At 37.9% G+C, this 60948-nt stretch overlaps 1 protein-coding gene across 4 annotated transcripts; it reads left to right on the plus strand.

The window, feature by feature from the left end:
• Nucleotides 1–30339: 30339 nt before the first annotated feature.
• On the plus strand, nucleotides 30340–60415 carry PLAAT1 (phospholipase A and acyltransferase 1). Of its 4 annotated transcripts, none has more exons than XM_054482594.2 (4): nucleotides 30340–30946; nucleotides 45116–45254; nucleotides 52444–52709; nucleotides 60164–60415. In XM_054482594.2, exons 1-4 carry the CDS (start codon nucleotides 30632–30634, stop codon nucleotides 60263–60265), a joined length of 822 nt encoding a protein of 273 aa, XP_054338569.1. In that variant the 5' UTR covers nucleotides 30340–30631; the 3' UTR covers nucleotides 60266–60415. The 4 variants fall into 4 exon arrangements, with proteins under 4 accessions (XP_054338569.1, XP_054338570.1, XP_054338572.1 ...); XM_054482595.2 differs by lacking the exon at nucleotides 60164–60415 and adding an exon at nucleotides 57784–57947; XM_054482597.2 differs by having other exon boundaries at nucleotides 30446–31011.
• The last annotated feature ends 533 nt before the right edge of the window (nucleotides 60416–60948 follow it).

A 60948-nucleotide genomic window follows, 5' to 3' on the forward strand; every position in this document is an offset into this window, starting at 1 on the left:
TTTATATTTAGATTTTGACCCCAAGTCCTGACAGTAATGTATTTATTTTCTTCACTTTCTGCTTCCATGAAGGAGTCTAGTTTACTGAGTATATGCGTAGGTTACTCTTATTTATTTTTTACTACATGGTGTTTGTCGTGAGCTACAAAGCCAAAAAAAGCTACAGTGTCCTTGCAGAAAATGTGTGCTTTGCTTCTTACACTATGGGGGTGGGGTGACCCACAGTTGCACTGGCTTAATCATGCCTGCACCTGGCAATCAATCACTCTTCTGGAAACTGCATCCCATTAGGCATCAGCACAAAAAGGACTCTTGCCAAGTAGAAACAGGGCAGAAAATGCAATTCTGGTCTCTGACAGTGACTGAACATAGACTATGCCAAATCTCTGCCTGATGTCCCTAAATACAAAACATGCAGGGAAAAGCTAATGAATGAGTGGCTCATACTTCCTTCAGATCAAAGCTGCCATGCTCTTTTCACTATACAGTTTATTCATAGCAAGTAGATAGGACACATAGCTAATGCTCTATGTTCCCCAGAAGAGGTATAATGTGATAAGAGAGGTATATTCCAAGGACACAGTTCAATAATAAAGAACTGGGACCTGAATATCCCCATCCATGTACTAGAATTTTCTAAAAGTAGAAATATCCTGCAAATTTAACCCTCTCCTCCTCCACTTAATCCCCCAACTGCCCACCTCATTTTATCTCCTCCCCAAAAGAATACGCTTCAGCCCTGGTACAGTCTATAGATCCCTCCTGGAATCAAAATCACAGAATGTTGGCATAGGAAAGCCCCATGAGTAATTTTGCTTCATCATTTTTTTTAGGACTGGAAAACTAAGCTCAAAAATGATGAAGCAATTTAAGCCCAAGAGTGATGAAGCAAACAGTCAGTAAGTGGTAGATTCTGGAATGAAACACTAGGGTCCCATCTCCTGGTCTAAAGCTTTCCTTCTATTTACAGATCCTTTTCCATTTACATTCAGATTCCTGAATGTTGGCAGCACTTTATCAACTGAATCGAGGAGATACTGAACCATAATTCCAAGTTTTAATGGTGCTGAAAGGACACATAAGAGACTACCTCAGTGCTCTGTTTAAAGAGAAATTAATAATGCTTCTTATTTTATGAATTGCATCCTTTATACACATAGATCGTCAAACAAAGGTTTGTTGCTTGATAATCTGGAGTGAGAAGTATTGGCTCATCAAGAGAAATAATTTATCCTAGGGAGAGGGAAGTTAGCAATTGTAGAGCTACATGCAAATAACAAAATAACTGCTACCATTGATAATTATTCAATTCATTAGTTAATTTATTCTTCACTCATTTCATATGTTTATATGCAGTGCCTGTGATGCCTGCAAGATATTATGCTAAGGTTCCTGGGAAACACAAAGGTAGGTAAAGGTATGTAAAGGTGGGTAAGGTTCCTGGGAAACACAAGGGTAGGTAAAGCCACTTCTGCCCTCAACAAGCTAGATCCTAGTTTTTTAAGAACTAAGTGATGGATATTCAGCAGGGAATTTTGATTCAGTAGGAGGGGACAGCACTCAGTCACTTCTGGAGAAAAGGGTTAGGTGGCACATTTTCCCTCTGTACTCATTTTGTAAAAACAGCTTTATGGAGGTTTGACTGACGTGCAATAAACCACATACAATGAAAGGGACAATTTGATAAGTTCTGACATATGTAGACACCCCATGATCACTGTCAAGATGGTGAACATACCCATCACCCCACAGAATTGCTAGTGCCTTCAGTAATCCCTCCCTCTTGCTCCTCTTGGGCTCCACTGCCCAATCCCTAGGAAAACAGTGACCTGCTTTCTGTCACTATAGATTGGGTTGCATTTTCATCATTTTATATAAATGGAATCATACTATATGTACTTTTTTTTGCTTGGCTTTTTTTCACTCAGTGTCATTATTTTGAGGTCCATTTACATTGTTTTGTATCAATAGTTTGTTTATTTTTATTGCAAAGTAATAGTCTACTAAATATATACCAGAACTTGTTTACCCATTCATCTGTTGTGGGAAATTTGGGGTTATTTCCAGTTTTTGATTATTACAAATAAAGGTATAAATATTCATATATTTATGAAGTATTTACATGGACATATGGAAATGATACATGCTTTCATTTATCTTGAGTAAATATTAGGGGGTGGAATGGCTGGGTCATATGGTAGCTGTATGTTTAGCTTTTTAAGAAACTGATAAACTGTTTCCAGAATGGCTGTACCATTTTTTTAATTCTCATCAGCAATGAATGAGAGTTCTAGTTGTTCCACACCTTTCCAAAAATTTGTATGGTCAGTCTTTTTTGGTCAATCTTTTTTCACTTCAGTTATTCCAAAAGTTTTCATTCATATATATACATTTATACCCACTGACAAACAGAGAGGATGGTAGCCACTTTAGAAAAAAACTGAATCTCATCTGCATTTAGACAGATATGCCTGATACTCTGCAGAGAGAGAGACAAAGTGAATCATTGAAAATAATTTATCACAGAGAAAGGAGTCTTCACAGGGAGCCATCCTTAGTAACAGAGCCAGAGGAAAATGCAAGTCCTGAGAACCACATGGTTGAGAAAACAGACTCATCTTGCTCCAGTTTTGTGGATGTAAACAGGGGAGAGAGTTGTTACATCCCGGAAGCCTTAGCATGTGCAGGCAATCTTGTTGAGGATCTCTTATCTGCCCAAGTATCGCACAGTAGGTGTGTTGTCTCTTTTACATAAGAGTGATAGCAGACATCTCTGTGGTTAGGTTGTTCCCATTCTACCAACATTGAATGTAGCTGCATTCCGGCTCCACCAGTTCCCAGGTGATGGCAGTGCTGCTGGTGTGTCGCAGAGTTCCAACTCTAAGTGACACCACTGAGGAAGTGTTGAGGCTCAGGCTGATTGAGAGGGTGATGTTTAATCAGGACTTGATTATGCAAACATAAAAACAGTTTTGAGGATAATTTAGAAGGAACTGTGATTTTCCTTAGATATTTCTAAAACAATCAGGAAGACAGTCACGGTCAATGATATCTGGCAGAATAGATGGGACTACGTTTATACTCACTGGAGGTAACATACACTTGTAACCATGAAGCCAGGTAGCATTTAAAAGTGCTGTAAGAGGTGGATTATGATAGCAGACATTTATTGAAAACTTAATGATATGCCAGGTGGTATTCAGAGTGCTTTAAAGGGAGGAACTCATTTAATCTCATAACACAGGACATTTTATGTTGGGCTGCAAACCTAACATAAAACTGGCTGCAAAGCAAAATAAGCTAAAGTGTACTCATAGAAAATGTGCATTTTTCTTCTTAAACTGTGAGGGTATAGTGAGACACAGATGCATTTGCTTTATCATGGCTGTACCTATGACCTACTATCAACATTATTATATCCAGTTTTCAGGTGAGGAAACAGACTCATAAGCTTAAGTGAATTGCCCAAGGTCACATAGCGGGTTTAGAATCAAGGCAACCTGGCTCCAGAAACCATGTTCTCAATTGCTCTGCAGTGTTGACCTCAGCAAGAAATGCAAAATACTCCAGAATTCAGAGAAATGTCACATTATTTTTCAGTGAGGGAATAGGAAGGGATTCATGCAAGATATAATATTTTACATGATACCTTGAAAGAATTATGAAAGCAGAGAACTATAGGTTTGGAAAGATCAGGACAGCATGAAGAGCAGTTCTGTCTGACACATTGACTATACTAATCATTGTGGATACATTTTCATTCCCTGTAAATTGACCATAATTAGTGGAGGCAAAGTATATCAAATATAACTTGACTGTCTTATTAAAGGATACATATGGTTTATTAACTTTTAAATAACATATTTGAGTGTTATCTCCTGTCTTCTGGCTACCATTTCTTTCAGTATAGCAAGATGGGTGGGGAAAGCATGTGCTAGGAATTAGAAATGGGCTGGTCCAATTCCTAGCTCCACTACTTTTTGGCTGAGTGATCTTGGGAAACTTGCTGAACCTGTTGTCAGAACTGTGAAGAGTCTGACATTTTGCCCTACTTGCAAGCTAACAAGTTAACTGCCACAGTTTCATGGATATTGGCAGAAGACATGAGACTCTTGAGTCAGAAACAATGGACTTTATTACTCACGGCATCATCAGTAGCCAAAATATCAGCATTTGTGCCAGTTCCCTGAGCCCCAATTCTTACAGGGTGATGCAAACAAGGCAGGAGATATTATCACGTGCAGTGGATTGTGTTACAGGAGAGAACTCCCTGGTATAGGGAACCCAGATCTTTTGTAATGGACAGTCAGCCTGCCTGAACTTTGCCTTGAAGGAAGACATTATCTTTATTATACTGGGCAATAAACAAACCTGCTTTTGCCCTGAAAGAAGACACCATGCCTATTTTCCCAGTCTGTTTGCTATACATGTATTCTTGAGAAGATAGTTTGGCAAAAGGGTAACCTCTGCTCACAAAACATAGAGAAACATGAGAGTCCTGTGGAAAATTGTCCCTCAACACCTCTATCTGCACAGTTTATTCACCTGTGAAAGAGGAATAATGATAATTATTCACTGGCTTGCTGCGAGAATGTAATGAGATTCTATTTGGAAAGAATTTAGAAGGTCATCTGCCACATTTCAAGCATTCAGTAAATGTTAGTTATTGTCGTTCTTTTTAAAAATTGTGCTAAAATACGTATAACATGAAATTTACCATTTTAGCCTTTTTAAATTGTAGAGGTCAGTGGTATTAAATACATTCACATTGTTGTGCGACCATCACCACCATCCATCTCCAGAAAGTTTTCATCTTCACCAGCTGAAACGTTGTACCCATTAAATACCAACTCCCCATTTCTAACTTGCCCTAAAGGGAATCCAAAGGATTCTTTAGTCCAAGAATCTAAAGGCCAAAGAACCTGCAGTCTGATGTCCAAGGGCAGGAAGCATCCAGCATGGGAGAAAGATGAAAACCAGAAGACTCAGCAAGCCAGCTTGTTACACCTTCTTCCACCTGCCTTTTCTAGCCGCACAGCTGATTGGATGGTGCCCCTAACAACCACCATTCTACTCTCTGTCTTTCTTATGTAAGTGAAATCATACAGTATTTGTCCTTTTGTGACTAGCTTATTTATTTATCTATTTATTTATTTTGAGACAGAGTCTTGCTCTGTTGCCAGGCTAGAGTGCAGTGGCGCAATCTCGGCTCACTGCAAACTCCACCTCCCAGGTTCAAGTGATTCTCCTGCCTCAGCCTCTCGAGTAGCTGGGACTACAGACGCTTGCCACCACGTCTGGCTAATTTTTTGTATTTTTAGTAGAGACAGAGTTTCACCATGTTGGCAAGGATGGTCTCGATCCCTTGATCTCGTGATCCACCTGCCTCGGCCTCCCAGAGTGCTGGGATTAAGGCGTGAGCCACCCCGCCCGGCCGTGACTAGCTTATTTTACTTAGCATAATGTCCTCCATGTTTATCCATGTTGTGGCTTGAGTCAGTAGTTCTTTAATTTTTAAGGCTGAAAAATAATCCATTGTGTGAGTATGTGTGTGTGTGTAAATATACACACACATACATAAATATATAAAATCCATATTTATATATGTAAATATAGAAATGTGTTAGGAATTAGAGCACATTTATGTATTTATATATTTACATAGCATATAGCACAAATATGTATTTATATATTTACATATAAATATGTATTTTATATATTTACATCTATAAATATGGATTTTTATATATTTATATGTGTATATATATTTATATATTTAAGAGGTTATTTATTTAGACCCCTATCTCTCACCATACATAAAAGTCAAATCTAAATATGTTAAATACTTAAACGGAAGGCCTGAAGCTATGAAACTACCAGAAGAAAACATAGGAAAAAGGCTTTGTGAAACTGGACTGGGCAGATTGTTTTTAATAAGACCTCAAAAGCATAAGCAACAAAAGCAAAAATAGACAAATGGGATTGTATCAAACTAAAAAGCCTCTGTGCAGCTAAGAAGACCATCAATATAGTGAAGAGACAACTTACAGAATGGGAGAAAGTATCTGTAAACTTTGCGTTTGACAGGAGGTAAATATCCTGCATATTAGTCAGGGTTCTCCAGAGGGACAGAACTAATAGTATATATGTACATATGAAAGGAAGTTTATTAAGGAGAATTGACTTACATAATCACAAGGTGAAGCCCCACAATAGGCTGTCTGCAAGCTAAGGAGCAAGGAAGCCAGTAGTGGCTCAGTCCGAGTCCCCAACTCTCAAAAGTAGGGAAGCCGACAGTGCAGCCTTCAGTCTGTGGCCAAAGGCTGGAGAGCCCCTGGTGAACCACTGGTGTAAGTCCAAGGGTGCAGGAATCATCCAGCGTGGGAAAAAGATGAAAACTGGAAGATTCAGCAAGCCGGCTTATTACACATTCTTCTACCTGCTTTTTCTAGCCACACAGCTGATTGGCTGGTGCCCACCCACATTGAGGGTGGGCCTCCCTCTAGTAGTCCACTGACTCAAATGCTAATCTCCTCTGGCAACACCTTCATAGGAACAATACATCATGTACAATTGTTTCACCCAGAAACAATACTTTGCATCCTTCAATCCAATCAAGTTGGCACTTAATATTAACCATCACATATTGAATATATAAGGAAATCAAACAACTCAATGGCAATAATAATCATCATCATCAGATTAAAAAATGAACAAAAGACCTGAATAGACATTTCTCAAAAGAAGATATACAAATGGCTAACAGATATATGAAAAAATGCCCAGCACCACTAATCATTGGGGAAACGTAAATCAAAACCACAATGACCTTGCCCCAATGACCTTACCCCAATGACCTCACCCCAGTTAAAATGGCTATTATTTAAAAAAAAGAGAATCCAGAGAAAGGGGAACTTTCATACACTATTGGTAGGAATGTAAGTTAGCACAGCTATTATGGAAAACAGCATGGAGGTTCTACAAAAAGTTAACGATAGAACTAATTCATGATCCAGCAGTCCCATTACATTACTTGTTGCACATCCAAAACAAATGAAATCACTGTGCTGAAGAGACATCTGCACTCTAATGTTTATTGCAGCATTGTTCACAATAGCCAAGGTATGAAGTCAACCTAAATACACATGTACAGATGAATGGATAAAGAAAATGTGATGTATATACATACACAATGGAATACTACCCAGCCGTAAAAGAGGATGAAATCCTGTCACTTAGAGCAACATGGATGAACCTGAAGGATATTACATTAAGTGAAATAAGCCAGGCACAGAAAGACAAACACCACATTATCTCATTCATATATGGAATTTTAAAAAGTTGATCTCATAGAATTAGAGAGCAGAGTATCTATTACTAAAGGCTGGGGAAGGTAAAAAGGAGGAGGGGACTGGAAGAGATTGGTCAACGGGTGCAAAGTCATAGTTAGATTGGAGGAATAAGTTCTGCTGTTCTTGCTGTCACCATAAAGAAAAGTGTTAAAAGTGATGAATATGGTAACTATCTTGATCTGATCGTTAAATAATATACAAATGCACTGAAACCTCACACTATACTCCATTAATATGCACATTATGTGTCAATTATAAATACAAAATTAATAATAATTATTTGAAGGTTCCATTAATGTTTAAAACAATCTGGAGAGAATGTTCAACATTTCTATTCTCAGTCTTTTAGAAACAAATCCAAATCACAAAACATTGAATTGATTTGTTCAAGAAAAAGCAGCAAATCCACAGCCAAATTATAACAAGAGAATACCTTGATGGTCTATAGTTTAGCACTTAACTATTCAGGTTGAATAAACGTGCATAACTTCTAGTTTCATATATCAGTAAGAAATCTAAATAATGTATAATCATATCGTCTTTATTGCTTCTTAGAATTGAGGTTATAACTAGCAATATTCCTGAAAAATTTCAAAGAAGTAAAAATTACTACTTAAATTTTAGCTACTTCTTTGCTATTACTCTTCAATTATAACTACCACTAATAGTACAACTATTACTCTTTGGAACACTATTGTAGTTAGTAACATAGAGCATCTACTGTAACAATGAAACACTGTGTCCACTTTCTTTAAAAAATGTCAATTTACATCTCTTAGAAAATAGAGATATTTATCTTGGCACATAGTTGGTTGACTTTCTTCATATGTCTTTTTAATCTTACCTTCTCTTTTGAATATTTAGATGAAAAATTTTAATTTTTTCTACTGTTCAAAAGCAACCTAAACACAACATATGTCAGCATTTTAATGAGCTTTGCTTTAATGACTAATTCAATGTGAAACTAGTAAAAAATTAATTGGGTTATGAGAATAGAAATTAATTATTCATTTCTTCCTCTTATAAAAAATCCAGAGAGACTTCTAATCAAAGAAGGATATTGATACTAATGAGAGAATATATATTTACAGTTGCTGCTAGACATTTCTATATATAAAAGATAGGGGCAGCAGTCTGATTGGAAGAGGGGAGCAGTTTACAACAAATAGAGCAAATGTCAACGTTCTGGATAAAATCATGTTGAGGCAATCAAGGAACCGATAGCATGATCAGAGGGCTAAAGCACTCCCCAGATCAGTTCGTGAGCCCATTAAATGAACAAAATGCAAAAAAAAAAAAAAAAAAAAGAAATTAATTATTCAGATGCCTGAGTTAGGAGTACAATAATAGTCAAGTACAGCAAAATCCTGCTTAACCAAACTTATCTAATGGGAACTTTCAACTAAGATTTCATTTTGTCTTGTTTTTTTTTTTTTTTTTTGGAGAATCAGAAGGATGTAGATGGCAAGAGGGCATGTTATCAAGTGAGACAGATTAAACTGTATCAACATTTATCTTTTGTCCTGAGAAATCCTAGGCTTTCCTTAACTAGTGGCTTTCAAAAAAATTCTTTAAGTGGACCATGAGCAAACTCATCTGTGCTGTATTCTTAAACAGACACTCCTAACTTACCTGTTACAAATCTAATAGGAGAAAAACACATTCTTTACTTTTCTCCTCCAAATAGGGAGCTGTAACTCATTGCAAGGCTTAGCATAGACACCTAGCAATTATCTGGAAATAAATGAAGCAGAAATCTATTATACTTGACAGCTTAAAAAAAAAATGAGAACACAATTGAGCTTCTTTGTAAAATTATCAAAACTTTTTGTAGTCATGGAACCAACCCAAATGCCCTTCAGTGAAGGAGTGGATAAATAAACTGTGGTGTTTTATATACATATGATGGAATACTACTCAGCCACAAAAAGGAATGAATTAATGGCATTCGCAGAGACCTGGATGAGATTGGAGACTATTATTCTAAGTGAAGTGACTCAGGAATGGAAAACCAAACATCACATGTTCTCACCCATAAGTGGGAGCTAAGCTATGAGGATGCAAAGACATAAGAATGACACAATGGACTTTGGGGACACAGGAGGAAAGGGTGGGAAGGGGTGAGGAATAAGACTACAAATAGGGGGCAGTGTATACTGCTCAGGTGATAAGTGCACCAAAATCTCACAAATCACCACTAAAGAACTTACTCAAGTAACCAAATACCACTTGTTCCCCAATAACCTATGGAAATGAAAACAATTACAGAAAAACCTTTTTGTAGTCAATAACAGATTTTTGTAGTGTTCCTCAGTCAGGTTACTTAATTATAATTCAACTACTTCTTTAACGAATTTGGAAAGTTTTCAATTCACACGCAAACACATACATAAATACAAACGCAGGCACAAATGCATATGAATATGTACATATATTACACACACTATGGAACAACTACAAGTGATTTCAGGTTAAAATACCAGAAACCAAGCAGAAGAGGGGCATAGATTAAATGTTAAAAACCTGGGGTGGTGGTGGAGGTAATGACAATGCTGGTCCCGATGATGATGATAGCTGTTATTTATCGGTTGCTTGCTATGGCTAGTCACAACGCTAGACGCTTGTTGAGTGATTCACTATATTTGAAGATTATATTCATTTAGCTCTAAGATTCTTGTATCCAAGTCAAAAGGAGGAAGTGTAACAGTGAAAACTGAATATAGTTTAGGAATTTAACAGAATTGGCATTTGTGGTAGGGAAAAATCTGCCTTGAATGAACATTTCCTCATGCAAATATTATATTACACATAGATAAGTGATAGTTGGTGATATTATTTGTCAGAAAATATAAACAGGGATATCTGTTTATATATATATTTAGAAAAGAAACATAAAATTAGACAAGTAATTAAAAAGCTTTTTAATAGCTTTATTGAAATATAATTCAGTCTATAAAATTGTATTTCCAGTGTACATCTCAATGGTATTTAGGACACATATAATCATCATAACAGTCAATTTTAGAATATTTTCACCACCTTAAAATGAAATCTCTTACTCTTTGGCTATCACTCCGCAATTCCCCCATTTCTTCCACTACCCCTGACCCTAAGCAACCATTAATATACTTCTGTCTCTACAGATTTCTTCATTCTGGACTTATAAATAAATGGAGTCATATAATTAGTGGTCTTTTGTAACTGATTTCTTTTAGTTAGCATAATGTTTTCGAGGTTAATCCACATTATAGCATGTACCAGTACTTCATTTCTTGTTAAATAATTTTCCTTGTATGGATACCACTTTTGTTGATCCATTTGTTGACTGATGAACATTTGAGTTGTTTCCATCTTTTGGCTGTTATGAAAGATGCTACTATTCACATTTCTGTACAAGGTTTTGTGTGGACATACATTTTCATCTCTCTTGGATGCATATCTAGAAGTGAAATTGTTATGTTATATAGTAACTCAAGGTTTAATCATTTGAGGAACTACTAGATTCTTCTCCACAGTGGTTGTACCATTTTACGTTCCCACCATGACTATATGAAAGTTCTGAGTTTTCCACATCCTCACCAACATTTCTTGTTAGTTTTTATTCTCACCATCCTAGTGGATGCTGATGACTAATGTCAAGTGTCTTTTCATATGCTTATTTGCCATTTGTATATCTTTTTTGGAGAAATCCCTATCCAAATCATTTGCCCATTTTAAAATTTGGTTGTCTTTTTATTATAAGAGTTTTTTAGTAGGAGTTCTTTATATATCCTGGATAGAAGTCCCTTATCAGATATGTGACTTGCAAGTATTTTATCCTATTCTATGGGTTGTCTTTATCAGGATGAGAAAGTTTCCTTCTATTCCTAGTTTTTGGAGTGTTTCTTATTATTAAAAGGTGTTGGATTTTGTCAAATGCTTTTTCTGTGCCTATTGAAATGACCATGTGATTTTTTTTTCTTCTATTGATATGATTTATTACATTGATTAATTTTTAGTTGTTAAACCAATTTCAAATTCCTGGAATAAATCCCACTTAATCATAGAGTACAATATTTTTAATATGTTGCTGGATTTGGTTTGCTAGTATGCCATTGAAGATTTCTCCATCCACATTCATAAGAGATGTTGTTGTGTAGTTTTAATTTTCTTCTATGCCTTTGTCTGGTTTGGGTATCAGAGTAATAGCGGCCACATGAAGTGATTTGGAAAGTGTTCCTTCTCATTCTATTTTTTGGAAGAATTTGTGAAAAATTGGTATTAATTCTTTTTTGAATGTTTGGTAGAATTCAGCAGTGAAGCCATCTGGGCCTGGGCTTTTTTCATGGATAGTTTTAAAATTCTTGATCCAATCTCTTTACTTGTTATGAATCTATTCAAAATAACTATTTCATATTGAGTCAGTTTTAGTAGTTTGTGTTTTTCTAGGACTTGGCCCATTTCATTTAAGTTGTCTAATTTGTTGGCATACAATTGTTCATAGTATTTATTTATAATCCTTCTTATTTTTATAAGGTCAGTGATAATGTCCTGTCTTTCATTTCTGATTCTAGTAATTTGAGTCTTTTCTCTTTTTTATTTTTTAGTCTAACTAGTAAAAGTTTGCCAATTTTGTAGATCTTTTCTAAGAACCAGCTTTTGGGTTTACTGATTTTATCTATTTTTTTTCTATTCTATATAATTAATTTCTACTCTAATTCTTACTATTTTCTTCATTCTGCTTGCTTTAGGTTTAGTCTGCTCTTACTTTTTCAGTGTCTTAAGGTGCAAAATTAGGCTATTGATTTATTTCTTTTTTTCTTAATATAGGCTTTTATTGTAATAAATTTCTTTCTAAGCATTGCTTTAGCTGCATCCTATAAGCTTTCTTATGCTATGTCTTCATTTTAATACATCTCAAAGTATCTTCTGTTTCACTTTAATTTCTTCTTTGTCCTATTGATTATTTAGGATTGTGTTGTTCAATTTCCACATATTTGTGAGTTTCCCCAAATTTTCCATTATTGACATCTAATTGTATTCTATTGTGGTAAGAGAACATGCTTTGCATTATTTACATTCTTTCAAATTTACTGAAACTTTGTTTCATGGTTTTACTGTGATTGATCTTTGAGAATGTTCCATGTGCACTTGAGAAAAATGCATATTGTGTTGTTTTGTAAAATATTCTGTAGATGTCTTCCAGGTATAGTTATAGTTTTTTTCTATTTTCTTGTTAACCTTATGTCCAGTTTTACCCATTATTGAAAGTGGGGTGTTGATGTCTCCAACTCTTATTGTTGAACTTTCTCCTTTTCCCTTCATTTCTGTCAGTTTTTTTCATGTATTTTTGTGATCTGTTACTAGGTGCATACATATTTATAATTGTTATATTTTCCTCACAAATTGATCCTTTTATCATTATGAAATGACCCTCTTTATCTTTAGTGATTTTTGTATTCTAAAATGTATTTGGTCTGACATTAATATAGCCACTCAAGCTTTCTTGAGATTGTTGTTTGCATAATATATCTTTTCCCTTTCTTTTACTTTTAATCTTTTTGTGTCTTTGAATGCAAAGTGTGTCTTATGTAGATGACATATAGTACATGACATATAGTAGACTATCATCTATTATATCATCTACATAAGATATGCTCATCTACTATATGTGATCTACATAAGACAGGCTTTGGATTATGCTTTTTATCTAGTCTGAAAATAACTACCTTTTTATTGGGTTATTTATCCATTCACATTTTTTTTTACAGACTTTATTATTATTATTATTTTTATTATTATTATACTTTAAGTTTTAGGGTACATGTGCACAATGTGCAGGTTAGTTACATATGTATACATGTGCCATGCTGGTGTGCTGCACCCCACATTTTATTTTTTATATATTTAGATATGTCTGCCATTTTACTTTTGTTTTCCATGTCTTTTGTCTTTTTTGTTACTCTATTCCTCCCTTACTGCTTTCTTTTGCACTGAGTGAATGTTTTCTGATGCAGTATTTTAATTCCATTATTTTTTCCATCATATATTTTAAGGTTGGCTTTTTTTTAAGTGGTTGGTTGCTCTAAGGTTTACTACATGAATCTTAACTTATTGGAATCAGCTTCAGATTTATACTAGCTTAATTCTAGTAACATAAAGAAATGTTACTTCTGTTAGCTCTCTATTCCCTTTTCCTCCTTGTTTGTGGTATTGTCATACATATCTATTAATGTTAAAAACCCAACAATATATTATTATAATTTTAATTTACTGTGTATCATTATTTCCTTAGGCAATATGGTTTTGCTTCCATTCATCTTCTTTGTTCTCTTATTGGCAGATATATTACATGCATTACATTTCTATATGCTTGTTATAGTCTCCACAATACATTAGTTACATATTATTATTATTATTTTTTATTTTTTGAGAGGGATTCTTGCTCTGTCATCCAGGCTGGAGTGCAGTGGCAAAATCTTGGCTCATTGCAACCTCTGCCTCCCGGGTCCAAGCGATTCTCCTGTCTCAGCCTCCTGAGTACCTGGGACTACGGGCATGCACCACCACACCTGCTTAATTTTTTCTATTTTTAGTGGAGTCAGGGTTTTACTATATTGGCCAGGACGGTCTTGAACTCCTGACCTCAGGTAATCTACCCACCTCAGCCTCCCAAAGTGCTAGGCTTACAGGTATGAGCCACCGCACCCAGCTGATACATATTATTTTATACAACTGCTTTTAAAATCTATTAGCAGAAGAAAGAAAAAAAATATGCATTTATAGTTTCTTTTATAATTTCTTAATTTCCTTTATCAGTACTTTGTTCTGTCAGATAAAATCTACTGTTGAGCCCATCTAGTTATTTTTATTGCAATTATTGAACTTTTCAACCTCAGAATTTTCATTTGGTTATTTCTAGTAACTTGTATGTCTTTAGTGGTATTCTCTGTTTGACATATTGTCATCATGCCTTCCTTCTTTAATTATGCTTCCCTTTAGTTCTGTGAATATATTTGTGATAACTACCTTAAAATCATTTTTTGCTAGTCTGACATTGAAACCGCCTTTGCAAAAATCATAGCTGAGAAAATTATGACAGTGAATGATATCAGACCCAGCTGACCCCATCTTGCTTCTAACCTCTAAACGTTCCTTGTCCATTCCTGGGCATAGGCCAAACTAGCTTTGGAAAGGAATTTAGTGTACAGTTTATATAATAGCCCTTCCCAAAAGGCTAAACTGTTCTTGCAAAACAAATGAAAGGTCACCAGCCACCAAGTCAAGATGAGAGGAGCTGGAATTCTAAATATTACCAGCCATAATTCCGGAGGTCATAAGATTTGCAGCTTCCCCAGTTACTCTTCAAGGTAACATCACTATTGTGAACCTAAGATCGGCCTTTGGAGATGTCTTTTCAGATTTTTGCATTTCTAACAACTAAATAGCCCCACCTGGACCTGCCAGCCTGTTCTATGGCCCCCACCCAGGAACTAACTCAGTAGAAGAGAACAGCTTCGACTCCCTATGATTTCATCCCCTAGCCAAGCAGTCAGCACTCTTGATTCACTGGCCCCCTACCCACCATATTATCCTTAAAAACTTTGATCCCCGAGTTTTCGGGCAGACTGATTTGAGTAATAATAAAACTCCAGTCTCCCGCACAGCTGGCTCTGAGTGAATTACTCTTTCTCTATTGCAGTTCCCCTGTCTTGATAAATCAACTCTGTCTAGGCAGAGGGCAAGGTGAACCCCTTGGGCAGTTACAACATCTGGTCACTCTGAAAGGCAGTTTGTCTTGTCTTCTTTTATTTAGGTGTATCATAGTTTTCTGTTTCTTTTCATGCCTTGTAATTTTTTATTAGAAACTGGACACTTTAGATAATATATTGTAGCAATTCTGGGTACTGCCAGGCCTCTGGGGCTTATAATTATTATTTATTTGTTTACCTGTTGAGTGACTCCCTAGGTTTAGTTAAATCTAGCCTGTCAGCTCCATAGTGTTCAGCCTCTGATATTTGTGCTCAGGGAGATGGAACTTGGTCTATGTTCACAGTCGCCCTCGGGTAACAGTGGCACTTGCAGGACTCCTCTACTCTTTTCCTGACCATATCCAGCTGTTAATCTCTACTGACCTTCTCAGCTGTTACTTGCCCATTGAGAGTTCTATTGTTTTCAACAATGCCCTGAGGATAAATTATTCTTCAAACCAGTCTAATCAACTTTCAGTTCCCTTGACAGAACAGTTTCTGAGGTAAAAGTTTGATATTTGCCCTAACCCTAGAAGTGTTCCTCCCGGCTGCCCTATTCCCTGGCTCTCTCCTGCAAAGTAGCTGGCTTACAGTCTAGGCTGTGTCTCCGTTAGACCCATAGATCTCCTCCCAACTTTCTATTACTCCAACCTCTACTATCTGCAGAATGGCCTTAGGTTTAAACTTCTCCCCATATCATTGCATCTAAAGTCAGTTTGGGGGAAGAGATTAGGCATGATCTGTTATATGGCTGGCTTCTTCTCCCAGGCAAAACCTGAGCCAGGGCTCTGGAAGTGCAGGTGGAGACAATGGCAAGCTCTTTTCAGAGTGACACTGCCCTCTAGAAGCTGAGAGCTAAGTGGAAGGGGAAGAGATTCAATACTCTGGGGTCCTCTAGGCTTGTCACTTTTAGTGTGAAACTAGCACCTCACTAGCAGAGAGCTTTCAGGGGGCTGCAGTATTTTAAGCACATCACACTCAAGGTAGAGTCTCAGATCTCTAAGCAGATCACACTCAAGGTAGAGTGTGTCTCAGATCTTAAGCAGATCACACTCAAGGTAGAGTGGAAATTGGGTGGAGAAATGGAGCCTCCATGTGATCACACCAACTTGGGATTTAAGCTCAGCAATGGGCAGCTGAAGACAGAATGATAAATTCCTGCTTCTCCCTGGAAGAAGCTCTCTGGCTGGGAGCTAAAGGGAGAGGGGGCCCTGTATTCTTGGTTGCAGAAATCTCCACCTGGCTTAGCTTGGAGGGGAAAGGAAAAAAGTAGTCTTTGTTCAGCTACCAGAGACTCTCATCTTTCTTACTAAATGTTCATAGATGTTTCTTCATTTGCTATTTACCCTTACGACCATTTCCAGAGAGGCTTCAAAAGTTTGTTTTGTTTTTTAAAAAATAATTTTTGCAAGCTTCATTGGAAAACAGGTCACTGGAGCTTCTCATACTACTGTGCCAGAAATCAGTCTCCTCAAAGCACTTGTTAATGGATATATTTCACAGTGTTCTGAAACAAAAGTCGGAGATACCTCAGAAATGGACTTGAGTTTTATAATTTCATAATTTATACTAGACCCAGGAAAATTCCAGTTTGACTATTGGCCAGCAGTAATTGATTTATATAACTAGGCTCAACGTGGGCAATCTGCATAATTTACAACAATAGAATAGAGAATACTTGTAATCTAAGGAAGGACAAACCTCCTACTGAGACAGTCAAGTAAAAAAGGGTCACTGAAGAATCTCTGACTGGCATGCACACTGGGAAGATGGAGTGGAGCCTCCAGAAGTTTGTACTGTTTGCAGGGTCGAGGAGCCTGGCCTCTCCTGTTCCTGTGTGGCAATCTGGGATTCAATCTGTGAGGCGGGAAACCTGCTAGCAGGACTATCTCACTTTGCTGATGGTTCCTGCTTCCCTTTTTTTTCTACCCAATAAACGCTGCCCTACTCACACTACAATGTGTCTCGTGCCTAAATTATCCTGGTTGTGTGACAAGAACCCGGATTTTTTCTACAACACTACCATGTGAGTACAGAAGATGAAAAGGGCTGTCTTTCTTTCTCTTTGTAGAATACAAATCTAATTAGTTCTTGACTGGTTATTTTAATTTTTTCTAGAAAAAGAAATGAGCCTCCAGATTTTATTTTAATCAATAAATTCAGCCTTTTTTCTGACTAAAATTTTTCTTCTCAGTTTTATTAAAAAGTAAGCAAAGTGAACAAGATTAATTTTGCAACTTCCCTGTAGTTGAAATGCTAATCCACAGTGAAATGTCTATGAAACAGAAGCCAAACCAGGTAATCTTCATCTCAATTAGGATTAGTTGTAGTTGCACATAAGAGGAAAACCAAAATAGCATTTACTTAAACTCTCAGGATTTATTCTTCTAGCATAAAAGAAGGTAAAGTGGGTAGCAGTGCTGACATGAATGCTCCAAAAAAATAATTAGGAACTCAGGCTTTTTCTGTCTCTCTGCATAAGGTCGCTTCATGGTCCAATACAACTACCAGAGCTCTGCCTTCATGTTTGTACGTCATGTAACAGAAATGAAGAAGCAGGAGGAAAGCAGGATGTTCCTCTCAGCTGCATCAACTCCCTTTTCGGTAAATACTGATACAGACAGGAGACAGGGACATACTGGGTAGAAGAGGGCAGTTCCCTGGCAAAGGCCCCACCCTCAAGCCTGGATACCTGGAGCCCTAAATAAGAATAGATATTTCTGTTTTCATGCCCCAAAAATTGCCTTTTGGCCTGCCACACCCCCTATCCTGCCCCCATATAAACCCCGAACCCCAAGCTCCAGAGCAGACCAACAGATCAGCAGACCAGCAGATCAGTGATGGCAGAACAATGTGGCAGAGAAAGAGAGAAGAGGAGGAATGTCTGGACACCGAGGGGAGTTCAGCTGGGGGCGGCTGGAGAAGAGTCCAGCTACAGGGTGTCCTGACTCCAGGGGAAGATCACTTTCCCACTCCATCCCGCTGCCTGCTCCCCATCCATTTCACTGAGAGCCACCTCCACCACTCAATAAAGCTTTGCACTCATCCTTTGAGCCTGTGTGTGATCCGATTCTTCTGGGACACTGGGCAAGAGCTCAGGACACAGAAGGCTGTCACACTGGCCCTTTGCCCTTACGATAAGGCAGAGGGTCCATTGAGCTGATTAACACTTAAGCCGTCTGCAGATGGGAAAGCTGAAAGAGCTTTGTAACACTGGGGTTGCAGCACCCTGCCCTAGACACTACCCCAGGGCTGAGAGCCCAAAGCACTTATCCTGGCCTCTGCAACTGCCCGTCTGCATGCTCCTCCTAAGTGTTTGAGCTGTGGGATGACACAAACAGGTGAGCCACACCCCTGGTGCGTCCTGTGAGAGGAAATCAGGGAACTCTCCCATTTCAATACCACAAGATTATTCTATGGTCATGCTTCCATTTTCATCTTATTGCTTGAAACATTGTCACATAATCACACATAGCATTACAGGAGGTTGGTAAACCTAAGTTTCAGATGTGCACATTGCCAGTTCAAGTAACAGTGGAGAAAGAAGTAGAGAAAGCCTTTTGCTTGGGCAATTACCCACTATAAAAACAATGTGAAAAATAATCATCCACACCCCTGCTTCTTCCCACCTCAATCTATTGAAGTTGCGTGTACAGAGACACCATGCAGAGTAAAATGTATACCTGACACTTTTTACCCAAATATCTCTCTCAACAATCCTAAGAGAAATTTTAGCTGCTAGTGGACCTCACAAAGGCCAGGACCTGACTGAGAGTTAGGCATCCAGGTTGTGGAGTCAGGCTCTCCACACTTACGCATTGTGACTTCATTTTTCTCCACTGTAAAATACAGCTATCAAGAGAACCTTCCTCAAAGGATTGGTGTGGGTTAAGAGAATGCAGGACAATTTTTAAGGATTGTGCCTAGTATATAGTGAACATTCTGTAGGAGTTAGCTGTTATTATTACTCCCTACAGCAGCTTTCCTTGTTATTTATACCAAAAGGCTTTTAAAGACTTCAACCAAAATAGATTTATCATTCTATTCTAAGCAGAATAAGACTACATGTCCTTTTGTATGTCTAATAACATAGAGCAACACCATTGCTCTAAGGATATAACCAGGATTGTCCATGCACGTTAGTGAGTCACCTCTCTGATAGGTGCACAGATATTTGTAGACATGGCTTTTATTTGCCTTGTAGTCAATGCCCAAGTCCCATGTAGCTAAACTGTCTGGACATGTGGCCTCACAAATAAATGCTACCAATGGTGACAACTGGTCAATGTGCTTTGAATAGGGACAGTGTAGGAAAGGTTCCAGGTTATTGGTGGTAGAGGTTGGTCTCTCACTTGCATTATAAAATGTGTCTCAGGCATTGTACTCAACTTGATATTGCTGAATAAATAAGTGCCTGTATTTCAGGCATTGTATTTAATTTGATCTTCCTAAGGAAAACAGACAATGCAGGGTTAAGATATAAACAATACTATATTATAACCCTCTGTCCCTCTGGTGAATTTTCTATTTCATAAAGTGATTTCAAGTTCTTTATATCCTCTGAATTTCGTAAGAATCCAGTCAGGTCAGCAGAGCAGGAGAAAGGATTGTTTTCCATATTTTGCACATGAGGAAACAGACTCAGTTCCTATAGGAAGTCATATGAATTTCAACCACAGAGCCAAGACTAGAATTCAGGCCTTCTTACTACAAGCTGGTTTCTGTTCAGCTCTACCAGAAAGCAAATCAGCAGGGAGGCTGCTGAATAGCTTGTGAGTTATCAGAAAGCTGAATTTGCTAGCAGCTTCTGGAACAGCAGTGACGATAGCAGGTGAGGCAGGGGAGCTGTTTTTATAAGGTTATAATTTTGTGTTAGGAGCTTCCATAGATCATCCTTCATTTACTCTCAAGGAGTCACTGGGACGTAGCTTACTTTCATTTGTATCTGAGGTCTTGCAGGGATGCAGTATCAGAGTAGTGAGAACTGCCACTTGTGATTAGCAAAATGACTCCCTGGTGAGAACAATAATAAAGGGGGATAGAAAATGAAAGAGAGGCAAGCTTGTTCTTTTTTTCATTCCTCTGTGACTACATATACCTGCAGTTCCGAGTTAGGTATTATGAACAGAAATGTGAATAATATCCAGGCTTGATACTGAGGAGTTTACAGTCTACTGCAGGAAAGAGAAAAGCATCTATGATAAATATTACCTTAGAAAGTTCTGAAAGAAACACAATGAGAAAAAAGAAAGGGGAAATGCTGCTTCATTTTTGGAGTGGTTTGAACTAGGCCTTGAAATCTAGGAGCATTTACCATTGAAACAGGAGGCATAAGGGCATAATGGACATGGAGACAAGATGCCATCTGTCATGCTCAGGGAATTTTAAGTAGTTCAATGTGGCTAGAACATATGGTATAGGAACTGGGGCTGGTTGGATCAGACAGGGAGGTGGAGACGGGAGATGAAGCCTGCAAGGTATAATGGGTACCTGATATCCACATCAAAATGAAGGGCTGAGAAATGTACACTTCATCTTACAGGTGCTAGAGAAGAGTTTAATCAGAGGAGTGACAGGATCAGATCAGTGTTAGAAACTTCTGGTGGTCCGGTGGAGGCTGAATAGGATGGGTGGTGTGGGGTGGGCAGGAAAAGCAACTCAGCGGGAAAATGAACACTTTGCTGGCAGTGGAGCTTTTTTCTTTGTCTTTTTTCACATTTCCTTTCCCTTAAACTTGCTTCTCTTCTTTTATGTATTTTTTCAGTAGTTTTCAGGCACTCTGGAGATATTAGTACCATTTCCAACTAGCCCAGGAGTTACCTCAAATGGCCAACCTGTATATTCATGAGACACCATGTTAATTCCATTAGTCATTAAAAGTGATCCGAAGAGTCCTGGGGCACACTGCAAAGTCCCTCACGCAAACACGGAGAGGCTGCTGTGCTGCAGCCATGCCATGGAGCCATAGCACGTCCAGGCATGTCTTTGCCTTTAGGTCCATCACAGGCTGGTTTGCCTCAGATAACCTCACTGTGCTTTATATACAAAATTCCAGGCTCTGGCTTCTAAGCTTCCAAGTGTTAGCTGGATTAGACAGATACTGAGAATCAGTAGCTCAAGGATTCTTGACATTTCTTATAGCAATAAGCCATAGGGAATGGCATCACTATTCAAAGTTTAACATTAAGAAGCTGAGCTTGGGGAAGCCCTAGGAAGAGTAAAGATTAGTTATCTGCTTAAAAAAAAAAAAAAAAAAAAAAAAGAGGACGGAGCCTGTTCTAGCCAGCCTAGAGGGCACTGGTTCAACTGGCTCTATGGTCCTAATGGAATCAATGTTCGGGCAGAGAAAAAAGGTCATTTAGTTTCTCTCTCTCTTTTTTTTTTATAGTCTGAGCAAGAGAATAATGGGAAGGTGTGATCCACTTTATACGAGGCAATGTCTTTTATATCTTTTGAAATAAATACCATGCTACAATTTCTTATTAACAGGTTTGCAATTCTTTTTTACTTAGAAATGAAATATTTGTTCCCCCTATATCCTTAAATCTACTTTGTCAAAGATTTATTTCCACTATATTCTTCCAAGTTTCTTGGAATGATCACATTTCGACTTGGGTAGAAACAATAATAGCTAACACTTACATAGTATTTTCCAGGCATTGTTCTAAGTATTTATTATTTATTAAGTTGTTTAATCCTCACATTAACCTAAAGAGGTAGGTCTTCATAGGAGGTGATGGGAAAATAGGAGAATAGAGAGGTTAAGTAATCTGCCAACATCACACTTCCACACATGGCAAGGCTGGAATATAAAACCAGGCAGTCAGTCCTGCTTACCTCTTAGGGCACATCCCAGCCAAGAGTTCGTCCATGGCAAGTACAATAATTTGGTTGAAAATCAAATTATCTCAAGAGCAATGTGTTCACTTTTCATGGTCAAGTTCTTCTTCTTTTTGGATAATTTAACAAAAAGAACTAGAAGCCATTTTCTAATGGATTGGAGAACCTGCCAATTCAATACTATGATGCATTATATGTGAACTTGGGGCAACAGGCCTGTGTCCCTATCCCAGATGCTGCATTTGACAAAGGATTTCACAGCCAGTGGTGATTTTAATGACTCCTATCTCACCTGTTTCTCATTCATGCTTTTTTGCAAAAGATATCTGAGTGACTAAGTATTCAAATGTAATTCATTTTAAAACGGCGGCCTCATATGTCATCATGTCATTATAAAATGTGAAAAGCTCTCTTTTCACTTTAAATAGTCGCAGGAGAAAACAGTAGCATTACCAAATATCTGTGTGATCACACAATGCAGAGCTTACATGACAGTCGGGTAGGGCAAGCATCTATGTCTTAAGGTCCAAGCTTTCACACCCTCTGATTCTAGGACTCTGGGATTCTGAGTCATTATTTTCTTTTGGGCCAGAAAATTGGAATCATGGGACACAAAATATTTGAAATTATAAGGTAAAGAGGGTCTCTTCACTTCCTCTCTCTCTACCCTGGAGTCCTGTACAGGTTGCTTTCTTGCCTAGTGACCCACATGTCAGGCCTGAAATACATGCCTTTACTCATGATTGATGTATTAGGCTATGGATAGCTCATGGAAGACATGAAAAAGGGAGCTTATTTGGACATCTAAATCCTAGTGTCTTTTCTAGACTCCCTTAGAACTTGGAGGACACTGTCATGGGCCACACCATCAACCTGCCAAAAATCAAGCTTTTGTGAATTATTCAAAAGGAAAAGTAAATTGCTAGGTAACACTCTGTCTGATTTACAAATGTTACATAAAAACGAAGTCTTGGCACTTTTGCAAAGCATAAATTGGGATATAAAATCAAGTATGACAGTACTCCCTCTGGCCTGCTCTCACTCCCAACCCCACTCCCACCCACACACCTGCACTGGTCTCTCAGCCAACCTTCCTCTCAGCTTCTCTCCGTCTGTCCCAATCTGAAATATGCATAGCTTTGGCCATTTTTCCTCATTTGCCTTCTATCTGATATACCCTTCTATCAACCTTCCCTAATTATAAAATTATGTACATAATTTTTCCACATAATTATTTGAAAATGTTTTCCTTTAACAAAATAGTAATTAAATTGGAATGATAAGTCATATAAATGGTTACGTATTCAGGATGTAAAGGGTGGAAAAAAATAGCGGCAATCCACAGTGAAAACACTCATTGAGTGCTTTTAAATCTCATGGTTTACCAAATTTCTAATCAGCCATGTGATATGCGTAAGGTGTCCTAATCATGGCATTTTATTGGGATGGTGCTTTTATTAATCATAGTATTTTATATTGTCTGTCTCTTTTGCTAAAGTTTAGAAAAATCAAATACTTTCCTAACCTCTCTTGCAAATAAAGGTAGCCCTTGACCCAGGTCTTTAAAGAATAAATTTTTTTGTTTTTAATTGACACATACTAATTGTACGTATTTATGAGAGAAAGTGTAATGTATCAATATAGTTATACATTGTGTAATAATCAAATCAGGGAACTTATCATTTCTTTGTGATGAGAACATTCAAAATCCTCTTTTCTAGCCATTTAAAAATACACACATTTTAAATATAACCACAACAATGTTAACCATAGTTGCCCTACTGTACAATAGAACAGAAGAGCTTCTTCCTCCTATCCACCCATATGACCTAGTTCTAATCAAGAAAATGTAAAGGGAAATCTGATAGAAGATTCTCAGGGAGGTATTTGTCTCCCTGTTAAAAGTACTGGAGGAAAAGGCTTTTTTTTCGGTAGGCTCCAGATGTTCCAGTAGATAACCTCAAGGAGCATGGCCAGGGAGTGACTGCTCTCAGCGTACCTTCTGGCATCAGGAGCAGAAGCGAGTTTGTCCACATTCTGCATTTATGATAAACAGTTTGTTGTTTGATCATATAGCCTCCAGTGGAATGCTGAGTTGGTCACGACCCTCAGGCTTTCAGCTCCCAACACCACTGCTTCCTATTTCTGAAGGTGGTTGTATGAAGACATGATAGTGGGAGCTGCAGCAGCCACCTGGAAGCAAGGAGAAGAAGGTCAAGGGACACTGACAGAAGGAAGCACTTGATATCCTCCAGGTGTTGAAGTATTCATTCAACAACTAGTTATTGGATGCTTATTACATTCCACGCACTGCACTAGCACTAGGAATTCAAATGTAAAAACAATGCCCCTGTTTTCAGGGAGCTTACATTTTAATAGGGAGCAAGACAGCCAATAATAAATATATATCAGGTAAAGTTTAGAGCTATTGTTAAAACAATGAAGCAGGGTAAGGGAGCTGAAGAGTGATGGGGTGATATTTTATATAGGTTTATAAAGGAATATCTAACCGATAAAATCACATGTGAGACATAAAGAAAATGAGAGAGTAAATCATGCAGATATTGGAGAGGGGGGCAGAGTGCTCCAGGAAGAGGATACAGCATATGTAAAGACTCTGAAGGAAGGCACGACTCAAGAAGTAGCAAGAAGACCAGAGTGGCAAGAACTGAGTGAACAACAGGGAAAATGAAGGGAATGAGATTAGAGAGTTCACCAAGGTTCAGATCTTCTAGAGGCCTGGAAGCTATAGTAATGATTTTAGATTTTATTTTGAAAGACATAAGAAATTATTGGAAGATTTTAAGCAGGGGAGCAACATGCTATACATTTTTTTTTTTTTTTTTTTGAGATGGGGTTAGGCTACTGTTGCCCAGGCTGGAGTGGAATGGCACAATCTCGGCTCACTACAACCTCTGCCTCCAGGGTTCAAGCTATTGTCCTGCCTCAGTCTCCCAAGTAGCGGGGATTACAGACACGCGCCACCACACCTGGCTAATTTTTGTATTTAGTAGAGACAGGGTTTCACCATGTTGGTTAGGCTGGTCTTGAACTCCTGACCTCAGGTGATCCACCCACCTTGGCCTTCCAAAGTGCTGGGATTACAGGTGTGAGCCCCAGTGCTCAGCCCATGCTATAAAATTTTAACAGAACCTTTCTGGCTACTGGATATAGAAAATGTTAAATGAGAACAAGGAAGAAAACAGATAAGCTAGAAAAATGTTACTAAAAGAAGAGTTTCTGGACACAAGTGGAAGTGATAGAGGTAGGGAGAAAGGTTGGATTCTAGATATATTTTAAAGGTTAAACCAACAAGTTTTTCTGAGGGATTTGATGCAAAGTATCAATCCGGCAAGGGCCTATCTTCAGACTTCTTAATATATGAGAAAAATAAACCTCTGTTGTTTCAGCCACTATTAATGTGGTCTTCTCTTACTTGCAGCTGAAAGTATTCCTAATACAACTGGAAGCAAACTATTATTTCTGTCTAAAAAAAAGTGTGCTCTCTTTTTTTTCCCCCAGTCTTATGAGTTCAAATTAAATCACCAGAGTCTTGGATCATTACAAACTCTTGCACGAGGGTTTATCTACATAATTTACTTATTAAACTCCATTAAAAATGCATTAGAATAAACAAATATTGAGGCCCAGAGAGCACAAAAAACAAACAAACAAACAAACAACAACAACAACAAAACAAGGTTGATTTGCTTACTTGGATTTTGCTGGAGAATTGCATGGGAGAAAAGAAGAGAAACCTGGTCCATAAAAAGAAGATAACTTAAAGCACTTCTTTTAGGTGAAAACAATCAGTGTGAACTAATCTCATTGTTTCTGGTGAAAAGTATGGCAAGTCAGTTGCAAGACTGAGAACGTCTGCCATATACTAAATGATTTAAAAAAGAGACCCCTTTTGAAAGCTCTGGATAATAGCAGTGCTGTCCAGTAGAAATATAATGCTAGCCACATATATATTTTAAAATATTTTAGTAAGCATATTAAAACAATTTTTAAAACAGGTGAAATTAGCATTTACTATTTAAATGAATATATTCATATATTATTTCACATGAGCCCCTAAGTGTTCAGTAATCACATATGGCTAATGGCTATCATATTGAACAGTCCATCTTTCAAGATGACTGTGTTCAAGACCAAACACACAAAAAAAAACTTTAAAGGAAAACTGTGGGGATAAAACATGAAGTACGTTTAAGAACTCAATAATTTTACCTCTGTTTCAACCCAAACACAGACCATTTCCAAGTTATTAAAGTTTAGAATAAGATTTGAGAAAGAATCCTGGACTTGGCAATGGAAGAGAACGTGGGCATAATACTACTCATTGAGATTAATGTAAGGATTAAATGAGATGAGATGTATGTTTTAATAAAAGAATGCTGTATGAATATGCCTTTATGAAATAGCATTACTTCTTTATTTTATTAGAGTATCAGTCTGTGGTTAAATAAACACTTCAGATATTTGCAGGTGATTCTTTCCCCCAAATATCATCATGCTCTTTGCTTTCAAAATCATTATACATTAGGAAACACTGATAAGAAACATATTTAAATACCCAGGAATAATCAGTTTGGAAAAAACTGGGGGCATTCTCTCCTAACATTCAAGAAATATCTTTCTTTGCACACATGGAAAATCTACCAGGGAGTTTTTGACTATGGCTACAAATGTGTGGGAAGGGGAAATGCTGATGACTTTTCAAGGCTTTCCTGATTAAAAAATCTGACACTGTAAAAAAAGGACACTGTATTCTGAAAGGTACATATAAATAAATAAACATGTTTTTTTTTTCTCAGTAATAGCTGAGATTTCTGAATTTCTCTGTAATTACATTTAGCAGGGGAAAAACAACCTCATCCATGCCTGTGCATAGCAGCTTCCAGCAATCTGTCGGCTTTTCACAGCATAGTAACCCACTGATCGCTGTCTTAGCTCTTCAATAAATACTGCAGGCCGTGTGTGTGTGCTTACAGAACTTCACAGGTTTCCATGGATACATGAATTTTAGTGCTAAAGCACATTTACTATCACTTTTCTTGTCACCGAGAATCCTGTAAACACTTGTGCTTTAAGCTTTTGTGCAGAAATTTAGCATTTTGTAGAGGACAAGTCAGAATTACCTTTTTCCAAATGCATTGTATGATTTTCCTGTAGGGCGAAATCCCCAAATCATTGATATTTGTGGCCTGTTTTTAGTCATGCACTTTTATTTATTAGACCAATAAAAGATAATAAAGGATTAACTACATTGTCAGTACCACTTTTAAATGACAGAAATGTATACTATTTAAATGTTACAATTAATAAATAACTTCCTCTGAATTTAAAATGCAAAGAGAGAAATAGGAAATGCAGAAGTAGGAATATTATGTTTATATTTAGCCACTTCCTAAATATGGTGAAATTTAAGAATAATTTCCAAGTATATTTTTGTGTTATACCCATAGCTTAAATTTAATCTTTCTTCTACATACTAAGCTTTTTGGATATTTAAAAGACCTTTTCACAAATCTGTGAAGATGGCAGGCTATGTTACTATTTTTCCTGTTTCGTGTATGTATAAGCTGAGGCTCAGAGGTTTAACAAACATGCCTCTTGTCATACAGCTAGCAAATGGTAGAACCAGGCTTAGAACCCAAGACTCATGACTCATTGCTTTTCCATTGTCTTTTTTTTTTTTTCTGAGAAGAATGCAGGCAACTCTTTATATAGAAGACATAGCCATGTTCTTCCTTCCTTGCCACATGCTGATAGATTTCTGTGTCTCTGGTGTAGCCTCCATTACATTATTCTTTTCTTCATTCGTCCCTTGACTGCTCGACAGACTTGACTTAGCCTAATTTACCAAGCTTAGTCATTTCAAATGAATATAATCATCAGGAAGCAGCAGTTGCAGAGACGTTACCTAGCTTGGATGTGCACTACGTGAAAAATCTGTAAGCAAACAGATTTTCAGTTCCAATGATATTGACCAAAAATATACAAAGCAGATTGAATTAGAGGGTTAAGTAATTTGTACAGAAAAAAATCCAGTCTGAGCAGACAGGTGGCCTGAACATTCAAGTCAAGAAAAAAGCTTTTACTTTTACAGCATAGATTTTAGGGGCTGAGGTTGGAACTATTGGAATGATTGTCTCAACTCTTACTAGCTCACGTAAAACGCAGCCAACCATCTCTGCATTATCTTGGCAAATATTTCAGTTATTTGTGCAGCTCTTTTATTTTTGTGGTTTTGAAAACCTATTAAAAAAAAAAGTTTTTCTTTTGCTGTCTGATAAAAGAGGGAGTCTGGGTAGGGGAAGAGCTCTTGCCTAAGAGGTCTGACTTCAATTCTACCCCAGGAGACCTGGAATACAGAGCTCCACATCTCAGGCCTCACACCAACTGCCAGGACTGAGCAGTCACAAGTTTGCTGTGAGGATCAAATGAGACAACATAATCAAAGCGCTTTGCTAATTGTAAAATATGCACAAAACATATAGGGTTGTTTGAGGCCTCTGTCTAATATCACACAATGCCAATTGGTTCGAGTTTCCATGTGCTAAAAGGCCAACTGTAATTTTTGTTACCTTATAGGGCTTTTTCTGGAATGTGAACTTTATTCACTCAACAACAAACAGGATTAAGTCATCTCCATTATGCTTTTTTCAATATGTTTCAACTCTTACTATAAAATTAGGCAGCAACAGAGAATGCCAGCCACACAGGGCTTCACTTACAATGGCCAAAATAATAGGAACTGTTTATTTAAATGTAATTTAACTCTGCTCCAATCACAGCCCCTGAGGTCCCAGATTACAACTCTAGATTAAGACAAACTTTGCCTATTACTGCCCAAGGCTAAGTCCTCATTCTTTCTTAATGGAAATTTTAATTCTCTGCTGCTCATCCGTAGAGTACCACCAATTGATCAACTCTCTCTCCAATCCATAGAAATGAAGAGAGAACTCAGGGCTCTCCTGAACTACAACGCTTTCTACATTTCTCCTATAAATTCCACTCAGGCATTGAATTGAATTTGTTCTTAACCAAATGCGTTTTATCTATACCTGGCAGGAATCTAGAAGTAAAATCACAAGATTTATTTCATTTTAATTCTATTATGAAGCATTTAATCACAAATACCCTGAAAACGAAAAGATAATTTATCATTTTACCTTGACTGAGCAACTCTCCTCACTTCACATTCATGAATCCATAACGCAGAGAGGAGACTGGATGATTAAGTGTTTGATTAGAGAAAACAGATTAACCCAGCAAACATAATAAATTTAGCTCATAAGCAGGATGGCTTTATAAATGCTCATAATAACTTCTCCAGTATAAAATCATGAACCACTTCCTACAGTGATGACTCAATTGAAATAGTTGAGAAACATAAAGCAAATGAATGTTTATGGCTTTCTCTTTGAGACATTAAAAGGGTATTGAAAGGCATATCCGATTCAGCTTATAACTGGATATATACTAAGGAACATGTAAGAAAATATTAATGCATAAAAAAGCTACAACTCCTCAAGTGTTCTAGTTTCCACTTTGTCAATAATTACATGTTTTCAATGTCCTTCTGTGTACTATTTCCAAAGGTGCCAGTCCAGACCCAAAGTTTCAGATGACTGATTCACCCTTAACCTTCATAACACAACCCAATAGCTTTACGAAAAAAGTTGCATATTTAGGTAGTTGTTATCCCATTATGACAAAACACATAAAATTAGCGAGATATTTTTTAGCCTTCAAATAAGTGGGAAAAAATCCTTTTAGCTGCGATTCCATTTACATCAGAATAAAAATCTAAGTTATGACTAGGTTGAAGCAACGTCCTGTGCAGCGCTCCATAAAGTTCACTTAGTCTTCAAGGGTTCCTTACTTAGCTGGGTTAGTATTACTGGCCTCTTTTTTTAGCAGTGAGAAAAAGGATACTCTCCCTGACCCAGCTTTATTTTTAAACTCACAGCCATATCCTGGAGGTCTCTGCTGGCTATTTGGCGCGCGCGTGTGTGTGTGTGTTGGGGGGGGGGAGGGGGTGTGTGTGTGGGGGTGTGGGGGGTGTTGGGGGACCGGGGGTGTGTGTGTGTGTCTGGAGGTCTGTGCTGGCTATCTGGCGTGTGTGTGTGTGTGGTGTGTGGTTGGAGGTCTCTGTTGGCTATCTGGCGTGTGTGTGTGTGTGAGTGGTGTGTGGTGTGTGGTGTGTGTAAGCGGTGAGGTTGTTTTAGGGCCAGTCCTTCCTCCGCCGCTTTGCTGACTCAAAGACGGAGAGGCTTTCTTGGGGTGCAGGTACCATGATCCCTTGGGCCCTAAGGGAATTTCTGTTGAGCTAGAAGAGTGGGTGTACTTATGATGGGTGTACCCGAACATTCCTGGGCTCAATAAAACCGATTATCTTTATAACCGCGACGCCCAGCACAGCGCCTGCAATGTTGGCTGCGGGAACGTCCCAGACGCGGGTGCGGAGCCGGCGGCGGCATAATTGGTTGCGCGGCGCTGGCGCTGGCGCTGCGCTTTGACCGTAGTCGCTGGAGCGCGTGCGTTGCGTGCGCGCGCGGAGGCGGCTGCGTCGGGGAGCAAGAAGTTGCAGGCCCCTGGCGGGCGGGAGGGCGGAAGGGCGAAGCTGGTCTTGGGGCCAAGCGAGGTCTAGCCGGAGCGACTGTGCCCCGCCTCCTGGGCGGAGCGGGCGGCTCCCCGATGGTCAGAGCCTCTTGCTGGCCCGGCAGCGCCCGGACGCCGGGCCCAGCGCGTCGGCGCCCTGGCGTGCGGGCGTCTCAGAGCCGCGGAGGGGCAGCTGGGACCGTTTCAGCGTGGCGGCGCTGGTGCTGGGGTTGGCCCTGGAGGACGGCCCTGAGTGGTGGCCGGCGCCTGCCTCCCGGGTCTCTCCCGGGTACAGATGGAGTCGTCCCGCGGCCGCCGGCGGCAAGGTTGGCAGCTGCGAGGCCAAGGGAGACCCCAGGACACACGCAGCTGTCTCCCGGTGCGAGAAGAAGACCCCGGCTTGAGAGTGAGGTGTGCTGGGCGGAGTGGGGAGGACCTCGAGGCGCCCCGGCAACCAACCGTGTTCTAACCAACTGGCAAGTGGGAAAAGTTGACATGATTAGAGAACAACGGATCTTATTCACCCTCCTCTTTTTCACAGACTGGGGAACTCAGTCCACAGGGCAAGAGACTTGCTTCCCTAGGTTACACAGCTATTAAGTGGCAGAGCTGGGACTAGAAACCCAATCTGTGTAAGGCTTTTTAAACCTACTGTCCTCACTGAAGTGAAAATAATAATACAAGTAATTATTATTGTATTGGATTTTGGAAAGTTGGATGGTGATATTCCTTTGGCATTCGAGACTATTAATATTAAGACTCGTGCTGGCAAAAGTCACTCATGTTTTCTCTGGGCTTGGATTCCTCATTCCTTCATTCAATGAACATTTGCTCCGCAGTTATTTGTGTGAGGCACTCTAACCGGAGACTGAAGGTATAGAGCAAGCTTGTCCAACCCGTGGCTCACTAACCACGTGCGGCCCAGGACAGCTTTGAATGCGGCCCAACACAAATTTGTAAATGTTCTTAAAACATTATAAGATTTTTTTTTGCGCTTTTTTTTTCTCATAAACTATCATTAGTGTTAGTGTATTTTGTGTGACCCAAGACAATTCTTCCAGTGTGGCTCAGGGAAGCCAAAAGATCAGACGCATGGTATAGAGAAAAACAAGAAGCATCCCTCCATAGCGTATGCCCCACAAGAGACAATTCCCCAGAGACCAGTAGCTGAGGCAGGTGTAGGAAGTGGATGGGCCATTTGATAGATGCCTGTGGAAGCTAAAGAAGGCGGATCGGAGGAAGACAATCCGAGCTGGGGAGTGGAGGAGAGAGGGGGAGGAGGTGGCATCGACCTGGATTTTTTAAGATTGAGTTATTTGGGGCACTTGGAAATGGGCTTTCTGGGTAGAAGGTTCAGTATTAACAAAAACAAAACAAAACTCTTGAGTGTGAAGAATAATGGATAGTTTGGTTTGCCTAGAATGTAGGGATTAATAAGGATGCCAGGATTCTAGGGCGGGGGACCAAGATGGGGAGTCAGTGGTGGGAAGCCCTGGAAGATTCCAAGCAGGGCATGACAGTGCTGTGGCAGCGGATAGTTAATTTGGCCGAGGAGTGGAACCCTCATTTGTAGCGTGAGAGTGTTGGACCAAGGATCTTTGCAGCACTGAGAGTCTATGAATTAGCCAATCTGGGAATACAGGGCTTCATGGAAACATCTCAGTGTAGGAGGATTATGGATGGAAAGTGCAGCTGGAATGGGGAATGGGAAAAGGTCCAAACCTAATTAGAAGCCTTGGGCTAGGGGTAGCCTGTGATCACCTGCGATTGTGTTTCAGACTTCCAGTAACATTCTTGGGAGTAGTTGTTAAAAAAGTGCTCTTCGTGTTTCTGTAACTTGGGTGGCCTCTTAGGCATGAGCAGACGTTCAGCCTGCCCCAATCGGCAGGGAACATGTATTTCTTTTGATGCATCCCCAGGGACCAACATAGAGCTATAAAGACAGCAGCCTGTTTTGCCAGTTGGCCAGTTGAAATGGGAAATTTCTTACACAAAGGTTACAGACTTAACCTTCATGCCACTCTTTATTAGAAACTATTCATACAATTCTTTGCAGATGGACTCTTAAAATGAAGCATTTTTTACCTTAAAGATTGTAGTAGAGGATTTTATAAATGTGTCTTTAATTGGTTCTGTGTTTTCTCATACTTATGAAGCAGTACATTACACAATTTGTCTGAATGAAATTGGTAGATGTGGTCCATGTAAAACTTACCCAATCAGACAGGTTACAGATATTTGCCTAAAATCTGAGCCTGGGCACCTTAGAAATATTCTAACCTCACCCGGAAACTCCCCAACTGGAAAGGTGCAGGGATTCTGGAGCAAGGTTCCACTTCACATTATCTTCTGGTTCTGCATATGAATATTTAAAAACTTCCTGTGGTATTATATGAAATATGTATTTGCGTGCTTTTGCAGCTGCTCCATCTAATAGTATTTGAGAAGGGGAAAAATGAAATGTTGCTTAGTAGAAATTCCTTTGGTTAATGATGTTAATCAATGGTATAAAAAAGGAGCATGAACTCTGGAATAAGAAGGGACACCTGAAATTGACTTCCAGTTGTGTCGCTTACTACCTGTGCGGCTTTAGGTCTGGCACTTAACTCATCTGAGTCTCAGTTTCGTCATCTGTAAAGTGGTCACCACAATAATCAGCTCGCAGTCTAACAGAACAACCTGTCACCACTAGAATCCCACTTGTTGGCCTTTTATAGCCACACCTACTTCCCTCCCACTGCCTCCTCCACTTCCTTAACTCATAGCAACCACTGTATGTTCACTGTCTTTTTAAATAATTGTATCATTTCCAGAATATTACAAAAATGGAATCATATAGTGTGTGACCCTTTGGCATTGTGTATTTTTATTTTTTCCACTGAGTATAATTCTCTAGAGGTACATTCAGGTTGTTGCATATGTCAGTGGTTTCTTCCTTTATTCCTAAGTAGTATTCCGTGGTAGGCCTGCACACAGTTTTTTATTTTTTAATTTTTTTAACCACCCTTTGAAGGTCATCTTGGTTGTTTCCACTTTTGGGATATGATGAATAAAGCTGCTATAAGCTTTTGTGTGCAGGTTTTTGGGTGGATATAAATCTTCATTGTCTTTATTCTCAGGGGTAAATGGCTGGAAGTACAATTGCTGGATTATGTAGTAGTTACAAGATAAACTTTTAAGGAAGTTGCCAGACTGCTTCCAGAGTAGCTACACATTCCCACCAGCAGTGAATGAGTGATCCAGTTAATGACAACGATGACTCTGCATCATTGTCAACGTTTGATGTTGTCACTGTTTTTTATTTTAGCTATTCTGTTAGATGTGTAATGATATCTCATTTTGTTTTTTTTTAAATTGACAACGGTGTATATTTATGGGGTACAATGTGATGTTTTAATCTATCCATACATTATAGAAATGATCAAACTAATGTATTAGTTCATTTTCTGTTATAACAGATTTATAACAGAATGCCCAAAACTAAGTAATTTATAAAGAAAATTAATGTATTTCTTACAGTTATGGAGGCTGAGAAATCCAAGGTCAAGGGACCACTTCTTGTGAGAGCTTTCTTGTTGGTGGAGACTCTGCAGAGTCCCAAGGTGGTATAGAGTATCACATGGTAAGGGGGCTGAGTATGCTACCTTGCTAGCTTAGGTCTCTCTTCCTGTGATAAAGCCACTAGTTCCCTTCCCATGATAATCCTTTAATCCATGAACTCCTTAATCCAGTAATCCATGAACAGATTAATCCATTCATGAGGACAGAGATCTCCTGATCCAATCACCTCTTCAAGGCCTGCCCCACTTCTCAATACTACCACATTAGGCATTCAGTTTCAACATGCATTTTGGAGGAGACAAACATTCAAACCATAGCACATATACATCATCTCACCAATTTATTATTTTTTGTGGTGGTAAGAACGTTAAAAATCTGTTTTAACAGTCTTGAAATATGCAGTACATTATTATATGTGATCAACATGCAGTGCAATAAATCACTAAAACTTCTTCAGTCTAACTGAAACTTTTTACCCTTTGATCCACTTCTTCCCTTTCCTCATTTCTCTCTCTTCCCTTTAGCCTCTGCTAATGACCTCTGTACTCTGTTTCTATGAGGTCAGCGTTTTTAGATTTCACATGTAAGTGAGATCATACTGTATTTCTCTTATGTTTCTGGCTTATTTCACTTAGCAGAATGTTCCTTAGTTCCATCCATGTTGTCACTAATGACGGAATTTCCTTTTTTAAAAGGCTGTATAGTTATTTCATTGTGTATATGTACCACTTTTTTATCCGTTTATCCATTAATAGACACTTAGGTTGCTTCTGTATCTTGACTATTATGAACAATGCTAAAATGAACATGGGGGTGCAGATATCTCTTCAACATAATGGCTTCAGTTCATTTGGTTGTATACCTAGAAGGATGATTTCTGGATCATGTGGTAATTCTACTTTTAGTTTTTTAGGAAACTTCCATACTATTTTCCAACATGGCTAAACGAATTTACATTCCTACTAACGATATACAAGGGTTTCCTTTTCTCGCCATCCTTACCAACACTTCTTATCATTCATCATTTTGGTAATAGCCATTCTACAAGCATGAGGAGATACCACATTGTGGCTTTAATTTGCATTTCCCTGATTATTAGAGATGTTGAGCATTTTTTTCATCTACCTTTTGGCTATTTGTGTATCTTCTTTTGTAAAATGTGTGTTCAGATACTTTGCCCAGTTTTTAATTGACTTGTTTTCTTGCTATTGAGTTGTATGAATTCCTTATATATTTTTCATATTAGCCCCATATCAAATGTGCAGTTTACAAATGTTTTCTCCCAATTCATGTGCAAGGAGAATCCTAATGTTATCAACAAACAGAAATACACTTCTTCCATTCCTATATGAATGCCTTTTATTTCTTCTTCTTGCCTAATTGCTCTAGCTAGGACTTCCAGACTATGTTGAATAGCTGTGAGAGTGGGAATCATTGTTGTCTTTCTAATCTTAGAGGAAAAACTTTCAACTTTTTACCATTGAGCATGATGGTATCTGTGGGCTTGTCATATATGGCCTTTATTGTGTTAAGGTACATTCTTTCTATGCCTATTTTTTGAGAGTTTTGTAGCGTGAATGGGTGTTGGATTTTGTCAAATGTTTTTTCTGCATCTATTGAGATACTTGTGTGGTTTCTGTCCTTCATTTTGTTAATATGGTATATTTATTTATTAATGTATTTATTTATTTATTTTTGAGACAGAGTCTCACTCTGTCACCCAGGCTGGTGTGCAGTGGTGTGATCTTGGCTCACTGCAGCCTCCACCCGCACCGAGCTCAAGCTATCCTCTCACCTCAGCCTCTCAAGTAGTTAGGACCACAGGCACATGCCACCATGTTAGCTTTTGGTATTTGTGTAGAGATGGGGTTTAGCCATGTTGCCTAGGCTGGTCTGGAACTCCTGGGCTCAAGATATCCATCTGCCTTGGCCTCCCAAAGTGCTGGGATTACAAGCGTGAGCCACAGTGCCTGGCCCATATTTGTTGATTTATATATGTTCAACCATCCTTGCATCCCTGGGATAAGTCCCACTTGATTATGGTGAGTGATCTTTTAAATTTACTGTTGAATGCAGTTTGCTAGTATTTTGTTAAAGATCTTTGCATTTGTGTTCATCAGGGATATTGGCCTGTAGTTTTCTTGTGGTGTTCTTGCCTGGCTTTGGTGTCAGGGTAATAATGGCCTCATAAAATAAGCTCTGAGGTAGTCCCTGTTTTATAATTTTTTGGAAGAGCTTGAGAAGGATTGGTATTTCTTCTTGAACATTTAATAGGATCCACCTGTGAAGCCATCAGGTCCTGGGCTTTCCTTTGGTGGGAGATTGTTTATTACAATTCAATTTCCTTATTTATTATTGGTCTACTCAGATTTTCTGTTTCTTCCTGATTCAGTCTTGGGTTGCATGTTTCTAGGAATTCATCCATTTCTTCTGTGTTATCCAATTTCTTGGTGTATAGCTGTTCATAGTAGTCTTTTATGATCCTTTATATTTCTGGGATATTGAAAGGAGTTAGTCAGCTTGCTTTAGGCAAACAGTAAGTAAAGGATCCCCAGAGAACCTCTGACCCACTCCCCAAGTGCTTACACCAGATATTTTGTGCAGATAAGGGAACTTGCACAGGGGCTTGCCTAAACATGCCCACAGCGGACTAAGGACCCACATGCACACTGGAGGAATATGTGGAGCCACCAGAAATTCACGCCTTATACACATAGGGATCTCAGCCTCATCAGGTTATATATAAAGCCCTTGTATTCAGCTGTGAGGGGGCAATGACCAACCTGCTTTCAGGACCCCTCTCTTTGCTGAGAACATTCCTTTTGCTTAATAAATTCTACTCCAGTCACTCTTCAAGTGTCTGTGTGCCTAATTATTCCTGGTCATGAGACAAGAGCCCAGACTAGCTGAGCTAAGGAGTAAAAAATCCTGCATCAATATCAGTTGTAATGTCTCCTCTTTCATTTTGGATGTTGTTGGAGTTTTTCCTCTTTTTTTTGTCTCAAGATATTTTTAAATTTTCCTTTTAATTTTTTATTTGACTCATTGGTTGTTGAGGGGCATGTTATTTAATTTCCACATAGAGTTTTCCAAGATTCCTCCTGTTATTGATTTCTAGGTTTGTGCCATTGTGGTCAGAAGAAATACTTGATAAGATTTCAGTCTTCTTAAATTTGTTGAGATTTGCTTTGTGATGTACCATATGATCTACCCTGGAGAATATTCCATGTGCAATTGAGAAAAATGTATATTCAATTGTTGTTGGATGAAGTTTTCTGTAAATATTTGTTAGGTCCATTTGGCTTAAAATATAGTTCAAGTCCAATATTTCCTTGTTGATTTTTGGTCTAGATCTGTCCGGTGTTGAAAGTGGGACATTATTGTATTGCAGTCCATGTCTCTCATCAGATCTATTAATATTTGCTTTATATATTTGGTGCTTTGATATTGGGTGCATATATATTTATAATTGTTATATTTTCTTTGTGAATTGACCCCTTCATTGTTATATAATAACTTTTCATATCTTTCTGCAGTTTTTCACTTACAGTCTATTTTGTCTGATAGAAGTATAGCTACTCCCACTTTGTGTTGGTTTCCATTTGTGTGGAATATCTTTTTTCATCCCTTCATTATCAGCTTATGTGTGTTCTTAAAGGTTAAGAGAGGTGAAGTTAATCTATTGTAGGCAGCATATAGTTGGGTCTTTTTTTTTTTAATCCATTGAACCATTCAATATGTTTTGACTGGAGAATTTAATACCCTTACATTCAAAGTAATTATTGGTAGGTAAGAACTTACTATTGCTGTTTTGTTGTTTTCTGGTTAATTTGTAGATCTTTTGTTTTCTGTTTTCCTCTCTTGCTTGCTTCCTTTGCAATTTAATGATTTTTTGTAGTGGTATGCTTTGAATTCTTTTTATCTTTTGTGTATCTACTAAGAATTTTTCCTTTGTGGTTACTAGGAGGCTTACATAAAACGTCTTATACCAATAACAAGCTATTTTAAGCTTATAATTACTTCACTTTGATCACTTGTACAAACTCTAAACTTTTACTATCCCCTCCAACAATTTGTTTTTATTGACAATTTTTAAATAGTTTTTGTCATGTCCATTAGCAAAGTATAGTTGCTATGTGTGTTTTGAATAGTTTTTCTTCTTTTAACCTTTATATTAGAGATATAATTTATTTTCATACTACCATTACAGTATGAGTGTTCTGTGTTTGACTATATACTTACTTTTACCAGTGAATTTTTATTTTTATATATTTCCATGTTGCTACTTAGTGATATTTTCCTTCAATGTGAAGTGCCCATTTTAGTATTTCTTGTAAGGCAGGTCTAGTTGTGATAAATTCCTTCAGCTTTTGTTTATCTGAGAAAGTTTTTTTTAAATCTCCCCTTCCTCTCTTCCTTTTTGAAGGACAGGATTGCTGAGTGTAGTATTCTTGGTTGGCAGGGTTTTTTTTTCTTTTAGCTCTTTGACCATATCTTATTCCCTTCTACCCTGCAGGGTTTCTGTTGGAAGATCTGATGGGGGACCCCTTTTATGTAACAAGTTGCTTTTCCCCTACAGCTTTCCTATCTTCTCTTTGTCATTAACTTTCCACAATTTGATTATAATGTATTTTGATGTGGTTTGCTTTGGATTCATACTGTTAGGTGTTTGTCAAGCTTCTGGATTTCTGTTTCCTTCCCCACACTTAGGAAGGTTTTCGCAATTGCAGTAGATTCTCATTTAATGTTCATAGGTTCTTGGAAACTGCAACTTTAAGCAAAATGATTTATAGCAGGTTTTTGAATAACATCATTTTACTCAATGTCATTTCATTATGTTGATGAGAAAAAAATTCCTTTCATTATATGTTGTTTTGCTTTAAGTCAGTTTCCAAGGATCTATCATTGACATTAAATGAGGACTTGCTATATTTCTTTGAATATATTTTCTGTCCCTTTCTCTCTTCCCTTTCTTGTACAACAATAATTCACATATTCTGTTTAATGCTGTCCACTAAGGTTGTTAGGTTGTTTCACTCTTTTTCATTCTTTTTTCTTTTCAGTCCTCAAATTATGATTTACCAATGACCTGTATTCAAGTTTGCTAATTATTACTTCTGCTTGATTTATTCTACTGTTGAACCTCCTTATTGGTTTTTTCAGTTCAGTTTTATTATTATTCAGCTTGATTGTTTGTTTGGTACTTTTTAATATTTTCTGTCTCATTGTTGAAGTTCTCAGTTTTTTCATGCATTGCTTTCCCTACCTCAATAAGCATTGTTATGACTGCCCTTTTGAATTCCCTGTCAGATAAATCACATATTTACATTTCATTAGAGTCACTTTCTGGAGATTTAATTTATCTTGTTCTTTTATTTGGAACATATTTCTATGTTTCTTCATTTTCCTCCATTCCCTGTTTTGTTTTCTGAACATTAGATAAAAGAACCACCTTTCTCAGTCTTGCTAGACTGGTCTTGTGTAGGAGATGTACCTTTCCAATCAGCCCCATCAAAGATTGTTAGAATCCACTCACCTCTCTGTGCTTGTAAAATCTGCTATTTTTTATTCTTAGTGTCCCCCCCTCTGCCAACCCAAATTAAAGAGTTTCAAGTCATTGCCTTGAGAGAGGTGGGATAGAAGCCAGTCCCTTGAAATGAAGCTGGAGAGACTGAGGTGTTAGTTGTGTGTTCCAGTTTCTTTTTTCTTTGCAGAGAAGCTTAGAGCAGAGTTTAATCTCTCACTCATTCTGCCCTATACCAAGGAGAATGTCTGAGGCAGATGCCTATACTCTTGATAGACTGCTCACATTGGACCTGGAGAGATTGCTGCTGAACATTTTCAAGTTAAAAAGCCACGTTTTTGTTCTTTGTTGTCTACGAGACTCAAAAGTGAAGAACTCTGTCAACTCCCAGACTAGGAGCCTGTCTCTTGGGTGAAGGCTATAAAAGTTAGAGCACTCCGTGTGTGCAGAAACTACTTCCAGATAAAGTCTGCAGATCTGGATTTCTTGCTGGCACAAGCCAGAGAAAAAGGTGTGGGGGAGTGACCACTCTGCTGTCTGAACAAGCAGAAATCTCATACCCTCCTGGCAGGGAGAAACTTCTGGTCTAGAGTTACTACTAAAGCAAGCCGTAGGGGAAGGTGCAAGGAGTGCCCACTTTCCCTTTCAGACATGAAGAAGTGCCTGCCCCGCCCCATCCCCCCCACCCCCCCCCATACCCCCACTCCCCAGCCGTTTTCCAATTGGAGATTAAAGGAGTTTATTTCCAGAGCAAGTCAGGGGAAAAGGTTTGGGAGTGCCATCCCTCCCATTCTTGCTGGCAGAGGTCTCCAGTTTCTTTCAACAGAGAGATCACTGGGCTGGATTGTTGCTGGAGCAAGCAGGGGAAAGAAGTGCAGTGAGTGCCTATCTCCTGTTCAAGCAAGAAGTCTCAGATCTTTCTTGCAGGTGGAGTCTTCTAGTCTGGAGTTATCACAGAAGCAAGCTAGGGAAAAAGATACAGGAATCCCCTTTTTGCTTCTCAGGCATGGAGAGATCCCCCAGCTTCACTCTCACGAGAGATTGCAGAAATTTATCTCAGGAGCAAACCAGGCAAGAAAGCATGTTCTTGCTGGCAGAGGCCTCCAACCTCTTTCCCTTGAGAAATTGTAGGGCTGGAATTGTCACTAGAACAAACTAAGGAAGAAGGTGAGAATGTTGTCCTTGTTTAGGCTTGAAGAGATTTATTCTTTATTTGCTGTATAGGCTCCCAGATACTGGTGTATTAGAGACCAGAACCATATTGAACTACTGGAAAAGAATATAGCCAAACCCTTTCCAGGGAGAGATTGGAAGCTGGGCTGATCCTGGGCACTACAGCAGCTGACAGAGCTTGCAAGGTTTGAAACCTGCCTTTGTTTTTTGTGCTTGAGGGAAATCCTCCAATGCCTTTTCCGTACTATTTTTCAGACACAGTGATTTAAGTGCCAAACCCTTTTAAAGGGATGGTAAAAGTTGAACATTAGGTGTATGACACAAGCCCCTCACTCCTTGGGACCATGCTAGGAGTTGGGGTTTCCTTCCTGATTATAAGGCTCTGTGCATAGGGTAGGGTCTGTACATGAGTGTATCTCCACTTTTCCTACCAATTTTGATGTGGATATTTTCTTCTTTGTCTAGTGGGTAGGAGTCTTTCAGCTGGATTCTGCCTTTCTTTTGGAGAGAATTGATCTGTGTGTAGGTGTTTCCTTAGTGTGTTTGTAGAAGGGATACTTAGGGAGCCTCCTATTACACCATTTTGCTGAGTTCCCCTTATTGTGGTTTTAATTTTGCATTTTCCTAATGACTAATGGCTTCCTTGACATCTATGTATTTTCTTTGGTGAAATTAGTCTGTTTGCATTACTATAAAGGAATATTTGAGACTGCGTAATTTATAAGGAAAAGAGATTTAATTGGCTCACAGCTCCACAGAGCGTACAGGATGCATGGTGCTGGTATCTGCTTCTGGTGAGGGCCTCAAGAAGCTTACAATCATGGTGGAATGCAATGGGGGACCAGGTGTACTCGATGAGAATGGGAACAAGGGGCGGTGGGAGGCACTACACTCTTTTAAACAACCAGATCTCTTGTGAACTCAGTCATCACCAAGGGGTCGGCATTAGCCATTCATGAGGGATCCACTGCCATGATCCGCATGCCTCCCACCATACCCCACCTCCAACACTGGGGATTACATTTCAACATGATATTTGGCAGTGATAAATATCCAAACCATATCACCTACATTCTAATTGTATTGTTTGCTTTTTTATTGTTGAGTTTGAGGAGTCCTTTATATGTTCTAGATACTAGTCCTTTCACAGATATGTGGTTTGCAAATATTTTCGCCCACTCTGTAGTCTGTCTTTTCATCTTAACAGGATCTTTTTTAGTACAAAAGTTTTTAATCTTAAGGACAATCAATTTGCCAATTTTTCCTGGTAAGGATCATACTTTTGGTATCAAGTCTGGGAACTCTTTGTCTACCCTAGACCCTAAAAATTTTTCTGCTGTGTTTTTCTCTGTATTTTATAGTTTTACATTTAAGTCTGTTATCCATTTTGAAATAATTTTTGTATGAGGTATGAAATTTAGGTCAAGGTTTGTTTATTTGTTTGCCTATGGATGTCTAATTGTTTCAGCACCAATTGTCAAAAAACTTTTATATAATAGTGTATGACCTTGACCAGTTAAACTACCTGCCTGGTTTTGTTTCCTTTGTCTAAAAATGAGGAGATTGGACTAGGACTAGATGGGTATCATTTAAGCTGCATTCCTGGAAGTTCTGGGGTCCCAGGAAGCCCCAGTAGGAGCAGCAATGTGGGTGAGCGGTGAGTAGGGCTCTCATGTTGTCCCTGACTTCATTCAGGGCAGTGCTGCTTTTTAGGTTTTATATTTTTATGGTTCTATTTGATATGTGTTTTGACATGGTATCCACTGCTGTAAACAAGTTTGGAGACCATTAGATTAGATAATATCTGAAGTACCTTTCTGTATTCCATTGCTATGATTCTAAGTGTTCAGTATCATAACTCACTTTTTATGTTGCATATTAACCTTCAGATTCCTCTGTTAGTTTCTTGAGGGGTTACTCTTATGAAATCTTATTTCTCTTTATAAATATGGTAGACTTTATGAAATCGATTAACTTAACAGTTTATGAATCAATTTGTATGTCGAATTGAAAATTTGTTAAATATATTAGAATTTTATAGTTAAATCATTTATTTATTATCATGCCTGGAAGAGAGCGTAAGGAACTAAAATCCTACATAAACCATTTACCAATCTCAGTGTCTCTCGTATCATCCACCTGTCTGGCTCTTGCCAATTCACAGAGCATTTGCAACAGTTTTTTATCAGCTCCCAAAGGGTTACTTGCAACAGCTTTTTACCAGCTCCCTAACGGTTACTTGCAACAGCTTTTTGAGATAAACAAAATCAGGCTTATATGCTCATACCTATTTTCAACATGAGGAAACAGACTAAGTTCCAGTGACCTGCCCAAAGTTACAGAACTAACAAGTATCAAGTAGATGACTAAGAGAAGAGCTCACATCGTTAACACCTAGTCATTTTTCCTTTATGTTTTATATATTAGGGTTTCAGTGGGTATTTTCCAAAAGTTATATTTGTTACTTTAGCTTTTTATCTATGAAATGGGATGATAACATAACACATTCAAATAGTTGCATGTTTTTTCTTTTTTTCAATTAAATAGGGTTGAGATAGTGCATTTGAAAAAAATTGCACTAGAAAGTGCTCCCCGTTCAAATGGTGGTTATTATTTTATACTTTGGCTGCATCTCGGAATCATAGCAGGCAGCTTCGTGTGTTTGCTGATTCCTATTCATGGGAAATGTGTTTGTTTATATCACAGTGTATTATCTATTTTTCCTTTTAATACCCATGTGGCCAAATTATGAACTGCCATATTAATAAGATGCAAACATATTTGAGGGGGTGGTTAGACTTAATCGTTTTCATAAAGTTGTTTTAATAGTTATTTTTCAACAGATGGACAGCTTACATTTGGCCACATTTCTGTGACAGTGTGATGATAGAACTTTTCAACAGATGGCATACAAACACTTGGGAAAACACCCTTCTAATATTAATTGTTATAAAAAAGACTTTTAGAGTACCAGAAAAATGATAGTCTATATTCCCAAGTCCTTAGTCTCTGCTATTATAATTATAATTTAGATGATTTGGAAGTTTCTATTTCTGGCACTTGGATTTGTTTTGTAAACGAGCATATATATCTGCATTAGAGTGAAATGATGAGGAACACCCTGTTGTCAATTAGAGATTCAACATAGATACAGCATTTAAATCCTCCTTTGTTTGTTGATAGATGTACATAATCTCCTCTTGCTGAGTCATTCTACTTCTATTCCATACATAGAAAATGTAACCTTTCATAAGAATCAACTGTCAGATACTTATGTGTTCTTTCTAAAAAGTATTGACTTAAAAAAAATTACCAGACTTAGAATTTCAAACATGTGCATCAATGTGATGAACTCTCCAAGTTGTCCTGCGTCTGCTGTTGGCCACCTAGCATGGCTTCTGGAACCAGTGCGTGAGGAATCTGACCACAAGTGGGGCAGGAAGGAGAGTCGTGAAAATCTGTGATGGCATTTATGATTGTTACAATGACAAAGGGCACTTACTATATTTAGTGGGTGCGAGCCAGAGTACCTATACATGCTACGCTACGCAGTATAGTTTTAAACAAGAAAGAAATATTCCATGTCCTACATTAATTTGAATATCTGGCTGGACATCCATCTGAGTCTGGAACCCAACTTTGCTTAAATGAAATGACAGAGTAGGTTTTGTAATACATGGTATTTTTGCAGAGTTTTAGTACTCACAAAATATTAAATGTTAGCATCCACCCCTACCTCTGCTTCTTGATTTTACTATACTGCTGTATAAAAGGTTGAAAGACTTCTGATCTGATTTTATTGCTCCTGAATTCTGACTTTTTCATGCTAAATAAGTGCAAGCATATAAACCCTTTTTTATATCCTTTAGTATAGTCATAGACTAAACATTTACTTAGTAAACAGATATTATAAATTTACTTTCCTATTTCCCCTTTTTATCCTAAATAGACCATTTTTTAATATTTAATCCTTGATATTTTTAAAATCTGTGTAAGTTATATTATCCAGGGATTTCTAGATTTAAAGAGAAAATTACAGAATGCTTGTTATTGTAAAGGGGCTCTGAAATTGATTGGGATGAGAAGCATTACTATAGAAAATTAAGTAATACAAGACAAATTATTTCTCTACTTGTCCCCTTGTGCACACATAATTAAGTGTTGGAATCATTCAAAGAAAAGGACAGGGTCGTGATTCTAAGTCTTTAATATAAAATGCAGTCTCAATAAATTGTGTATCATTCTGCTTTTATGGATGTCTTAAACTGATTTTCTTTTGGCAAGTTGTATGAGCTAGCTCTTCTTTGTATTTGTCATTGCAGATGGCGTTTAATGATTGCTTCAGTTTGAACTACCCTGGCAACCCCTGCCCAGGGGACTTGATTGAAGTGTTCCGTCCTGGCTATCAGCACTGGGCCCTGTACTTGGGTGATGGTTACGTTATCAACATAGCGCCTGTAGGTGAGGTTTATTTCCAGTGGCTCCTGGGAGCAAATTTTTAGTGTTCTTGTTACAGGAAGGAATCATGGGTGAAATAATAAAACAAAATCGAAATAAAATATAGAAAGCAGATAAATCCAACTAATCTAGGTTTAGAGAAGGGTATTATAAAACCAAAGCAGCGTTGAAGAAATCTCAAAGGCCAATTCACATGAAATTTTAAAACCTCTGGATTTAAAAAATCACAGTTAAAAAGTAAATAACCAGCTGGGGAAAATATTTGCCACAAACATGGCAAGGTTCATTGTCTTTATGTATCACACAAATAGGTTATTTCAATTTATTCAGCACCTATTTATAGATCACCTAGTATGTTCTCAATGCTATTCTAAGTGCTGGGGGTATACAGATGTCTCCCTGCAAGTTGGAGTTTACATTTTAGTAAGCGGGGACAGACCATGAGCAAGTTACAGAAAAGTTAAAATTGTGATAAGTGATACTGAAAAAATAAGAAGGTAGGATGAGAAGTGCTGAGGGCAGAAGGTGGTGGGTGGAGATGCTGTGATTTTAAATGAAGTGGTCAGGAAAATTTCTTAAGTGACATTTGAGGAAAAACGTAAAAGAGGTAAAGAAACTGGTCAGATGCTATCTGGAGAAATAGTATTCCAGGTCAAGGGGACAGCAGACACTAAAACCTCAACAAACAAATGGATAAAGAATTAGGAACAGTTTGTAAAAGAAGAAAAGCAAAAGCTAATACACCTTTTGAAAAAATTTCAACTTTCTGGCCTAGGAATTGTAAAATAAACCAATAGAATATTTCATACCTATCTCATTAGCAAAGGTTAAAAAGTGATAACGATCAGTGTTGATAAGAATATAGTGAAATGAACATAAAGGTATTGTTGATGGTAATATAAATTGATAAGGACTAGGACCTTAAAAGGGTTCATATTCTCTGACCCTGTAATTGTACTTCTAGGAATCTATTCTGGGGAAATATTTAGAGATGTAGACAAGCATTTCTGTATAAGGATATTCACGTCTGTGTCATTTATAATGGTTAAAGTAGACAATGGCATATTTTCCATATGGGAATGATTAAATGAATTAAGATTTAGCCACATAATGTTAGTTATCTAATATTCTTTATTGAGGAATCTTCATTGCTTCATGGAGGGAAACTGCAGAAAGAGCAGAGGTGGTGCTGGCCTCAGAGATGCCTATATCTAGGGGTTTAACCACTATTTAGACTCTCTGTCACACATCTGCATTTTTTTCTATATGCTGTCTTCATTTTCCCAGACTATGTCTCTTTAAAAAACTAAAATGATGACCATAAGCAGCTTTAGGTTCTGACTCTTAGGTTCTTTTGACCCAACACGAAAGAGCTAACTGTAACTACCTGTTACAGTTAAAGAATCATGGAGATAGACTCCAATCGCTCCAGTGTGAGCCCCATGTTCATCGCTGGACTATCACTGTGCCCAAGAGAATGGAATACTGTGATTGGCTCAGACACAATTGTTTCCAGGAATAAATAGGCAGTGGTGGGATTTGGTGCTGGATAGATATAAATAACAGCAACCGTAACAGCTGTTAAAAGTCTTATATCTGGACATGTTTTATTGCAGGGAAGATGGTCTTAGTATGATATTTATTTGAAAAAGATTAACCACATGCTTAGTGATAAAGCAAGTCTGAATAACGTCAAAAAACTGAAATCATACTAAGCACACTCTTGAACCACAGTGCAATAAAAACAGAAATGAATACAAAGAAGATTTCTCAAAACTATACAAAAACATGGAAATTAAACAGCTTGGTCCTCAATATCGATGTGTGATGTTTAATATCTAGTGTCAACATGATTGGATTGAAGGATGCAAAGTATTGTTCCTGGGTGTGTCTGTGAGGGTGTTGCCAAAGGAGACTAACATTTAAGTCAGTGGGCTAGGAGAGGCAGATCCACCCTCAATCTGGGTGGGCACCATCTAATCAGCTGCCAGTGAGGCTAGGATAAAAGCAGGCAGAGGAACGTGGAAAAATTACACTGGCTCAGTCTTCTGGCCTCCATCTTTCTCCCATGCTGGATGCTTCCTGCCCTTGAACATCCGACTCCAAGTTCTTCAGCTTTTGGACTCTTGGACCTACACCAGTGGTTTGCCAGAGGCTCTCAGGCCTTTGGCCACAGACTGAAGGCTTCACTGTCGGCTTACCTACTTTTGAGGTTTTGGGACTCGGACTGGCTTCCTTGCTCCTCCACTTGCAGATGGCCTATTGTGGGACTTCACCTTGTGATCGTGTGAGTCAATACTCCTTAATAAACTCCCTTTCATATATACATCTATCCTATTAGTCCTGCCCCTCTGGAGAACCCTGAAGAATACAGGTGGAAAATGAAATGAGGGCAGAAATCAAAAAGTTATTTGAAATTAATGAAAATAGAGACACAGCTTAACAAAATATTTAGGATGCGCCTAAATCAATGTTAAGAGGAAAGTTTATAGCACTAAACACTGTCATTAAGAAGTTAGAAGGAGCTCAGATTAACAACCTAATATTGCACATGGTGGAACTAGGAAAAAAAGAACAGACCAACCCCAAGGTAGCAGGACAAAATAAATCTAAAATTAGAGAAAAACTGAAAGAAATAGAGATACAAAAATCCATACAAAATTAATGAAACAAAGAATTTGTTTTTTGAAAGGATAAACAGGATTGATAGATTGCTATCTAAATTAACAAAGGAAAAAAGATCCAAAGAAGATCAGAAATGACAAAGATGACATTATAACCAGTCCTACAGAAATACAGAAGGTCGCTAGAGACTATTATGAACACCTCTATACACACAATTTAGAAAATTTAGAGGAAATGGACAAATTTTGAAACATACAACCTTTCAACATTGAACCAGGAGAAAAGTGAAAACCTGAACAGACCAATAACAAGTTCCAAAATTGAATCAGTAACAGTAATAATAATAAAACTACCAACCGAAAAAAGCCCTGGAGCAGATGGATTCACAGCCAAATTCCAGGAGGTGTACAAAGAACTGGTACCAATCCTACTGAAACTACTCCAAGAACTCAAGGAGGAGGGGCTCCTTCCTAACTCATTCTATGAAACTAGCATCATCCTGATACCAAAATCAGAGAGACACACAAAAAAAGAAAACTTCAGGCCAATATTCCTGATGAATATAGGTGCAAAAATCCTCAACAAAAGACCAGCAAACCAAATTTGGCAGCACATCAAAAAGTTAATTCATAATCAAGAAGGCTTTATTCCTGAGATACAAGATTGGTTCAACATACACAAATCAATAAATATGATTCACCACATAAACCGAGTGAAAACCAAAAACCATATGATCATCTCAATAGATGCAGAAAAAGCCTTTGATTAAACACAACATCCCTTTAAAAACCCTGAAGAGAATAGGCATTGAAGGAACATACCTCAAAATAATGAATCATTTATGAGACACCCACAGCCAACATCATAGTAAATGGGCCATTCCTCTTCAGAACTGAAGCAAGATAATGGTGTTCACTCTCACTATTCCTGTTCAACATAGTACTGGAAGTTCTAGCCAGAGCAGTGAGGCAAGAGAAAGAAATAAAAGGCATCCAAATAGGAAAAGAATAAGTCAAATTACCTCTTTTTGCTGAATATTTGATTCTGTACCTAGAAAGCCCTACAGACTCCACCAGAAGCCTCCTGGAACTGATAAACAACTTCAGTAAAGTTTCAGGATACAAAATCAGTGTACAAAAATCAGTAGCATTTTTATACACCAGTAACATTCTAGCTGAGAGCCAAATTAAAGACACAATTCATTTACAATAGCCACAAATAAATAAAATACCTAGGAATACATCCAACCAAGAAGGTGAAAGATCTCTACAAGGAGAACTATAAAACACTGCTAAAAGAAATCAGAGATGAGACAAATAAATGGAAAAATATTCCATGCTCACGGATTGGAAGAAATAATATTAAAATGTTCATATTGCCCAAAGCAATCTACAGATTCAACACATTTCTATCAAGCTACCAAAGCCATTCTTCACAGAATTAGAAAAAATATTCTAAAATTTATATGGAACCAAAAAAGAGCCCGAGTAGCAAAAACTAAAAAAAAGCTGGAGGCACGTTACCCAACTTCAAACTCTACTAGAAGGCTGTAGTAACCAAAACATCGTAGTACTGGTACAAAAACAGACACACAGACCAAGGGAACAGAAGAGAGAACCCAGAAATAAAGCCAAGCACCTAAAACCATCTGATCTTCAACAAATTCAACAAAAATAAGCAATGGGGAAAGGTCTTCCTATTCAATAAATGGTGCTGGAATAACTGGCTAGCCATATGCATAAGAAAAAAAAATTGTACCCCTACCTTTCACTATGTACAAAAATTTACTCAAGATGGACTAAAAGTTTAAATGAAGAACTCAAACTATAAAAGTCCCAGAAGAAAACCTAGGAAACACCCTTCTTGACCTCAGCTTTGGCAAATAATTTATGTCTAAGTCTCCAAAATGAATTGCAACAAAAACAAAAATGACGAGTGAGACCTAAGGAAACAAAAGAGCTTCTACACAGCAAAAGAAATCATCAACAGAGTAAATAGTCTACAGAATGGGAGAAAATATTCATAAACTGTGCATCTGACAAAAGTCTAGTGTCCAGAATGTACAAGGAATTTAAATTAATCAACATGTAAAAAATAATCTAATTAAAAAATGGGCAAAGACAGGAACAGACACTTCTGAAAAGAAGACATTCAGGCAACCAACAAACCTATGAAACAGTGCTCATCATCACTAATCATCGTAGAAATGCAAATCAAAACCACAATGAGATACCATCTCACATCAGTCAGAATGGTGATTATTAAACAGTCAAAAAAAACAGTTGCTGGTGATGTTGGAGAGACAATGAAATGTTTATACACTGTTGGTGGGAATGTAAATTAGTTCAGCCACTGTGGAAAGCAGATTGGAGATTTATCAAAGAGCTTAAAAGAGAACTACCATTTGATCCAGCAATCCTATTACTGGGTATATATCCAAAGGAAAATAAATTATTCTACCAAGAAGACACATGTGCTTGAATGTTCATCACAGCATTATTTGCATAGGAAGGACATAGAATCAGTCTTATTCAAAATATTAGTAGCAGTTACTTCTGGGTGGTGGGATAATGGGTGATTCCTGTATACATTTATATGCTTTGTTTTTCTGTGTTTTATAAATGTTTAAAAATGAGCACAAATTAATTTATTAACAAAAAGCGTATGCAGACCAGGCGTGGTGGCTCACGCCTGTAATCCAGTACTTTGGCAGGCCAAGGCAGGCAGATCAGTTGAGGTCAGGAGTTCAAGACCAGCCTGGCCATCATGACGAAACCCTGTCTCTACAAAAAATACAAAAATTAGCCAGGTGTGGTGTCAGGCACCTGCAATCCTAGCTACTCAGGAGGCTGAGGCAGGAGAATCACTTGAGCCTGGGAGGTGGAGGTTGCAGTGAGCTGAGATTTTGCCACTACACTCCAGCCGGGGCAACAAAGCAAGACTCCATAAAAAAAAAAAAAGTGTATGCAGATAACAAATAAATAACCTGGCATGTTTTCCTCAGGTTATGTTTAAAGAGAAGTATTTATAGACCTAAGTTTTATTATCTTGGGAACTTCTGAGATTTTTTAATGAAGTGGTTTTTTGCAACATTTTAAAGTATTTGCCTCTTGTTTTAGAATATTATAAGTGAAAACGACAAATAAAATGATATTTATGATTTCAGAGCTTCCGGAGTCTAGTGGTTAATACTAAGCAACCCTCTACATCTACATTATCTCTGCAGTTTTCATACCTGGAAAATAATATAAGATTTTCATGCTGTTTTCTTATTTTCATGCCTTAAATTCCATATTATTGTGGTTTGAGCATTCAGCTTTGATCCTGTAGATTGATATTCAATTATATTGTTAACTACTGTGATACATTTTCCAAGCCAGTTTACCCCTCCACATTTTAATTTTCTAATTTTTGCTTGTGGTTATTAGAAATATGTTTAGTAATTCTAACTGGGATATATATGCTCTGAGGACTTGTAATGTGTGAGAACTTGCAATGTGTAAGATGTTCACTGGAACATCTCACATTCTGTGAGAAGGAGGACAGACGGATAGTGGAAAATAAGTTTTGCTTTTAGTCATTACTAAAAGAGAAAGTTTCTAAACACTAGTTATGTGGAGACTCTTTTCTCCATGATTGACGTGAACATGGCCAAGCATAGCAGTTGTGGGCAGTTTGACAAGGACTGGAGCCTGGCTTTAGACCTGTATGTACCCTGAGGAATCATCTGTCCAACCTCAAGTACTGACATTGTCAGGCCAAAGATACAGTGGTTCCTGGCAGACTAGGCAAATGCTTATGAGCAGAGGCAGCCAAGGTGGAGTTGTAGGGCATGGGGCATTGTCGTAAGTGGGTAGGTCACTGCCTGGGGCCGTGTCTGGTAGACAGTGCCTACCAAGTTAGCTTCAGGCTCAGGACTTAGGGGGCTTTTTTTTTTTTTTTTTTTTTTTTTTTGGCCAAAGGACCTGGCAGGAAAAAAGCAGGGTCCCAGCCTGACTTCAGCCATCCTATCACAGGACTGAGGTACCATGCAGGTTTCAGAATAGGAAATTGGACCCCAAATTGATGCCTAGTTGAAAAACAAGTTTCAGACGCTTAGGGAGCTTAGACACTAGGATGAGCCTACTAATAACAGTGTACTCTACAGTATTAATTTGGAAGGGTTCAGATGCTGAGCAAAAAACTGCTTTATAGAAAAATTGAACAGTAATCTTATCTGTATCTATGTTAGACACACATACCAACATCTCTAATAATATAATACCAATCTACAGAGAATTTCTTTCCCAAGGATGAGTAGAGTATTCTCATCCAATTTGTTCTATGGGAACATCATACATTTTCAAAAAGTTTTTCTTACATTCTCACTCATGCAATAGTGAGTAAGTGTTACTGCTAAGTTATAGAATAACTGCTTAAGGCTGATGAGATTAAATGACTTTGGTTTGATAATAAGTTAGGAACAGGGCTAGGTTTAGACATGCCAGCATTTCCAAAGTCTTTAGATGGCATTAGAGTTCACTGGACTGGGTCACTATACCTTACTAACCAGAATTCTCCTTTATAGATGGCATTCCTGCGTCCTTTACAAGCGCCAAGTCTGTATTCAGCAGTAAGGCCCTGGTGAAAATGCAGCTCTTGAAGGATGTTGTGGGAAATGACACATACAGAATAAACAATAAATACGATGAAACATACCCCCCTCTCCCTGTGGAAGAAATCATAAAGCGGTCAGAGTTTGTAATTGGACAGGAGGTAGCCTATAACTTACTTATCAACAACTGTGAACATTTTGTGACGTTGCTTCGCTATGGAGAAGGAGTTTCGGAGCAGGTAAGTTTTCTTTAGGAGATATTCTTACATTGAGAAAAGAATAACTATTGGCTATGATAAGGTTCCCAGGCCTCAAACCAAATGAAAAGAACCAGAAAATATGAGAATACTGAAGGATAGAGAATGGAGTTGAGTTGTCCAAGGTCCTGCAACAAGTTAATAACCAAACTGAGACTAAAACATGAATATTGTGAATTTTGAGCTAGAAGGGACTTGAAGTAGAATCAAGACCATAGCATTCTGTCAGTCTTACTGCCTTTAGTCTTTCTTTTTTTCCTGTTACTTCACCATACAGCAGTCTCAAATCAGTGATCTCATATACTGAAAAGAATATGCTAGAAAGGATGTTGAATTTTTTGAATGGGAGTTTATTTACCAATATCACAGATGGTTGTTCTTAAATTATTTTTCATTGGTGGACAGAGGCTAACTAATGACATATCTTAGTGGGCTTGTGAATGTTTTCTCTTTCCTCGCAATTGCTAATTTCAATGAAATTTTGTGCCTTTAAGTAGATCCTTTGATTCACTGAGCTTTTGCATGACTTTTGATAGATTAATTGACTTTATTTTTAAAGTACTTTACAATTTTTGTCAGTTACTACCATTGTTTTGTAGTACGACAAATTTCTAGCTAACAGCATGTTCGTCTTTTCCCTACCTGTTGTCCTGTTGTCCCACCAGTCCAGTAAACTAAAAATGAATATTAAGGTGATAAAAGATAATGGATATATAAAACTATTATCAAAAGAAAGTCCTCTTCATCCAAAATACATATAAAAGTGTTCATTTAAAATATGAAAAATAATTTAATAGATTAAACTCCAGGGAGTTGTTACCTATGAAAACTTTTTAAAAGGCAACTAAAAATTTGAAGGATAATACCATAATATTTTAATAATTCACATTTATTGAAGACTTCCAGTATTTTGAAATGGTGGATCAGTTATACATTTCTATCCTAAGTAAGAAATGAGGTTATAATTCTTCTCACAAAAGCTTGGAAAAATGGCAGCTATAAGAGGGCTAGCAAAGCCTCATGTTATCTAAATCCTGCACCTCTTGAGCCTAATTTTTCAAAATCCTACTTATCCTGCCCTATACCCAAGATTCAAATTTATTGTGGTTTTGATTTGCATTTTCCTGATGGCTAATGATGTTGGGCATCAATTTATGTGCTTATTGGCCATTTGCATATCACCTTTGGAGAAATGCCTATTAAGATTATTTGCCCGTTTTTTTTTTGTTGTTGTTGTTTGTTTCTTTCTGTTTTTTTTTTTTTTTTTTAGATGGAGCCTTGCTGTGTTGCCCAGGCTGGAGTGCAGTGGCATGATCTCAGGTCACTGAAACCTCTGCCTCCTGCGTTCAGGCTATTCTCCTGCCTCAGCCTTCCGAGTAGCTGGGATTACAGGCATCTGCCACCATGCCTAGCTAATTTTTTGTATTTTTAGTAGAGACTATGTTGGCTAGGCTAGTCTCATGTTGGCCAGGCTGGTCTCAAACTCCTGACCTCATGATCCACCTGCCTTGGTCTCCCAAAGTGCGGGGATTACAGGCATGAGCCACCCTGCCCAGCTGTTTGCCCGTTTTTAAATTGGATTATTTGCCTTTTTATTGTTCAGTAGTAAGTTTTCTTTATGTACTCTGGATACTGGACCCTTTTCAGATGTGTATCTAGAATACATATTTTTCATCAGGGAAATGCAAATCAAAGCCACAATGAGATTTCACTTCACACCCAATAGGATTGCTATAATACAAAAGATGGGAAGTGTTGGCAAGGAAATGAAGAAATTGGAACTCTCGTGCCCTTTTGGTAGGCATGTAAAATGATATAACTGCTTTGGAAACCAGTCTGGCAATTCCTCTAAAATTAAATGTAGAATTACTATATGACTCAGCTATTCTAATCCTAGGTATATATCCAAGATAAATGAAACATGTGTCCACATGGAAACCTGCACATGAATGTTTATAGCAGCATCAGTTCTAATAGTCAAAATGTAGAAATAACTCAAATATCCATCTAATGGGCAATGGTTAGACAAAATGGGGTATATCCATACAATGTAATATCTTTCAATAATAAAAAGAAATGAAGTACTCATACATGCTACAGTATGGATCTTGAAAACATTATGCCAAGTTTCCTACTTAGCCAATCACAGGAGACTACATATTATATTATTTCATCAATATGAGATGCCTAGAATAGGGAAATCTATAGAGACAGTAAATAAATTAGTGGTTGCCTGGGGCTGAGGGGGTTGAGGCAAATGAGGGGAGACTGCTAAAGGGTAAGAGGTATCTTTTTGGAATGATGAAAAGTTTCAAAATTGGGATTGTTGCACAAGTCTATGAATATACTAAAAAACATTGAACTACATTATTTCAGTGGGTAAATATACGGTATGCTAATTAGATCTCAAAATTTTTTTTTAAATAAAAGGGTTTGGGAAAATGGGAGATAGAACATAATGAAAGGATATATTTGTTTTCATTAGGAAATAATCGGAAATTAATTCTCATTAGGAAATGTATTAACATAATGAATGTTCTGCTCACATGTAACAGTAAATTGCTTTTGAGCTAGAACATAGAGAGTACACACAAATTCCTGCTAACTTTTGCGTTGAAAATTAGTGGTGTAGATAGGAAATAGGTTCCATTCCTCTTCTTCTTTGTTAATGACAAAAGTTGTTCACTGCACTAACCAAGCAATTTTTATTTGTTTACTTATTTTATTTTTGGAAATGAGGAGATGTTAGTCAAAGGGTAGAAAATTTCAGTTATGCAAGACAAATAAGTTCTGGAGATGTGCTGTACAACGTAGGGCCTATGATTAATGATACTATGTTGCCTACTTTAAAATTTGCTAAGAGGTTAGATCTTATGTTAAGTATTCTTAGCACAAACCAACAAAGGGAGTGGGCGGAAACTTTTGGAGGTGATGGATAAGTTTATGGCATTGATTGTGATGATGGTTTCATGGTGGAGGTGATGGAAAAGTTCATGGCATTGATTGTAATGATGGTTTCATGGTGGAGGTGATGGATAAGTTTATAGCATTGATTGTAATGATGGTTTCATGGGGGTATACTTATCTCCAGATACATCAAGTTGAACGCATTAAATATCTACAGCTTTTTGCATGTCAGTCAGTCTTCAGTAAAGTGGTTACAAATAAGCAATATTTTTTTAAATGTTAAATAAAAAGAGATTAGAGCCATCTTCTTACTTGACTATAACTTGCAATCCATCATCATTTCACCTTTCACATCTAGACCCAAGACCCATGAAAAATTAATTTTTCTTCAACAAATAGTAAGAACCTGTCTCTGGCAGGTTCTGATGAAGATGATGCAGTGACAGCCTTAAGAGTCTACCTAAGCTTTGGTGTTCACAGACGTCAGTGAGAACCCCATCATCACCATTATTAGTAGAGTGTCCTTGGACCCACTGTTTATCAGTCTTCTAATCAACACAGGTCATTTGAAAGATTATGGAGATATTTGAGGTCTCTCAGCATACTGTATTATGTATTATCCATCCCAATAAATAGCATGCCCATGGTGGATATTACTTTTCATAATAGTATCCGGGAATTTTATAGATCTTTGTTAGCATAGTCAATAAAATCTTTATCTAGCAGCAACTGGATTATATATTACTATCAATAACTAATAGTATTACTACTAATAATAGCTAATATGAGATTAGTTTTTTGAATCCCTTTAAGCTTAGGGCCCTTGAGCTTAGAAATGTTTTCTTGGGGAATGGCTATGTATTTCCCAAGTTTAAAAACTAGTAATGCACAAAAAAGGTGAGAAGGGTAGGATTATGATTTCATCTTTTTTTCTTCTTTGTGCTTTTCTGTATTTGAAAACAAATAATAGATTCAATTTTCTAGAGCAGTTTTTAGCTTCATAGCAAAATTGAGCTGAAAGTATAGAACTCTCTCCTCCTTCCCCACCCAGTATAGCCATCTCCTTCATCAATATCTCACATCATTACCATACCATCATGAAAATTGATGAACCAACATTAATACATCATTATCAACGAAAGTCCATAGTTTACATTAGGGTTCGCTGGTTGTGTTATGAATTCTATGGTTTGGACAAATTTAAAATGGCACAGTCCATTATTATAGTATTACAAATAATAATTTTCCTGCCCTAAAACTCCTGTGCTCTACCTATTCATCCTTCCTTCCCTGCAAATCCGTGACAACCATTGATTTTTTTTTTTTACCATCTCCATAGTTTTCCCATTTGCAGAATATCATGTTGCTGAAATCATGTAGTATGTGGCTTTTTTCAGATTGGCTTCTTTCATGTAATAATATGTATTTAAGGTTTCTTCATGTAATTTTGTGGCTTGATTCCTCATTTCTTTTTAGCACTGAATGATATTCCATTTCCTTGATTTACCACAGCTTATTTATCCATTCACCCACTGAAGGACATCTTGGTTGCTTCCAAGTTTTGGCAGTTATGAATAAAGCCTCTATAAACCTCCATGTGTAGGTTTTTATGTGGACATAAGTATTCAGCTCCTTTGGGTAAGTACCAAGGAGCATGATTGCTAGATCATATGGTTAGAATATTCTTAGTTTTGTAAGACACTGCCAAACTGTCTTCCTGAATGAGTGTATCATTTCACATTTTGCACTCTCAGCAATGAGAGTTCTTGTTGTTCCACATCCTTGCCAGCATTTGATGTTATCAGTATTTTGAATTTTAACCATTTTAATAGGCATCTTGTTTCAGTTTGCAGTTGCCTAGTTACATGTAATTTTGAGCATCTTTTTATATGCTTCTTTGCATATCATCTTTGATGATGTATCTCTTGATGATCTTGCCTATTTTTTAATTCGGCTGTTCATTTTCCTATTGTTGAATTTCAAGAGTTCTTTATATATTTTAGATAACACTCCTTTATCAGATTTGTCTTTTACAGTTGTTTTCTCTCAGTTTGTGTCTTATCTTTTGTGTATTTTTCAAAATTTCTAAGAACATATTTTACTCTCATAGACCAAACAAATTATGAAAATGTCTCTATCTTTGTCAAAGATGGCCCACACTCTTCAGCAGGCCTGGACAAGGCAACACATGAACACATCCTGATGGTGCTTCAGTGCATATGACTGCAGCCTTAGGAGGCCTTAGGAAAGAGCATTTTGATAAACCTGCCACACATCTGTGTCCCCGCTACACTGCTGTCTAGACACAGCCACTCCAGGTACAGCTAATGTTTCATTAGGCCAGGTACGGATCCCCAGAATGAGGCCTTTATTATGGCCCATGGACAGAAAGCCCTCTAAAGGATAAAGAATGCAGAGTTGGATTTGGTGATCTTATAATCCAAAGTAAGCCGTGAAGTAAAAGTTCTTGTTCATGTTGGTTCACCAAGAACATCCTGAGATGTTGTAACCTTGCACGTCACATCCCATTACTCCTAACTCCAATGGATTGTCCCAATTACATGAGATCATTATCTAGAATGAGACTTGAAATAAATGAACATTTGGAATTGGGGAAGCTGTCTTAAAGTGGCACTGCTTAAAGTGGCTTTATGATCATGATGTCTGGCCTGTGTCATATCTAGGGAGTTTGGTTTGGGATCAGGTTGCCCATCCCCCAACGAGGCCTCTTAAATTTGTCAGCTTTCATTAACATCTTGTGTTTCTTGTGGCTGAAAGATACCTAGTCAGTTAGGTCTGCACCTAGCTGGGGCCACACCATCTATAGGATCCTGCCATTTTCCAAGGGCCGTACCCTGCTATCATTTGACACCTCTGTTTAAAGACACTGATTGCACCTTCGTTTTTTTTTTATTGACTACCCCATTTCTCTCTATTAGACCTTCTTGGGATCTCACTCTCTGCTGGAATTGTACTAGGATTGGGCTTGATCCCTGTCTAATTAGTGACTCTTCCCCTTCTTTGGGATTTTATCTTATATCCTGCATCTCCCTGCCTCTTCTCCCCCGCTCCCCCAATATGGCATGTGGGTAGCTCTGTGCTACAGTGAATTCTGATTATCTCCTAGGAAATAGTTTAGGTAAGGATTAATTAAAATATAAATAAAATAGATAAGAAATCAAATAAAATCAAAATTATAAAGTAAAACAGGATTTTTCAGGGTTAGTGCCAAGTTGTTTGCCCTTACCGTTCTCCCTGGCATCTGGGGGTTGGAGCAGAGACAGTGGGCCACAATTACAGGCCTAGTCTCTGCCCACCACAGGATGGTGTAGTGGAATGAACACATGCTGCAAACACACGGAGCCAAGACTCCTGTTGTGTCCCTCTTTCCTGGCCCTGGCCCTTGTGCCTGTCCCTAACAGGGAAGCTGCAGTTAGGGAGGTAGCATTGTGTTGCAGTAATACGTGGGTGGCAGGCTCCACGGCGGAAGGCTGTGGTTAGACAGAGGGCATGCTCAAATATGACCTGGGTTAGGCTTTCCAGCTCTTAGACTGGTTCCCCAGAGTCATTTGGGAAAAATATTTTGCTTTGTTTGAAAGACCTGATTCTTCAATCCCAGAGAGAACAAATGTTTTCAGAGTACCTGATAATTCTGAAGTGTCTGAATGTGACCTTTGGGTCATCAAATTGCACTCAAACCCATTTGAATGGAAGGCAATATTAGTTGAGTGCCAAGAATACCATGAATATTCATTAGTTCCCTCATCATCATGATGATTAATACCCTTAAAGCTATAAATGTCTGAATTCCTTTATGGACAGTTGATCTTGAGAGTGGTTTGTCTACATGAGAAATTAATTTTTGACACAATAGTTAACATCAGTTTTGGCTTTTTTTGAAATTTGTTTATCAGAAGGAAATTGTGTCTACCAAATAAGAGCTTATGGGTATTTAGCTCAGATGACATCCCTGAATTATTTGCTATTTGACATCCCTGAAACACACACATACACACACACACACTCTTACACGATACTTACTTTGGTGTAGACCCAACCAATCCAAAGTGTTTATTTAAGGGGCAGGAGCTGCATAGGAGAAGACTATGCAGTGTGTTTTAGAAGACTCAGTCTATCTTTAAACATCTTCGTGGAATGATCTCAGGCAAACTACTTATGATATCCCAAGTTTTGCAAAACAAGAGTGGTATATTAACCTCTTTCACCAGTGTACTATTATGATTAATGGGAACTGTGTTCATAATTAGTTTATAAACTGTCAGAGTGCTTTAAAAATATGAAGAATATATACCCATGTGTACATATCTACATCTTTGACATAATTATACAAATTATAAATTTATTTCTTCATCTTTATGCAGAATTTTAATTTTGCATTGTACTTTAAATGTATCCATTGTACATTAAAACAGGTGTTCAGTTTAGGAAACAGGCTAAAGCTTCATTTAGGACACTGAGATGTCTTTAGAATATGATGGGTTTTTTGTTTGCTTCTTGTTTCCTTATAGGCCAACCGAGCGATAAGTACCGTTGAGTTTGTGACAGCTGCTGTTGGTGTCCTCTCATTCCTGGGCTTGTTTCCAAAAGGACAAAGAGCAAAATACTATTAACAATTTACCAAAGAGATATTGATATTGAAGGAATTTGAGAGGAGGAAAAAAAACCTGGGGTGAATACTTATTTTCAGTGCATCATTACTGTTCCAGATTCCTGTGATGGATGGCAGCCTCTTTAATAAATTGCTTACTGATATTATCTTATCATTGAGCCAATGAAATTTTTTTCCCCTGCTAGCATAGATTTGCTGTGGCAGCTTGAATGAGAAGCAGTAGCCTTTTGAGTGAGCCAGCAGAAGATCTTAACAAAATCTCATCACATTTTATTTCTACTATAAATATTATTTTCCTTTTCCCCGAGGGTGGCCATTTTGCCAGAGGCATGAAAGACTATTTATAGATGGTTTTGAAAGAAATTTTAAGAACCCCAAATTGTTAGAGTTGACATCTAAATTCATGTTTCTTTTCTTGTTGGAAAAGAAACTGGGAAATTTAGCATTTTGGTTAGGCAGTTTGAGGGACTCTAATTTACAAGCCTTTTGGGGAATGCACCCTCGTCTTCTTCCTGCCTGTGTAGATGAGGGTGGATGGGAAGAGGAGAGGCTGTTTGCTCCAGGGTTTCAGTTCCAGTGATTTGTGTGGAATCTACTTGCTTGTCAGGAGGATATGACAAGTAAGAGTGGGCTGTTATTTCTACAGTGTTACATATTATTCCCTTTGGATTTTGAAGTGTTTCA

The sequence above is a fragment of the Pongo pygmaeus genome, chromosome 2 (genome assembly GCF_028885625.2).
Source record: "Pongo pygmaeus isolate AG05252 chromosome 2, NHGRI_mPonPyg2-v2.0_pri, whole genome shotgun sequence".
Lineage (NCBI taxonomy): Eukaryota > Metazoa > Chordata > Mammalia > Primates > Hominidae > Pongo > Pongo pygmaeus.

Excerpts from the sequence above, each read along its gene's own strand:
- PLAAT1 (XM_054482594.2), top strand. The coding sequence starts at position 30,632 with ATGGTCAGAGCCTCTTGCTGGCCCGGCAGCGCCCGGACGCCGGGCCCA. Across the intron at positions 45,255-52,443 it reads TATCAACATAGCGCCTGTAG|ATGGCATTCCTGCGTCCTTT; the intron begins GTGAGGTTTATT and ends TCTCCTTTATAG. Across the intron at positions 52,710-60,163 it reads GAGAAGGAGTTTCGGAGCAG|GCCAACCGAGCGATAAGTAC; the intron begins GTAAGTTTTCTT and ends GTTTCCTTATAG.